Below are 71,536 nucleotides of genomic sequence, written 5' to 3'. Positions count from 1 at the left end.
TAGACTGCAATGAGATCTCCCCTTGCCTCCTCCAGGCTGAATAGACCAAGTGACCAAGTGACCTCAGCCATGAGAAGTGGCTTCCCCTCAAGGCTCTTCACCATCATCATTGCCCTCCTTTGGACACTCTCCATTAGCTTAATATCCCTGTCATACTGTGGCACCCAAACCTGCCCCCCCCAGCACTTGAGGCCATCCCAGTACAGAGCAGAGCGGGACAGTCCCCTCCCTTGCCCGGCTGTGATGCTGTGCCTGATGCCCCCCAGGACAGGGTTGGCCCTCCTGGCTGCCAGGGCACTGCTGCCTCATGTTCAACCTTCTGCCAGCCAGGACCCCCAGGTCCCTTTGTGCAGCGCTGCTCTCCTGCATCTCATCCCCCAGTCCATGCACACAACCAGATATGATGCACTGAGTGCAAACTCCTGACATGCTCTACCTAGCTACAACAGAAATGAGTACAGAACAAATTATCTTTCCTTGCTTTTGTGTGTTTGTCACAGCTTTAATATCTGAATGTTTTATTCTCATTGTAGAAACACTAAATGGCTTACTGTATTTGGGTAGCACTGCTTAGGGTAGATACTGACAAACTGGGAATCCTTGAACTGCTCTAACATTAATTATGTTTTGTGATACTTATTTTAATTAAGACATTTCCGTTCTCTCACCTACTAGGAAACATACCATAGAGATGCTGTACTGTTGGCAATCAATATTAATTTGGATTTTTTTTTTTTTTTAATTCTGCAAATGCATTATTTGATGAAGTGGTTAAAATTGTTTGAAATGCAAAAGTGTTTTGGGTAGTATTTTATACTGATGTATATATTGAAACAGAAATCATTGTAATAATTGTAATAGCTGTTAGTTTTAAACACTATATGCAGACAGATGGGGCTGTACAGAGCTGTACTGTTAACACCCAGGCAGGGCTACTGCTTGGGAACAGGTTGCAGCGTCAGTGAACCATATGGATCAAATATTGTACCGTTCAGTGTTGGCGCTCACCAATGCAAAAGGAGAAGAGACAATTTCAACATGATTAACACTACATGGTAAATTAGTACTACAGTGACCTTTTCACTTACAAGCATGTTTTTTATACAAATTAGCAGGTGTGCCTGTATAAAATAATTTGTGTTCTGTATCATGGAAAAAGTACTCTCCACATTTAGAATCACAGAATCATGTTGTATGTTAGAGAATTATGTCCAAAATTATATATATTACTTAACAATGTTATTTTTAGATATGAGCATGACTGTAAGCTAGGTACTTAAGTACATTCTGTTACATTATTTTTTCTTTATGTAATACTTTTTCAGTTGTTTTATTTGGTATAAATATATACTTTGTGCTTAAACATCTTTGTTTGTTTTTAACATTCAATAGTATGTAAAGATATGATTTCCTTCAGTAAGATAGATGCATTGAATTGTTGGAATGCAAATTTAGTGTGTCTGTTCCTGTCCCCCTTGTCATTGCCTTTGTAGTCAAAAACTCCAGTTCTGCAAATACAGTGTGCAAGCTCACCTGAGAGACAAATGAGTTCCACTGGCTTCAGTAAAGGCCTAACATTAAAGTATACATCTCTGTGTGCTTGCAGTAATGAAGAGACAGTGACTCTGGTGAGCATCATGCAGCTTGTGTAAAACAATACTTTAATTGCAAATGGCACTATAGTGAGACCTGGTTACAGAACATGTGGGTATCTACTAGAAGAAAGCATCCACATTTTGCAGACAATGCTTGCCATGTTTGGATGGCAGATACATTTTTGGCTAACTCTTAAGTTTATGCATTAATTTGTGGCAGACTATCAATAAAGACACACTATTTTAATTTCCAAGTTTTGACTTATGAATTGTGAAGTATGTAATGACATACCTTGAAAGTGCCTGAAGATTTTAGTTCAAAGTATCTTGACAGGTTTCATTAATTTTGACCCTCTGTATAACAGTCTGAATGATGGGGGTTTTTTTAAATGTAGTGCAATTTGGAAAGTCCAAAGTCATATCCTGTTTGCATTTTAGCAGTTCCAGAGTTGCTGCTGTTGAGCACCAAATGCCCCAGCCCCATGAGATTCAGCACATTTGTGTGTTTTCTTTGAAAAGGGTACAGTCCTTGATGGATTTATCAGTTTGTCTTGTATTTCTGAGCTCATAGCCAGCTTTAGTCACCACATCCTTCAAATTTAAATGTAACATCACACCTTCCACCTGGGAGTAGGCAGCCAGTGCCAGGGAATAATAAGGCACCAATTTTGTTTGCTGATATCACTCTCATTTATAAGGTGGTGACATATTGCAGTAGTTGAAGTATGAGTGACCTTCTGAGGCAGCCCTAAATAGACTGTATTACTGCAAAGCAGGATATTTGGTCCAGGTATTACAGGCTCACTTGGCAATTCTCTTTGAAATATTTTCAACACTTAGTTAAAAATAAAACGTATTTTTTTCAGTAAGCCAGAAATAATATGCTTCCAAGGAAGTAAGTGCAAGTTATCAGCCAAAGAAAGCATTTTTCATCTTGGATCATCAACAGAGTAATTATTTGAGATCAGGCTATGATCTGTATAGCACCTCCTGTTTTGGAGGTTTATTCAGAGATAAATCAGGGCCACTGATTTTATTTACAGTATCAGCATCCAGAGTTTATATGTTCCTCCTGAAGAGTAAAAGTGTGCTTCTTGACCTTTCTTGTCACTACTTCTTATTGCTAACAGGGATTATCTGCACCTGCTAAATTTAGGTGTCATCAAAATAGGAAGATGTCGGTACAGGATGAGAGATCTTGGTTAATGTGAAACACTGAATCCAACTCTTAACTGAAGAATCAGATTGTCTTTAGAACAGAGGGTAGAGCTGTGTACTAACTATTATATCCAGTACTGAATGCCTCTTAAATAAAACAGCCAATGTGTTTTTCTCTAGGAGAAAATGGCACCTCTATAGCATATCATCATATAGCATCTCTAGGACGTGCTTTGAGTGATCATGTTGCGTGAGAAACATATAAATGCTGACACATCTGACAAAGCTGCCTTATGGAGTCTGTGGAAAACTCAAGGTTTTTGCTTTTCCAGACATCATCTGTCCATAATGCAGAGGTTGTAACAGTGAATGCTACAGATCTAGGCTGTCACACACTGGTTTTATTTTCTCTGTATGAGAATGCAGTTGATCATTCTGATGATAGAATTTTCTGTATTAAATTGGCTTGGTTTAGAACATGAGAGGAAAAGTAGTTTCATGGGATTTTCCTGTCTATCAGCAAGTGTGACTGGAGGGAGGGGGTTGTTTTGTTTTGGGTTGTTTTGCTTCATTTTGTTTTTTAAGGGAGCAGCCCAAGAGGCTTTTTTTCAGTGTCCTCCAACAACAAACTAGAACTCCATAAAAATGGTACATTCAGTCTCACCTGAAATGCTCTTTCTTCTCCCATATATGTCAATTCTGAGCTGCTCTAGTGTGTTTTAAATTATTTATTGTATTTACCAAAGCGAGTTTTGCTTTCCTAACACCTAAAGGCACTGCTGTAATACTAGGTGCTGTTTGTCCCCAGAGGAGAGCAGAGTTCCTCCATTCTGAAATCCAGCTGCCTTCGTGTTTGATGTCTGTAATGTAACACAAAATTACAGTCTGACTCCAAATGTGTTGCTGCCCTGACTCTAATACAGGGTGGTTATGGGCAAGCATGATTTTTTTGAACGATGGTGGGTTCCTGTTCTTTTTTGAGACTGGAAAAGTTTGGCTGTGTCATCACTTTGATTTCAGCAGCCAGCTGTCCTAGCAGGAGCAGGGAGTCATAGTGCCTGTTGGAGGACTTCTGCCCAGCACTTAACCTGATGTTAGCCATGATGGGTTGATTTTTTTAAGCTGACAGAGTAATTCAGTCTTTCTCTCATAGTTTCATTGTTAGACATGCAAATACAATTGTCTCAGCTCTCTTGACTGACAAGGGGCCCCTTTCAGACTTTGCCGAGCGACGTAATCCTTTCATACCTATCATCTGCTGTTGAAGTGTGACCCAGAGGCCTCTGAGAGGTTCAGCTGCAGTCCTGGACTGTCAAAGTCTACAGTCAAAACAAGGTAACTGGTTATATTTGTGTATGACAAAATCTCAAACCCACAGTGCTAAGAAATTGTGTGACTTAAGTGGTGATACCTCGCAGCAAATGGCAGTAACTGTGAGTGAGGTACCTTCTGGTTAGGCCAGTGGGGTTCAAGCCTGAAAGTGATTATCAATGGCTGTATAGTCCAAGAAGTTGCTGGCAAAAGCAAAGCCTGTGGGGCAGCCTGACTCTTGCCATACAGGAGAGATTCAGGCTGTGGTTGAGAAAAGTGTCAGTGCTACAGAAGGTGACAGCTGTTGGGCTGATTAAAGCTTCCCTATCAATGCAGCCAGTCACTCCATCCCTGCCTGCAGGTGATTCAAACAACTGCTCTAAATCCCTGGGATTTGGATTTGTATTTACCAGTGTGTAAAACTGACTTCCCTTATTTTTCAAATGTTTTTCACTTAAAACATTCCTCTCCTTTTAAAGATCTTTGTTCCTGTGAACAGCCTTTCAGGATCTGGTAATCTTTCTATGGATATAGATTTTTCTTTTTAATGTGAATGTGATAGCACCAATAGATCACTGAGAAATAAAAACTTCTTTTTGCAGCTTAGTGGCAAGAATGCTAGAAAATCTTTCACCCAAACAGTAGTATCAGCATCTGAGTTTGTCTCATCCATACACTAGCCATGGTTTTGAAAACAAGCTGGTTTTACATGGAAATCTATGACTGCAGTAAGGCTCAGGTTCTTTACAACTGTCATCTCTGCTGGTGATGTTTGCTATTGCAATATGTGGATTTTGCTTTATCATCACCTTGAAGAGAAAGTACTGGAGCCTGGTAAGGTTTATGAAAATAGGAAGGAAGCAGATGTGTTTTGCTGTAGCATGAGGACCGTGTTTCTTAGCTCCTCTTGGAAATGTCTCGCTTTGAAGACATCTGGTGGTCTTGGCACTTCATATTCACTTGCATTTTATTTTCAGTGTCACTGGCATCTAACATCCACATTATTGAAGTGATTGCACTGGCAACATCTGAAACAGGATAAAGATGTTTTTTAAAATGTAATCAGGTACAATCTACCTGGGTACACATTGCCCTGGATAAAGACATTTCCCACCTTGTAATGGCACATCTGACTTCCTGCTGAGCCTTTGAGTGAGGCATTTTACCATTTCCCAGGAAAGCTGTATGCATGTTTTTACTTGTGTCCTGGGAGCACTGAAATGTTAATGTCTGCAAAATGCTTTAAGAGTTAAGCATTAAGTACTTCCTATTAATTCATTCTCAAGCTGTGCTATTTTGGGGCTTCTACTCAGTGACATGACCACATATGATAATCTTTGCAATGTGGTATAAGGTATGCATCTGATTCTACAAGTTTAAACTCACAAATGCGTTTTAGGAAGGTCATATATTGGTGCATACCAAATGATGGTTTTTACTGGCATGTGAACACTCAGTAGGAAGGGTGAATTGACTCAGGTTAGCCCTCCTGTGCTGCTCACCAGTTCAATTCCCTTCTAAATCATAGAAATGAGTGCACAGTTACCACTGGCAGATTAATGTGCACCAGTTCTTCCCTGAAAACTTTTGTGCCTAAATCCTTTAGGTTTCTGTTATTTTTTAGACTGAGCTTTCTTGCTGAACTGCTTCTGGGAAGCCAGAGTGACCCTTTAGTGTAGAAGTACATTGAGTGATCATGAATGTGAGGGGAGGAAATCTTGCATCACTATATGTCTCTGCAGGCATAGAGTATTGTTGCATGCATTTGTGTGTGTGTGTCTGTATATAGATACTCTATAGATAAACATTAATTTCCTGCCTAAAGATAACTCAGTTTCTCATGAGCATTATATTTAGGGAAAAAAAAACAACAGTAAAGGTGTCATCCAATTACGAAGTCTGCATGGTTGTTGCTTATTTTTAAATATTTAGGGTTTTAGGTGTGACGTAGAATCATTTCAGTCAGAAAACCAAAATGAATAATGAGAGAATATGAACACACATGCTATTCCATTGTGCTGCCTCTGAAGAAACCAGTCTTGAGTAGTCAGCTTTTGGGTACTTAAAGGCACCTTGCATGCAAAAAACGCAAAACCAAAGGGCTGGGTAAGAGAAGTAGGGTTGCCAGTCTCTGCCCACTGTGAGAGAGCATGTTTTGCTTTTAAGCTGGGACCGAAGGGAAGTTGGCTGCAGGTCAGATTTGTCTGATGTTTGCCTTCACACTTAATCCATGCTTTGCACTGTAGTGTGTGTGCATTCTATCACAGCACAGTCACAAAGAGAGATGTGTGTGTGGCTATTGAGACATGAACTGGTATATTATAGAGCACAGAGTTTACTCAGAGCAAGGATTAACCCCTAATGGGTGCCTAATACAATGGAGTGCCATGTTCCACTGATAGACAGCACATGCTGTGCTACTTGCTCAAGCTATTCTCTTTAAACAGTTTTTTTGGATTGCTTCCCTATCCCCAAGATCCTATGACAGTTACTGGAGTTTCTTTTGGTTTTAAAGATTTAAGGTGCCTCCATGGGTGAGCCTAGACTTTTTTAAAATGTATTAACATGGACTTACTCTGCACTTGAGTGTAACTACTTCTGTGCTCTGACCTTGTTGCTAGGTATGTCTTTGTTAGAGCAGCAGCACTGAATATAAGATGACAAGTAGATGTCCAGGCCTTTGAAGCAGACTCAGGATGCTTTTGAAGCCAGAAATCTGGGAAGAATGGGGTTAGGAAAGGCAGGTCCTGCTTGATCAACCTGATCTCCTTTTATGACCAGGTGACCTGCTGTGCATGAGGGATTGGCTGTGGATGTTGTATGCCTGGACTTCAGTAAAGCCTTTGAACCAGTTCCCACAGCATTCTTCTGGAGAAGCTGGCTGCTCATGGCTTGGACAGGTGCACTGCTTGTTGAGTGCTGAAGACCTGACTGGATGGCCAAAACCAGAGAGGGTTGGTGACTGGAGTTACAATATCCAGCTGGAACCAGTCACAAGTGGGATTCCCCCCCAGCGTGTAGTACTGGGGCCAGACCTGTTTGATGTCTTTGTTGATCACCTGGATGAGGGGATGGAGTGCTCCCTCAGCACCCCAGGGAAGCAGTGGAGGCACTATCCATTGAGGTGTTCCAGAAACAACTGGACATGGCACTCAGTGAGTGACTGAAACAAAGAGGAGATTTTATATCCCGCATTGCACAGTACTCTCTGACTGCTTCTAGAACTGACTCCATTGCCTGCTATCTTAAGCTTTTGTTTTTCTTTTTTTTTTTCTCATTGATTTGTCTGTAAAAATGGATTTTATACTTTCTATGTTACCCAAATACTCAAATCTCAAATCGGATGTTTAAATTTTTTGAATTTATATGACCTAATACTTTGCACATATTTGCAAACTATATTTAGAAATACACACACAAAATTCAGAGGGGCTTTGAGTATGCCATAAGACGAGGTCAGACAATGAAATGTTTGGAGCAAAAATGGAGACAAACCAATTGAGACAGATACACATGTATGTACTAAATAGTCAGCTACAGGAATCGTAAGTCAGGACCTGCTAGCTCAGTAGCTAAAATTGCTTTTGTGGCTCAGGGTCAACACAAAATTGACTTATCTGTTATTTTACTGACAAATAAATGTATATGCTGCCATGGGATGCACAAATGCAAATAAAACAGGTACAAGGGAATCCTGCACTGGTTTGTATCAGTGAGCAGCTGGAGTGCTGGTCAGACTTTTGGGTACAACATTTGATGGAAGACAGGGACTGGACATGGTCCAGAGGCAAGCAGTGATGAGGCAAATGTGTGAGAGGAAGATTAAAGTGGCTGGTCTGTTTAGCTACAGAAAAGCTGACAAAATGGGGACAGATGATCTTCAAGTATAAGGCAAGTGCTACTATGAATCTATTATCCATGGAGAAAAGGATAAAAAGTTACACTGCAGTAAAGTAAACTTTAGTTTAGGAAAACCTTTTACTCTTCCGACTGTTTGGTTGTGGTGCCTGAAGAGGCTGTAAGTAGCTCTATTGTGGCAGCATTCAAAGAACAAGTTTGTTGAGCATCTCTCAGAAACTGGATGATGTGATGAGAGGGCTGACTGGGGCCTCAGGGTGGCTGAAAAACCGAGCTGACCTCTGAAGTCCAGTCCTGAGCACCAAGTCAAAGAACTAGGGCCACTGCTAGAGCTCAAGGACTGGGTTAGAAAATGCAGGTTCCTAGAGTTTCAGATCAATGGGCCCCTTCCTTATATCAGCCAGTAACCCCTGCTGCTCATGCAGTTTGTTATTAGCTAAGGAAAACACCTCAGAAAGGTGCAGTTCTGACCCTACAAATTTGTCTGGTAATTCCTTTCAATGGACAATCATACTGATAGTGTAAAACTGCAAAAAATTAAATCCAAACAAACTTACTTGCAAGTTCCATTTGTCCGGCTTTGATTATTTCTCTGCTTTAAGATAACTCCTCTATTCTTCTATTGAAAATATTTGCATGCTTTAAATAAGGTCAACTGCTTTAATAAACTGGACAAAATATTTCCACTGCAGGAAGGGGTATTTTATTGCTGTCTGTCTTCTAACTAAATGTACTGCATGTGTGCAATTTGTCTGTGAATTAACCCAGCGAGTCGAGTTCGAGTGTGGCCAGTATACAATAGATTGAGCACAGCTCTCACTTAATAGGAGAAAAGCCTCCTGCAGTGAAGTAAAATCATCCTGAAAATCATCCAGCCTTTGTGGAAAAGATGTATTTTTGGCTGGGCCTCTAGGAGAGAAGTACTGATGAGCTTGAAGCTAAGCCCAGATACCAGTCTTGGCAAAAACAAAAGCATCAAACTGGGTAAGAGGGGAAAAAATCCAGCCAAAGAAGTGTGTGGTCTTTTCTAATGGAACAGCCTTTTTTGCACGTTCTCTGGTGTAGAGCAGTGTGGTAAAAATGATGGCCTGCAGACTTACACATCATTTGTTTACTGGTATGCATTTCCCTTAAGGGAGTGGCATATTTCCCACCCCCTTCACCTCAAAACCTTCTCTCTACAACATTTTTCTTTCTTTTTTTCCCCTACTGGGGAAGGTCTTCCTTGACTTTCTGCTATTCACTTCTGCCCTTGAATAAATAAGCTTCAGAAGACTTGAAAGAGAATTTTGTGGAATATAAACATGTTTGGGAGCAATTTCAGTAAGTTAAGATGAAATGCTGTGTTTGGCTCAGGGTCATTAAATAATTCGCTGTACTTACTGCCAAGCAAGGACTGTTTCATACACTGTTTTCCTGGCTAAATTCCAACCTGGCCATTTCATGTGCCCACCTAAGTTCCTCCTGTGTGCTTGAATAGAGATGATCATCTTCACTTGCCTCTCTACCATGCTTGTGCCCCATCTGGCCCCTGCAGCCTGCCCTGCCTTCCACAGGTGCCTGCTCATGGGTGGGTAGGGGATAACTCCTATTATGTAAAATACTGCAGGCTCTCTCAGGATGAAAGGCGCTGAATGTATGCAAGTCATTTATTATTTTGCTCAGAGCCGGAGTTGAAGACATGTACAACCTGTTCTGACTTCTCCAGAACAGGTTTTAATGTGCACTAAACCCATTTGCCAGCACTGCTCTGCTGCCTTTTGTTTCTAAATTTACCCTGTTGCACAGCTGATTAGGGAGACAGGAAGCAATGTATCTTGAAGCTTTCAGGAGACAGCCCCTCCCTGGGGATGTACTTCAGTGACCTAAATGTACAGCCAACAACATGTGAGAGGTGGGGTTTCAGGCCCAGGCATGCCGACTTAGGTGATACCATCAAGGATTCTGTCACTTCCTTCAGAAGTTCACTAATATTTTTTCCCCCCCTCAAATGATTTTATTTTAAAATGCAGGCAAGATAATGTTGCTTTTTCTTGCTGCCCTGCACAGGTGGGATGGGACTTCCAAGAGTTCGGGATCAGCAGCGTCAGCACTGGAATAGGTAAAACAGCATTCTGGTAAGCTTTAAGTATTGCTGGGAGTGGCTCTTGTTCATCTCCCTTATCATTTTGGCAAATGCCTTAAGAAGTATTGTCTCTCCCTTTTCTATTTTTGGAAAGAGCGTTGGGAACACTTTGTTCTCTTCAAGTAGTTTTTGAGTCCAGTTAGCAGAGACCTCCTTAGCACTGTACACGTCCATCTTGCACAAAAGACAACACATCTTTCTGAGGTTACTAACTGCAGCTGATGCCAGCAATCTGGGGGCCTGATCTACAAAAGGCAGTAATTCTCTTGATTCCCTGATATGGAAAATGAGATATTAATAATATCTCATATCACTGTTCACAACAGTGTCACCTTGTTGGACTTGGCAGTGTTTATACCTGCCATGAAACTCTGGTATGCCAGAAAACTGCCCTGGCCAGCCTGGTATCTCTTGTTTGTACCAGAGGGTTCATGAATTCTGTGATGTCTTAGAAGCTGCACTGATTTTTCTATGAAAAGCAAGATCAAAATGCTAGCAAATCAAATCACAGGTGAATAAACAAGTTATCACAGATAATACAGACCCTGGAAAATTCTCCATGGGATGTTCTTCAACTGTATTCATTGTCTGATACAAACCTGTTAATAAAATCCTGTCTGGCCAGGAGAGGGGAACAGGAACCTGTAGAAAGTCTCATGGATGACAAAAGTGGTTGCAGAGGTGCCAGTAATGATGCAGTCATAGCCAGTGCAATTGCCTTAAATGAGAGCACATTTGCCATTAATCATAATTTCCCATGCAGTTACTGGTTTTGATGAAAGGTGAATTGCTTGATTCATCCATTCAATAGGTATGTGGAGTCTCTACGTCATTTACCGAAAAAATCATGATGTCACCTTTGCTGTGTGTTTTTTTAGTGGAGGGTGTGATAGCTGGGTGTCAGAAATGTATTCCATTCCCAGGGTGTAGTTCAATTATCAAAGCATGACCACAGTTAAAACTTAAGAAACACTGAATTAAGTGCATCATTCTAGAATGTGGGCAGATAAAAGCAAACAGAGCCAGTAAGCCAGCATCCTTTTGGACAGCTGTGCTATGCCATGAATTGCAAGTTAATAATGGGATTGTTAGTTTAAGTCCTATCTTATTTTTCTGTCTGGGGAAAAAAAATTGGAAACACTGATGGGGCAGTAGGAGATGCAGCCCTTAAAAGAGGTTTGCCCATTTAGCTGGATTTTTCCCCCTTATTTATGATAATAATTCTTTTAAATCTACTACCTTCAAATTGCTCCTTCTTTTTGGCTTTAAATAAAGCAAGGGAATAACTACAGTTGATACCAGCAGAGCCCACTCTCAGCAGACCTTGAGCTGTCTCCTTGGGCTGTCCCCCTGCCAGTACAGACCATGGGTTTTCATGTGTCTGAGTGAATCACCCTGGTCCTAAACACACAAATCATACTTGTCTGCTGCAGCTTTAAATAAGCTTGGAGCTCTGCACAACATAACTAAGAGCCATGACAGGGAACTCTAAACGTTGCTTCCAGACAACAGTAAATCACAGATCTGTGTGCAGGACCTTCAACAACAACTGAATCCAGTTTTCCTTGATGAATACTTCCATGATTTTTAACCTTCCCTTTACAGGGTAAAATCCACCTTTGCTTTAAAAGATCTGGGAGGAATTGAAAAGTGACCCAAGTGCTAGAATGGCCAATCTGGTTTGAGCCACCTGTGTTCCTGCCAGGGTGTCAGATATCCAACAGCCCCTTCTGTGCACTGTGTTCATCTCAGTACAGATCTCCCCCAAACCACAGGGAACTATACAGAAAAGACTGGGATCTCCAGTGACTTGATGACTCAGGCACCAGTATCCTTGCTTGAGCAAGTCCTCCAAAGTCCACACATCCATGAAAAATCCTGTGATGATGGGATTCGCCCATTAAATTCACTAACAACAGGGATCCCCTCAAAAAGCTGGGCTTCTGTGGCAGTGCTATATCTGAGCAAGGGAATTTTTTAAGCTATCTGTATAGGTTTAGGAAGTGTGTGCTGAGAGATTCAGCTTAATTGACTTGGAGAAACCACCAAATAACTCCAGTGGGTGAGATGATCCCTGTGACACTCATGCTGTTGAAACTGCCTGAGGGCTGTTGCTCTCCAGCTGAAGCTGACTTTCTGTATTTTGTGACATTTATGTGATTAGTTTGTGGTTGTCTGGGAGAGAGAGCTCATAAACATCAAACTTGGGGTGAATTTTGCTGTGTTACCAGCTGGGAGAATCTGAGTTTTTCACTGACAGACACAAAAAGCTAGGACTTCATCTCTTCATCTTCATAATAAATGAGCAGTGATGAAACTATAAATTATAACTGATTTTTTAACATTTGCTTTTTGGGCCTTCCCAATTTTTCTCTGGTCTAATTCTGCTACTTTTTCCAACCCGAAGGAATTTGAAGCTGATACAGACAATCGTATCTAAAGCAGTAGTCTTTCCCTCCTTCTCCCAAATAGAATGGCAACCTCAACCCAGCTTTATGAAAAATTGAGATAAATATGAACTATCTCTCAGGAAAGAAGAAAATACTAGGCAACAAATTTTTAAAGAAATGGATTTTGCACCAGCTGCTTACAAAAAAAAAAAAAAAAAAAAAAAAAAGAGAAAGGAAATGCATCCTACATAGTGTTTCCTAATTCAGGAGCTTTGAAGCTTTATGGAGAAGTGTTGGCAGAAGCCACACTCATTTTAAAAAGGTAATATATAAGCATGGACCCCAAATACACAGTCTGAATATTGGCTAGCTGATGTTTTGAAAATCAGAAGAGATTCTCACCGTAGATGACACTAGTAATATGACTGAATGATATTTTTGCCAAGTGTGAAATAAATGGCAGCATGTCTCTTGATTTTCTTTAAAAATGTCATTATTCAACCAAAATTCTTATGCAGAGCAGTGCTTAACTTCTGAAATGGTTATGTCTTAAACTGAAGAATTTCCTTTGTCCTCAATCCTTTGCCTCCTGAAAAATGCTCTAGACATAATAGCCAAATGGGAATGTCCATTTCTAAATGCTAAATTGCTTCTTGAATGCCCGATACTAAACATTTGTAAAGGCCAGAATCTCAAACAGAAGAAAATATATAGATGAAACCTCAAAATAACCCTAGCTCAGTATAAATATAAATAGTGTTTATGATCCTGAAATAACTTTTCAGAGTCAGAGCAAAGTGGGGTTATTTTAGCTTAACATTTCCTGGATCTTAAATATATTTGATTTCTGTTAAATTTAACGCCATTATTTTTAGGTTGTGTTTGGTTTGGAACGTTTCTAGCATCCTAAGCTATTTTTATGTTGTTCACAGTGCATACTTACAAATTTAATGTGGTTACTTTAGCTATTTTTGTTAATTGTTAAAACTTTCATGCCACCAATGTTGAAACAGCAAAAGGATGTGTCATTTAGTGATACAAAGAAAAGCATCAGCCTTCTAGGTCAATAGATTTTTTTATGATAGATTTACTAAATCCTTGGCAACTGTATTCTGCTTTGCAGTAGCAAATAAAGAATTCAACAGAATTCAACAGAATGACTAGGTTGGAAGAGACCTCCAATATCACTGAGTCCAACTCATGCCTAATTCCAGAACTAGACCATGGTAGCAAGTGCCACATCCAGTCTTTTTTTAAATACATCCAGGCATAGTCACTCCACCACCTCCCCGGGCAGACAGTTCCAGTACTTTATCACCTTTTCTGTAAAAATTTTTTTCCTAATATCCAACCTATATTTCCATTGGCACAGCTTGAGACTGTGTCCGCTTGTTCTGTCAGTGGCTGCCTGGAGAAAGAGACCAACCCCCACCTGACTACAACCACCTTTCAGGAAGAAATCTCTCTGGCAGCTTTAAGTGGATCTTCAGCTGCTTCATCCCCAGAAGCAGACTCAGCTTCCTGCTTCATTCCCTCTTTCACTTGTATGGAGAGAACTAACTGGAGAGCATTAGGAGATTTGCTTCTCTGCCAACTGAGGCGATCCACTGCCTGCCCCTTTATAAAGGGAAAGAAGCCTTTGCAAGTCCCTTGGAAAGTGGGTGATGTGCATTAAGGATACTTATACTGATATTCCTTCATGACAGTAGGTTCTGCTGAGATGCCATGAAGAGTTTCCCTACTCAGTGTTGCTGCGGAGGCACTTTGAGGGGAACCTGCAGAGCCTTTAGTTTCTGGTGATGCTTTTGCACAGGGACCTCATGACAGGACAAGAGGAAACTGGGGAGGTTTAGACTGGGCATTAGGTAAAAATATTTCTTTTTTAAAAAATTACCACCCAAAAGGGTGGTCAGGCATTGGAACAGGCTGCTGCCCCAGGGAAGGGGTAGGATGGCGATCACTGGAAGTGTTCGGAAGGAGCATGCAGGTCTCACTGGGCACCATGTCACCTACTAAACCACCAAAAAAGAAAAAAAGAGAGAAAAACCTCAGGAGATTATAAGGTTTTCTGTCAGCCTCCAGAGAAGCTATGACTGGATGTGGCTCAGTGCATCTCAACAACCTTATCTTGTGCAGAAACTTTCAGGAGACCTTGAAAAGTTCCAATCATTTTTGATATCTTTGTAAAATAACATTGCCCCATCACAGGAGATTTGACAGCTCCATTTTAAACTGAACAAAGATTTTGCAGTACGAAAAATCATATTGACTGAAACTCTGGCATTCTGACAGCACTTGGGACCTGAATGGAATTAAAAAGTAAATACATTCAACACTGTGTAGGCATTGAAAGCCTTACCTCAGGATTATTTGGTTTATAACTTGTCCCACACAAATTGCCAAGTTAGCAGTCAAAGGAAGAACAGATTGAAGGCTGCCAGGCAATTCTATCTTGTCTTCTCACATACATTATTTATGCTTATTCATTGTAATATAGTCTTCAAGTAAATATGGCAACAAATTAACTTCTCTACAGAAGTGCATAATGAAAATATTCAGTGAATGAGCAACCAGCCTGTGCTATGCAAAAGAAGTGTGGAGCTGAGACTAATTTTTGAAAGACAATGTTACTTCAGATTTTCTTGTTCCAATACACACACACACAATCAAAACCCTCCAGTTTTTCTATTGTAAAACTTTGAAAACAACAGTTTAAGATCAGCTGCAAAAGATCTCTACATATTTGTGCACTGTTTTTATTTCTGAATTTTCTTGTTTAAATTCTGTTTTTTTCTCCTAGCAAACACCTAGGGCAAAGCTCTGCAGAGGCAGGCACTCCCTTGCCAGCTGTGGCCAAGAGCAGAGGCTGGAAGCTCTGGGAGGCATGAAGGCACACATATCTGTTTGAAGGCCAGAGTACAGCAGCACTGTCACCCACTGCACACTGAGTGGGTGTAGGAGCCCTGAATGTTCTCCTGATGGACAGTGAGCATTTCAGTACTTACTACATCATGTGACAAGGAGTCACACACCTCTTTGCCTGATTAACTCTTGTGAAAATAGACATTGCATCTTACTTGTCTTGAACTTGTTCTCTACAAATTTCATTTGATGATGTCTGATTTATTTTTTTTTGTAGCACAAGAAAGGGTGAGGAGTAATTTCCTGTTCACTTTATTACTATTTATATTTCATCTTTTTCTCCTTAGTTCTCCCTATTCTTGAGCAGAGAAACTGTAGCTCATTCAAGTACTCTTTGTGTGAAATTGTTCCCAAACAATTGCATCCCTTCTTGGAGCCTTTCCATTCCAACACTATCATTTTCAAAAGGGAAAACTGCCCAGAGAATTACAGACATGAGCCCAGCCCGGAGTTCTCTAGTGCATAGTGTTCTTGTCTTCTCCAGTCTCTTTAAATTTCAACTGACTTTTCTGGTCAAGCTGATCAAACTGGAACATACTGACCTTATCAAAAGGTAACACTTAAACGTGTTCTAAAAAACACCCCACTGAGAATTCCACCCTGTGTTCTAGGAACAAGGGTGGAATTGGTAGGGAAATAATTCCTGGAACTTTCCCTTATTTCTGCTTTCCAGTAACTCTTACCACCCTGGCATTTCTGTGCTCAACTGTGTTATGAGCAAAGGACACCTAAACTGAGATAATTCTTCTCTCCACTTAGAAAGATTAGAGAGATAATGATGCTTTTGGGGCAGTCCAAGTAAATATCTAAAGTGAGGTACCTTGAAAGTACCCGGTGATCTCCATTCATCACTGTGAAGGAAACAGATGCCCACTGGATTGAATCCAGGTGTCCAAGGTCAGCTGGCAGGACCCCCAACCCTGGGAACAGTGGGCTGTATCTAGGAAAGTCAGACAAGTGTTGTGCTGCTTTCCTGGTGAAGTCTCTGTGTCCTCCTCCCCCTGCATGAAGAGGAGGAGGCAGCTGGAGAAGGTGTTCAGGATGGCACTGGGAGCTAAACCTCAGAGCCTTGGGAAGCACCAGGGATGAGGGGGTTGTTGGACAAGGGTCAGTGGTGATGTGGGGATCACTGGAGTGTGAGTGGGTGGAGGCTACAGAGTAACAGGGTTTAATGCAAGAGCCAGAAGGGCTCCACGGGGCTGTCACTGGATTTGAATTATCAGCAATATTCAGATGTTGCTGGAACTGAGGCCTGAGGGATAATGGTCACAGGTGGCAGTGGTATTGGGAAGATGCTGAGGTTCAGAACAAAGACATACTGGTATGATGTGAACAGAGTTTTAGCTTTATCTTGATTGAAAATATTGGGGTGGGGAGCTGGTGGGCTTGTGAGAGAACAGTGACTGTTGGCTGAGGAAGAAAGAGATCATTAAGACTCATGAGTAAGGAAATGGTTAATGGCCATTGCTTCTGGCCTTTCTTCAGTTCTTCCTCCATAGCTGCTCTGTGCTGTGCTTCAGGGCTGGAAGCAACACCTGGCCTGGCATTAGGGCCTTTTGTCACCTCTGTGGAGCCCAGCCTAGGACAGCAGCTCTTCTTTCCTCACCAAGCAGCAAGGAAGGGAGCACAAGCAGCTAATCTGGCTCTGCACCACCTCTCACTCCTCTTCCCCCTGCAGCACTAGGGGAGTGCTGTGTGACAGATGGCAGAGATTTGTCAGCTTGCCCTGATCCCAAGCTGAGGTGCTCCAATGAGGAGAAGTGCTAATCCATCCCTCTGCTGGAGAATTGAAGCTTTAGACCTAATCAAGGAAGAGTAGTTGCAGGTTTTCAGCCAGTGCAGAAGACCCTGCAAGCAGGAAACATCACACATGCCAATTGACTTCCAGGTTTCTGTTGGAGGTGACCTCAGATCTGCTCTGGGCCCTGGAAAGGACAGGGTAGCTATCACCAAGATGTCTTTCCTTCCTTCCTCATCCTCCTGACCACCCTGCACCTCTTGTCCCACCAGTCATCCTGCTTCAGGTCCTGGGCTCTTTGCTAGGCTGGGTCATTAGTAGCTATCTTTCCAGTTCTTTATGTCATCACAGTTTGATTCTCTGTGGTTTGTTATCCAAGTGCCTTTTTACCTTGGTACCTCTGCCCCACCTCCCTGCTCACATCTGTGGCTTTGAGCTCCCCACAGCAGCGGCAGATGGGGCACCCAGAGACATCTCCTGCCCTGCTCAGGGCCTGCGGCAGCACTGGAGGCAGGCATCATCCAGCTCTGCTCAGGACAGTCCTGTGAGGGCCTGGAAATTGGCAGGGGACACACTGTGCCCTGTGCTGACAAAACCCTCTGAAAATCCATCTGCCAAGCTGACAAGTCTCTGCTAAACTACATGAGCTGAGAATTTTTAAAACACATTTATAACTTGGCTATGTCTTCTGGCATCGGGGTGACCTACCCCCCTGTTTTGCCAAATTTCAAGTTCTTGCTCAAATAAACAGTTGCCTAATCTTGCCCTGGAAACCGTAGGATAATTTTTACTGAAACTGCTTTCCCCTTTCCTCCTCCCAAAAGAAAATGGAAGGGGAAAGAATCAGCCTGAGGCCATCTTGGCAGAAGACGTTTCAGCCTGGATGAGTAACATCTAACAAACTTAGCAGCAATTGAAAGCAGGAGCTTGTAACAAGAACTGTCAGGTGGGGTTAATTTCAAGCACTGCTACCAACTCTATCTGCAATGTACATCACCCAGAAAAGAAGGGAAGTGCATAAATGGTAAAAATCATTTTACGTAACCTGAAGAGTTGGATGCGTGCCTTGAAGTGCCTGTTTCTCATCCTCCTTCATCTATCGTTAGCTTCCCTTCATTGCTTCTCACAGCCCTGCTCTTCCTCCTTTGCAGCTCCTGCCATCTGGAGCAGTGCTCCTGTATTCTCCTACCAGCTCTCTAACGTCAGCTTTGGGTGACATTTGTGTCTGAGATCTCTTATCTTTTGCTCTTTTCTCCCCATTCTGCCAATATTCATCTCTGAAAAGATGAGAAGGTTTGCTCAACTCAGCTGAGAACATTTGGGGTTCATTTTTAAAAAAATTATGAAAAAGAGGCAAATACACAAACCTGTGCAACATTTATGATACTGTACTTCATTGGGCAATTTATGTAAAGCTACTTTCAGATCATGAACTATTATTTAAGGGAAGAAAGCAAAAAATCAGTGAGGAAGACATGGATGTCTTAGATTAGAGTAGCTCCGTTTTAAAGAGGCACTTTTAGTAAAATCTAGTTTCTTCCCAAAATCAGAAATATTAATAGATGCTTCATTTCCCTCCCTGCCTATTTTGTAATGTTTTTTTTAAACTCCTGATGCTGAGAAAAATCTGCATGTGAGAAGCAAGGAAGAAATATTGACTTAAAATTTTGCACATGAGTGAGCTTCAGATAAAGGCAATTAAAAAACTTGTTTATAACACCCATCTACCAACACTGTTTGAATCTCCTTTATATCAGCTTCAGATATAAGCTTAAAAATAAGATAGTAGATATGAGTGGCATATTTAGGAGACTTGTTGCTCAGCAATGACACGGGATAAACTACCTACAGGACAACTTGGTTAGCCAGCTCTACTTTGGATTCACAGAGGGTTAAAAGTCTGCCCAGTCAGTTTAGAAAGGATTTGGCCATTTCACAGCTACAATTCCAGGAGATAAATTCGTTGTTATCTAATCTGATATCTAGCATAACACAGGCTGTGGGGCTTCCCTGGACTGATGTTTACTCAATTAGACCATAATCTTCATGAAAAAGCAATACCCAGGCACTATTTTATGGTAGCTCCAGGTGCTGCTCACACTGAGCCCCCAGATATGAGCCCCCAGTTTTTGCACCTATAATGCTCTCAGGTTAACTGTGGGTGTAATTTGAGTTACCCAGATCTTGGCACCTGCTCAATGGTGATGAATCCCTGTGATGTGGAGTTACCCAGCTGCTGAGTAACACCAGTAGTTTAATCGTGGTCATTGCAGGGGACATCTCTGTTGGGCTGAGAACTGTTCCACCAGCTGCAACCAGCCTATTACATTTCAACAGCACACTCCTTTACATCATTTGCTGTTAACCTAGTCTACAGTCTACACTAATCAATTCAAGTACCTGGGCTTTCTGTGAGTGCAAACCTCTTTTCCCACTCACTTAGAGCAAAGGGAGCAGACTGCATTGAGGAGGCGATTGCCTTTGCACAGCTGCTGAATCCTGCTGTAAAGATGTTTGCAGACATTGTCAGAAAGGAGACCAAGACAGAAAATCAGAACTGTAGGGAATCCAGTTTTCTTTATTTATGGGTTCTATGACTTCAACCTCTATTTACATGCTCTACCCTTCTGTTTTCTTATTTCGCTGTCTTCTGGAAAAGGTGCATGGTAGGTGGCACCATGGATTAGAGGGATGTGTCAGGGTGTGGGATGGCGTGGTGTGATGCATGTGGGGTGTGGGGACCTGCTGGCTGGGTCTTGTCCTGTTTCCTTTCCATGTTTGTTTTCTGTTACCCAGTTATGGGATGGTGTTTGTGAGAAACAAGCTCAGAATGAGAACATTAATTGCTTATTGGTGCCTCCAGGAGAGGATCAGAGGGTTGGGGTGGGGGACAGGGTGAGAAGATGGTTGGTCACAAGGCAGGGAAGAGGCAGGGAAATGGTGAGTGCTGTTAAGTCAGACAGGTTCAGGTCTCTAGGCTGCACTTCCATGGAAGTTCAGTTGGGAAATAAAACACATTGCTACAGCTCAGAACAGAAGTGCAGTAGGTGAGAGAGCCTGAGTGTTTGAGACAGCCATACGGCAAGAGAGGTAAGAGAGACCTGACTCATATACTCATAGACTCCTATACTCTAAGGTCTTTTTAAAGCCTTTGTACTCCTAGTATGAAAATCAAGGCACAAACACTGCTTTCCCTAAGTCCTTGTCACAGCTGGGTGAGCTGGAACAATAATTTCATTGTATTCAAATGCATCTGTGCTCCGTTCCTATCTTTTCCTATTTCTGTGAGGTACCAGGACAGCTGTGAGACAGCACAATCTCTCCTTTAATCAGCCTTGCTCCAAGGGAGGCCTGGGAACTGCAAGGTCACAGATGCTGGCCTGTGAAACTGCTGAATGAACCTGGCAGCAGCAGCTCTGTTTACACAGAAAGCTGGTACACAAACAGCTGGGCAGTGCACGGTGAGGGGAGAAAAATGCAGGCCCTCTGCTCCAGCCAGAACCAAGATCAAGTGTGCTTTCTAAACAAGCTCTATAATAGATCTCCCAGATGTTGAGAACCAGATTTTTAAGGATCTTTCTATTCCAAATGGGGGTTGGACCCTGTGTTAGGCACCCACCTTCCCTGTGGAACATTTAGGAGGACTAAAATGATCCAAATGATCCAAAATGCCAACAGGTAAAGCTAGAGTTGGGAAGCTTCTTGGAATGAACCAGCAAGAAGTTCTAGGGACACACATTTGTTAAAATACTGCCTTTCTGGGATTTCATTGCCTGGCTTTACTGAAGTCCACAGCTTAGAGGCTTCCCTTCAGACCAGGTGTCTTTGCAACTTATTATTTGTTTTAAAAGAGAGAAGGTGGTTGAGGTTGTTGTGATAGGGAATATTGCGCAGGATTTAACACACTGATTGCCCATCCCTGCTGATTTAGAGTAATTTCAGTGTCCCACTGTGTTCAGGTCTCCAGCCCCCTGAGTTGTGCAGTGCCCAGGAGCAAGGGAGGAGTGGTGCTCTTGTGGCTGCACTTGTGCTCCATCAGCTGAGAGGGTGAGCCCGCCCTGGCTCCTGGGCCATCGTGCTGAGCCCCCCTGGCCTGGTAGCCTGCTGCACAGCTCAGGTGTCCAGAGGGCCTGTTGTGAATTCCCTCCTTACTCTGAAGCGTTGAGTACAACCAACATGTCTGGGTTGTAGATAACTTGCAATAATGCCACGATTTTCCAATCTTTCTAGAGATGGTTCGACTATCAAGCAGCCAAGGATTATAGAGTGCTGAGGCTGAAGACCTCATGCCATGTCTGGTGTGGTACACTGGCAGATAGGAAGGAGATGGATTTTCTTCCACCAAACTACTTAACATGCAAAATACTAGTCAGAGTCCTCCTCACTTTCTTTAGGCACATGACTAGTTGTCTTTGGCTGCATTATTTTGGATTCAAGTATTTTGATGTCATATAAAGAAAGAGCTGGGAAATCCACAGCCAGACCTGACTGAGCAGTTCACTTGACCCTCAGAGCTGTGTCAGCGGGACAAAGGAGAAGTACATGACACAGATCGACAAGAACTTCAACTTGTACACTTGTACAATCTCTGAAGGGGATTTTTTTTCCTCCTTCATTCAAAGCTGAGAGGACCTGAGGCGTCAGCTCAAATGCTTCTATTTTAAGCAGGCTGTGTGTGATAAGCAAGCAGCAAACGTGCTGTTAAATGTGGAATTTGCAGAAAGGGTGTGTGTAGTATGCCCTGGAGCTGCTGCCAGGAGAGATCTCTTGGCTACAGCAGTGCGGTCAGGTACCCCAAAGGATCCTCACCAGTCACCCAGGTGATACTCTTTCTTGGAAGCTTTGCCACTCCTTGTCTCCCACATCAACTTGAAGATCCTCTCTTGGAAAGGAGCCATCTCTGCTTTCCACCAGCTTGCTGTGGGGGGACACAGGCCAGCGTAGGAGTCCTGCTGCCAGAGTGCCCTGTGCTTTCACTTTCTCCCTGGCTAATGTCAGCCAAAGGCAAGTACCCCAAAAACAGACAGCATGTGCATTTGTGGAGTAGCACAAAGGGCTCTGTGGGCTGTAATGTAATCCAAAGAACAGATCCATAACAGCTAAGTCACAGGGTACAGAGCTGCCAAAGCTTCAGGCAGAAGTGTGCCAGTAAAGCACATAGAATATAGGTGGGAGGGTGAGAACAGTTTTACTTAATTCAACAAACTATCTTATCTGGTGCCAGGGGAAAGCAGGTCTTACGTAGCTACAGCTGCTACATGTCTTCATATGTCTTCATGTATCTTCTGTGAACAGCATTAAAAGCTATGCAAGGTCAGCCACCCACAACAATTACTGTCCAAATGCCCAAAGAACAGTCAAGGTTCAGTCAAGAAACACACTGAAGCACTACATTAAGCAGTGTTTTTTTCCTGTGATTTAAAGAACCCACTCATTTACCTGCCAGGGCACTTATTTCAAGGGAGAAACAAAATTGGCAGAAAACACTGAGAAGTTTCTGAGCAATATCCGAGCTGTTTCTGAGGCAACTGAAATTCTGAATTAAAAGCTATAGATTATAGTGTTTGTTTTCTATTGTGGTCATATTTATTACAGATATTATGTTTGTATTTGCAAACCTAAGGTTTTCTGGGAAGACTTTCCAGATTCTGGGATCACATGCAGTGTAACAGAAATGCCTGATTTGGTGAAGAGATGTGTGAGAACTTCCTGAGATATTTGTCAATAAGAACAGTACGGGTGAGGTTGCTAAGGGCTCCTGCTCCGAGGTGGGGCTGTTGCCTGCGAGGACACCCATGCATACATGAAATGAATATTTTTCCCTTATTTGTCCACCCGGTGGTGCTAAAACACCACCAGCCCCATTTTAGCATTTCCTCACTGGCGTGTCAGGGACAAGTTCTGTGCTCTGTGCAATGTTCAAGTCACCCCTTTAAAAAAACTACCTCTGCAAATCTGAGGGTCAAGAAACCAAATTATCTCCCTGGGGCTCTGCTTTGTACCCTGCTGCTACATTCCCAATGGAATAGAGATAAGACTTGTCATCCCTAATTACATAGGATGAGATTAGCAAATCCATGATCTTTTTCTCTAATGTTGATCATAATTTAATTAATTTGGGATTCTGTGTTAATTTAGAGAAAAAGTGAATGAAGCATGGTCACTACTTTTGTTTTCAAAAAGAGTTGACTGAGAAGAATTGACTCTGTTTGGCAAAATTAGGGGGGGGGACTGTCACAGTAAAATATTTTCTTTTTCTGTTAACCAACTGATTAAAAAAAAAAAAAAATAAGTGAAAACTCCCAAAGTTTAGTCTGTGATACCCAGTTCTCTTCAGGTTCAATTTCTTTTAAACTAACATGTAGTTGAGCTGAATCTCAGCATTCAGCAGAGAGCTCACTGTGTAGAGTGGCATACTATGAGAAGGATTGGCTTTTGAACTGCCAGGAATGTTTTCTAGCCATGATTTTCAGAGTCAACACTCAAAAAATGGCAAGTGGCTGAGTATGACTGAAGTGGAGGATTTTCTGAAGTTACAGTCATTGAGGAAAAACTTTTATTGCATGTGATGTGACTACAGAAGGTGGGCTTAGATTGGATATTAGGAAGAAATTCTTTCCTGTGAGTGTGGTGCAACACTGTATCAGGTTGCCCAGAAAAGATGTGGATGATCCATCTCTGGAAGCGTTCAAAGCTGTGTTAGTGGCTGTTTGAGCAATCTGGTCTAGTGGAAGGTGTCCCTCCCCATGGCAGTGGGGCTGAAACTAAGTGATCTTTAAGATCCCATCCAGCCTAAGCCTTTCCATAATTCTCTGAATTCTTGTGACAGATCTCTGTTTTGAAAAGTGCAAGAGTACCTCTAAACTCTGGTATGGTGAAAAAATTTCAGGTGTCCTCAGCACTTGGCACAAGTGCCGAGTTAAATGGTGGTTAAATCCTTGCAGACAATGCTGTACTTTGTTCTTCCTCTTTATATAAATTTTTACCTCATTAACTTCCTGTGACCAGAAGCAGCCGTGGAGGTTCATTGCCTAAGTGACCTACTGATTTGCACAGACCTCTTAATCAAATTCTGTGTGAAGAGCCCCAGAACCATCTCCTGCTCCAGGAATGTGGCCACGTGGCAGGGACATGACCTGCCCTGGTTGTCCTTTGAACTGGATACCACACTGATGCATGTGGGTGACACTGAGTCACACCGTGTCTGTACTCTGCCCAGGCTGGATCTCTTCCAGTTCATGGGCTCCCCAGGAAACAGAGATTTACCTGAATCCTGGGTTCTCCTGAGATGCAAATCACCAAGGTCCTGTAAGTTCTCTTTCAGGGACAGAGATGGCTGTTTGCAGCTGCCTTTGGGGCACAGATGGGGGAAGCACGGCCCTGTGGGCTCAGCAATGGCTGGGTGCATGGTGGGGAATGTCAAGGGGGAGGTGAGACAGTCTGCCTGTGCGGCTTCCCTCTCTTATCAACAGCCTTCCATTGAGGTGTGTGGTCTGCAGCACTTAGGATGACTGTAGCTACCCCAAGGAACCTTGGGGATGGACTTTGCCTGCTGAATACACTTCTGTGGGAATAGCAGATGTTCACCATAGAAACACTCCAGCTCTGCAGCAGTGATGTGCATCACTCCTCTGAGTCCTTGGCTCCAGGAAAGGGAGAGATCCATATTCAATCCATGAACTCTCACATCCTTTCAGACTCAAAGACAATTCCCACAACTTTTGAGGGTGATGCTGTCAAATATCCTGCCCTCTGGAAAGTTCATTTCCCAGAAACCAATCTGAAATCTCACTGAGTATTCCACTGAAGCCTCTTTGGCAATAAAATACCACTCTTACACTGCATGATAGATCATACTCTGGGAAACACAGCCCTTGGTGGGAGCAGCCAGATAATTTTGATTATCTTGACTACTTGTTTGTGAAATCTGGCCCCGTGCCACACTTTGTATGTCAAAAGTTTCTATGAGCCTGAATCTGCCTGTGGACTGCTCAGCTTTCCAAAATTCTGATGTGTGAAATGCACTCCTGCACTCTTCTGCAGGACCACCCTCCCAATGAGCTGTTCATCCCTATGCCCTCTCCTCCCTCTGGCTGCCCCAGCTGCAATCACCTCCTGCATTTTATTTTACCTGCAGGTAAAATAAACATACAGAACATACATATTTTACCTGCAGGTAAAATAAACATACAGAATGAGGATGAGATGGCACAACTCCTGCTAATGTGAAATGCAGCTGCCATGGCTGCATACCTGGATTTTCACGTTCAGACATGGCAGTGGGAGCAGTGGGAACAGTGCCCTTACTGGGCAGGGACTATTAGTCCAATCCAAGAGAAGGTACTTGCTGCTCAGAAAAGGCTTTTTGGGACCAGTGCATGTGGCTATCCAGCCTAGGCCTCCTGGGCTGGTGTTTTATGAGCTGAGGCCCGCCAAAGGACACCTACAGATAGTGTCCTCCTAGGAATATGCTATTGCCATAGCTCATTATATATAATTGCACCAGTAAAACAACGACCCTTTCCTGATTAGCTTCTAAAAAACCACACTCTAAAACAGAGCTTTAAAAAAGAAACCAAAAAAACTTAACTCTTACTCTGGGCAGGGCAGGACTCTGATGTCCTGCCCCAAAAGGCAAGAGTTTTAGTTTTCTTTTTCTGCAGTTTTTAATCAAATTCTCTCCCTGATGGAACAAAAGTGAAAAATGGACAGAAACAAAAATGAAAAAGTATCTGAAGAGCTGCTGTGTTTACTCACAATTTCCTGCTATAGAGTTTCTTGTATTTTCTGTGGTTCCTAGAAATGGCAGCAGACTATGGGTCTGGTTCATGAGAACAACTGTTGGGTTCCTGCCTTTGCTACATAAACCATGCACTAAAAAACATCTATATCTGGAACAACCATTGACTTGTTTATAATTTTCCCTTGTCCTCTGATTTTAGCTATGTTCACTTCCTAACAATGTTACAAAAATGGAAGGCCTTGGAACAACCTCTCTAGTGCATTACCATTCTCATCTCCTTAGCAATCACCAGAAAGAAAAACACACTTTGGGTGATGCATGTAATCCATTTTAAATGTCTGGTTTAGGATTTAATACAAAAACACATCCTAAAGGCATGTCCTTCTTTCATTCCACTGTAAAGACTGACCAGCTCAGATATAAATATCTATTCTATAGCCCTTACACATTCTACTAGATGATTCTCTCTTGGCAATTGCATCATTGTAACCTTTGTCCCTCTCTTTCCTGACATTCAGATTCTGCACCCTTTTTTGGTGTTTCCCAAGAGTTTTGTTGGTCAGCAGCTCTTTTTGTTTTTGGAGCTGCTGTGGCATGCCTGTCTTCTCTAGCTCACTGCAGTGCCTGCCACAGCGTTATGTTACAGAAGACAAACACACATCGCTTTGCAGAGACTTGTCTTTTGTTCAACTATTTACTGAACAGAAAAAATTGGTTTACAATGAATTTTTTTTTGCTTATTTTGGTCTATGAAAAAGCCATAGTCTTTCTCTCTGAGGCTGGGCAAGTACACTGTAGTGTGGGAGGCCTGACAACCTGCGAACAATGCAGCTGACAACTTGTCAGCTGAAGAGTACTTGTGTACAATAACTAAAGGGACAAAACAACGTTTGACAAACAGGATATTGTATAAATGCACTCATTTTCTGTGTGCAGGAGATTAGCACTGGGTAGGGAGGAGTTGACTGGAGGGGGAAAGAAATTTGAAAGGACAGAAACAAAAGAATAGCGCTCACAATCACAAAGTACGTGTATTCCAGTCTACCAAGTCTTGGCCCACAGGTCTACATGTCTGGATGCAGGATTGAGTAGCTTCGTATGTACAAGCAATGTTTCACTTTAAAACACATACATTTTTTAATTACTCCACAGGAGCCAGCAGAAGGGAAATCACTGTGGTAACACTGAAGTATGCTGCATTTTTTATAGTGATTGCTGCGTATTGAGAAACGCAGCCTCAGAAGCTGTAACCTTATGAACTGCCTAGGCATGAATACCACTATTGTTTCCAAGTAAGAAGAACAGAATCACAAAAAACAGAAACTCCTACAGTCCTGGGCCGATGCCAAACTGTTGTATATACTTTCAAAGGAAGATAACCTGCTTCATTTTGGGAGTGTTCTCACAGTAGCTTATTTTGTGCTTGTAACTGTGTGGCCAAGTGAAAGAGACAGTGTTCTGGAGACCTACAGAATGTGTTTGACAAAGTTCAGACACAAACCATGTTTTTAGTTAGATATACATTCAAAACTGCATTAGGAAGAGCTTTGAGACAGGATAAAAGCTAGTTTTCTTTAAAATCAAACTAAGGAAGTCATAAGGAAGTGGCAAGAGGCCAGTATCAAGCCTCAAGACACTGGTACTTTATTCAGACCCTTGCATTTGTACTTCTCAGTGTGCAGATAGTGCTAGAAATAATGTTGTGTGCCTAAAGCTTCAACAAATTTGATATTGAGACTTCTTGTATGTCAGCCCTTAGACAGTAATTTAATCCCCACTATTCCAGGGCCTGAAGGGAGCACAGCACCTTGTGCCTCAGAACTGTTGGTACAGTCTGTTTTAAATATGTACTTTATTCTCAGAGCAAGATAAAATCTATTTCACGTCAACTTACTACATTAATGTTTCTTACAGTAGAGATTTAAAGCCTCAGAGGCTGGGGCTTAATTTTCCAGATGCTGCACAAGAACATTTTATCAGGTTTTTCTTTCTGTTCAAAACATGTTCTTATTTTCTTGTGTGTTAGGAATGAGGTGCTTTGTTTCTTGAGTCTTGCACAATGGAAGGATGGGAGAATCTTACCTCTGTCCTTTTCACATTCTTTGATCTCAGTGATCTTTAGGACAGTGGTTTTTCAGCAGGAAAAGATCTTCCTCTGCTGAAGTAATTCAGCAGAGAAACAAAGGAACCTTTGCTTCTCCAGGGCTACTGTACCCTCTGTCTCAGCAGCACTGTAGGGTAATGAACACAGCAGCTAACTCTTGTTTCCCAGGCCAGCTGTGCTCACTGCCACTCTGAATTCCTGACCCAAGAATGTTTCAATTTGCATGCAGACTTCTTTTTCCCCCAAAAATCTTTGTTCATACAGACTGGAGTGACCTTTTGGATTATCACAATTAGTAACATTGGACTTCAGATAATAGGCCCAGATTATTGTACTAGAGGCTGAGATGGTTTTCATTACATAAAGAGATTAGCTGATACCAGGGATGTCTGGTACTGGCTGGTACTGGGATAGATGGACTTGAGGTCAGTGAAGCCACTGGTTGATCTAAATTAAGCCCTTTTAGTATATTCTTTGTTTTCTGAATCTGAGGTGGTCCCTCTGACTAAGTACCCTGGGAACAGAGAAATTTTTCTATCTAGTCCTCTAAAAAAATCCAAGTGAGTACTCAGTATGACATCTTGTGTCATTTTAGCCTGATTTTCGTATCTCATTTATGCAATCTTTTTTTTTTTTTTTTTTAATAATAATGTGTCTGTCCACTCCACCCCAATAACTTTTCAATTCTTTGAACAATTTAACATCAAATCTGTCAAAATTTGACAGCACATGCCAGCTTCTAGAAACCCAGTCTTCTAACCTTGTCATAAATAGCCACTTATATTCACTCAATTGGCACTTGTTCCTCATCTGAATCCCCGCCCTGTTACGTGTATCTAGTGGGTACTGGTATGTAAATTAATAACCATTTGTAGCTACTAGCCAAAATTTTCTGGTTTAACTCCTTATCAAAGATGCATCACTCTTTTTCTGTTTTCACTATGTTTTTTCTCTAATATGTTCTCATGAAAATATTACAATTTAATGTCTAAAAGAAACTATTTTTTAAGTCATGTATGCTACATTACTTTTAATTTATTTATTCCTGTAAGTCCTAAGAAGTGAAAGTGAAAGTATTTTCAGTACAACTATGATTCCTCTAATTTCTCTTATGTTCTTAAGAAAAACACTACTGTGCAGTAGAATATAAAAAGGGAAAGCTGCAATTTTAATACCAGGATTAACCCAAGGAGCCCCCACTCCTGTCATTTAACCCTGTGTCAGCTACAACTGCTTGTGCCATCGTTGTCCACAGGGAGCTGATTTATGGCTTGTTCAGTTTGCATACAGGGGCTTGGGGTTTTTTGGTTTTACTGTAAATCACAAATCAGTTCCCCATGAGCTGCACTGGGAACTCAGGCAGGCACAGAGATCAGATTTCTAATTTTGCTTACAGAACTGGGGGCTTATTTTGCATGTTGCAACAGAAGGCTTATCTCCTCTTTGTATGTGGGTTTGTGGGAGTTAGTGTGCTCCCATGTGCTTTCGTGCCATTTGAAACGGTGATGTAAATACATAGGGAAACGTCATCTTGTATTTGTAGCCCCTGAATGGATGCTTTAATTTCTGAGGTATTTAGCCTTTTAATCAGAACTCTTTGTCAAGGCAATCACCCATTTTCTAGGTAAAGTGTGATGGAATCTCATTTAGCATTATTTACGAATCACTTGTATCTTCCTGAACACAGCAGCAGTTGCAGTAGAAAACCTTCAGTATAACCCTCAGGAAATTAAACAGTGCCATATTTGATTCTCTTTCAGTTGAAGGAGTGTTGACATAAAAAAAATTCCCCAAGAACATGAGTAGCAACAGCTGGTTCAACTTAAATGAAAATGAAACACCTTTGGGAAAGTTTTAAGATCTGCAGAGAGATAATGGGGAATAAATGAGGGAAATCAGATCTAGAGATATTTTCTTACTCTGACAGCAGGAAGTAACTTGGAGTCAAAGCAGACAACCTGCTGCTTAGAAAGAAAACTCCTTTGGAAAAAAACAGGAATGTGGGGCTCTGAATTGACACAATTTGAAGCAGTTGAATAGAAGCCTTTTTATTTCCCTGATATATAAGTGGTCCTCTTTCCACCTGATTGTGATTTATTTTAGTCAAGTCATCTCTGCTTTGGCATTCTTCACGTTCCTATCTCCTGCTGAATGCATATTTGTTATACCACCAGAACAAAATGGCCTTCCTAGAAGCAAACAATAAAACTTAGAAAAGCAAGCAGAAAAGAGAATCAAACTCAACATCTACCAAGATCTTCTTGCAACTCATTCCAATTATTTTTTATCTTCCAAGTAAATATTAATGAGAGTTTCTGACTGATTTAAAAGCCTCAGCTTATTCAGTGTGGCTTTGATATGTTCTTGAGACCACCTATGGCTTATGGGAGAATTTATCTGAGCACCAAATGTGAGAAAGCCCACAACTGATTTAGGTAAACCTAAACTTTTGTACTCGTGATCCTTAACGTAGGAGGATGTGAAAAAGAAAACTCTTGTCTGTGTGCAAAGAGAATGGAAACTTTGCAGACTGTGAATGTACTGACCTTCAGAAAGGGAGCAGCAAGATTTTTTTTTCCTTGAACATTTAGAGTTATCACAATGAGTCATGAATACCTTTAATATCTAGATATTATATTTGTCCCTTGTGTCATTTGAATTTTTTTTTGCTTTATGCTGAAATGCAATTGAAAAAGTTTCATAGAAATAAAGTAATCATTATTGCTGGTGTAGATGTAAGTGCCTTTGTCACCGAAACTGTGGGAAAACCAGAAACTCTACAACAACATCTTTTCAGTATTAGAGAATCAAGGCATTACTTTATTCTGGCCAGGATATGCAACAGAAATTATTTCATCTGACACATGCCCAGGTTGTGAAAATAATTCACATATTATTTATGTGAATAAAATAAATAAATAAATCACATATTATTTAATAATTCACTTTTCACATATTTATATATAAAAGCCCCAAAGAAATTCCTGTTCATTTGTCTTAAATTGCACAACTCTTAGTATTCGATCTCCTATTGGTTATTGATCCCTTTGCCTTTGATGCTAATCTGGTCCTCATTCTTTGGTTCTCATATTGTTCTGTTCCCAGAGCAGGTATCCCTGGCTACATCAATGGGTAATGTTCCTTAATGTTCTGTTATCTCCTGTGCATCTTCTGGCTACTCCAAATCTGTGGATGTTAAAATCATCAGGTAACTCCTGGTTAAAGAGAGGTTTTGAAGAGAAATTTCAATTCCTCTACCCCTGGGCAAAGATGAACAAACCAGTGATCAATTAAAAAAATAAAAATTAAAAAAAATAATTAAAAAGTTGCTGTTTTCAGTCAAAACGAAGTGAGCAGTTGCACCCACATAGATTATCATAACATAGTATATCTGATCTCATGTTTACAGGATGTCAGAACTACTCTGCTCTTGGGACTTGGCTTCATTTGTAAATTGAATAGATAATGCTACTTTATCTACAGCTGGTATTTTTTGCCTCAAGTTTGCTTTTCCAAAGTTTTCCTTAATATTTTATTTTTGTTATTTCTCTCATCATTATCTTCCCCTTATGTCCTGAAGGAGTTGAGGAATTATTTCTAAAGGTTTTTGTGGAACCCTAATCACCATGTTAGGTCAGTTTATATGACGAAGCCTATTCCTTACTGCTGGAATAGGGGTTGACGTTTGCAGTGAAGCCAACACTACCGAGCTCAGAATAAGCAGGTCATGTTCCATGGAGGCATTTGATACCTTTGGAAAGCTGAAAAATGTGGGCACTACCCAGTGGTAACAGGTTTTATTTTTTAATACAGGCTTTACAGGGGGGTTTAGATTTGTGGGAGAGTGGATACAGGAGTCAGTAGCAATGGAAAGGCAAATAACAATGTGTGTTTTCTCCGTCTCTCCTCTTCATAGATGCTTAGACGTGTTTTACAGAAGCACCATTAAAGATTCTTTAATATTGTGGAAGATGGCAAACTGGAGAATGCATTGGATTCAATGCATTGGATTGGAAGGATGACAGCATGGGGAGACTGACATCAAGCAGGGCTTTCAAAGAAGGCTTCTGGACTCACAGCAGCATCAGGTAGTTCAAGGGCTGGCTGTGCTACTTGGTGTGATAATGCACTCATGCTGGCAGGTCACTGCTTTCCACCTCCAGAAATCTGCTCTCTCACATTTGCTATTTCAGTCAATACTACCATGAGGTTTATTTTCATAAACCCTGGTAAGGTGGCAGCAGCACTTTGACCTCTGTAGTTTCCTTTGGTTGAGGACAGCTTCATCTGAACGCTGTCCTCTTCCCCTCTCTGCAGAGTCTGCAAAGCAGAGGGCCTTGTTTCACCCACCCACTCACTGGATTTTAGGTCAAGACTGATCTCGGAAGGCTGCTGTAGTTGGTGAAAGGACTGGAATAAGGAATAGTCCTAGTGATATGCCACAGCCTGAGAACCAAAGCCAAAGCATGCATTTAGCTTGGGTAGGGCTTAAGGACCACTGCTGCCCTCTTACTCTGCCTCTGGAGAGTTACCCTGGCCCCAGGCTGAAGCCAGACATAGAACGCTAATGATAGTGCACTGTTCCTCAGGAATTTCAGCCCTGAGAAGAACACTTTAGTTACATTCTTACTTAATGTCCTTTGGGTAAAGGACAATCCATCATTGCAGCTAAGTGGGGAAAGTCCCCTCTTACCTCTTTCTCTGAAAAGTGAAGAAATTACTGGGAATGGGGGCTGCTACTATACTGAATGAAGCGAAGCAAGCACAAAGTGCCTGACAGCTCAGGGCAGCTACACCTCTTTTTCTCCTATCACAAGCATTTTAGCCTGCTTTTTATTTTCTCCCCCTCCCTTCCTCCATTGCGACATGAAGCCGCCAAGCACAAAGGGAGAACCTGAAACTGCTTGCTTTGAGGCCTGGGAGGGGAGGAAATAGCAGTTTATATAGCCAGATTAGCAGGAGGCCAAGGGTACAGAGGGCAAGGGCAGATAGTAGCTGGGTGTGCAGTAGCATAAGGGAGGAAGGGAGGGAGAGAGGGAGGGAGGAGAGTTAAGGAGGAGCACTGGGTTAAGTAGTTTTGGGAGAATGTACAGTAAAACGTCAAGAACCTGTTATAATAGATATATTAACTTCATATATATAACTTCAGATCTATAACTTCATCTGGGGAGTCCTGCTTGAAGTCCCGAAACTGGAGATAACTAGACAAGGTAAATCTTTAAGCGCTTGCAATTAAAGCCACGCAAATACAGAGCTCAGTTCCTTGCTCAATGTTCAGTGACAGTGAACAGTTCCCTATGTCAAACAAAACCACAGCACTCAGCACTGTTCACAATAAGGTATTTGGAGAGCTGGATCCATTTTTTAACCTTCTCTCCCCCGTGTCAGCAGCTTCCTTAAAATAATTTATCAGGGATCTGACAACCATTTTAAACTTTAAAAGGAAGTTTTTAACTTTCTTTTCTGCAACTGCTGCAATGCAAATGTTTCTCTATCATATGATGTTAAGTAATGTTACAGTAGAAGCTGTGCTGTACTAGATGCTGCTGCCACAGTGCAAATTTAATAGCATTGTTATATATAACAAATGTCATCACATACGGCAGGATTTTTTGAAGTTTTAGAAAAGATATGAATGAGTCTCTTGCAAGAAACTGATCTTACTGGAACTCTGATACAGAAAATTACCCACTAGTGTCATAATGCTGTTACACTTCCTTATTTTTACTCTTCAGTTCTCAGTTGTGTAAACACCCTTCTACCAATTTGTCATCACAAAACGGGGCTTTTTAAAATCTCTTATCTGCTATTTGTTCATAGGAAATGCCAGACCGTGACTCTGCTGGGACATTTTGAGCTTTTGGCCAGCATTCTGGGAGGTGCTGTGGAAGATTTTCAGATTTCGACACGCAGAGATACCGTCTCAAACCCCTCCAGTGGAAATTCATGGTCTTAATTTTTTCTTCCTCTTGGTCTTCCCCAGTGCTTTCAAGGGACCAAAGTCCTTCACCGGTCATGTTGTCCCCCCTCCTGCAGGGAGCAGAGCCGCCTAAATTAGGAAATGCGGCCGAGCAACTGTGTTTTACGCTGTGTCAGGGAGCAAGGCTGACACCGCGGGGTTTGAGGCGAGCGCGGTGCCGGCACCGACGGGCCCGCCTGCCCAGCGCGGGGTCCGCGGGCCGGGGCCGCCCCTCCGGCCGCTCCCCCTCCCGGCTGCTCAGCAGCCCCGAGCCCGCGGGCTGGAAATCCCCGCCCGGGAGGCACCCTCGGGTTTCCCCCACCCGAGGAAGAGGACAGAGGAAAGTACCCAATGTCCCGCTGACGGCAGGGCTGCCCTCCCCCGCAGCGCAGCGCTCGGAGAGGCGGAGCTCCCGCCCGGCGGAGCCCCTCAGGCTCGCGGAGCCCCTCAGGCCGCGCGAGGGCGCTCGCGGGCCCGGAAAAGGGCGGCGCTGAGCCCGCCCCTTCAGGCGCCGCCTGCGCCCGGCCCGGCCCGGGAGCAACCGGGCGAGCCGGGCCGGAGTTTCCGCGGCGGGGCGGTGCCGGTGGGGTTCTCTTCCCCCGCGCCCTGCCAGGCGCCGCATATAGGCTGGGCCTCGCGGGGGCCCGCTGCGGGGGCCCTCTCGGTGGCGGTGAGTACGGGGGGGTGCTGCGGGTAGAAGCGGCGGGGAGGGGGCGGGGGGCGCCTGTGCTCTGGCCCGGTCTGGCGGCGGGGGCTGACGGAGCTTTGCGGCCCCGGCTGTGGCCCCCGGCGCTGGAGGAGAGCGCGGCTGCCCCGCTGGAACCCGCTCGGGAGCGGGGCTGGGGCCCGGGCCCGCGGGAGGAGAGGGAGCGGAGAGCGAGGCCCGCGGGGGGACCGGAACGTGGGGCTGGGGCTGCCGGGGCTGGGGCCGCGCTCAGGCCCATGCGGGGTCTGGTGCTCAGAATCTGGGGCCTCAGCTCGGGGGGATGTTTCTGCAGTGCTGTGTCACCATGACTGAGTTGTTCCTGGAAAAAACTTTGTGCAAATCGATTCTCCAGACCAGATAACTAAATATGCAACTTTATATTTATTCATAGCTACATATATAAAAACCCTTTGAACTTTGTGTTTGTCATTACCTGAATTTTTGGGGAAGTTCAGTTTTGCCGATGTCTTTGCTTCAAATACAAGCGATTTCATATTCCTGAGTAAGAAAATAAGTACTCAATAAGTCAGTGTTATAAAACTGTCTCCATTGTCTGGGAATCTGCAAACTTAAACCAATTTAAATGGATGCAGCTTCTTTAGTACAGAATCATACCTTTTGTAATACAGCTTGTGATTAAATAGCCTGATTAATCCATCTGCCAGAAAATTCTGCTTATGGGTTAAACAGTTTTGCATATGCGTCAATAACAGGGAAATGAAGTGTGTGAAATCCACTCCGTATCACGGTGTGTGTGAAGTTGACTCCCTGAAACTTTCTAGCTGACATTAGACAGGCAGAGGAACAGACATTAGACTTGGGGCTGTGCAGCCTGGAGAAGAGAAGGTTGCATGGAGACCTCATAGCAACCTGACAGTATCTGAAGGGGGTCTTCCGGGAAGCTAGAGAGGAACTTTGTCAGGAACTGTAGTGACAGGACAAGCAATAATGGGTACAAACTGAAAGAGAGGAAATTGATGTTAGACATTAGGAAGGAATTCTTTACTGTGAGGGTGGTGAGACACTGGAACAGCTTGCCCAGAGAGGTTGTGGGCACCCAATTCTGGCAATGTTCATGGCCAGGTTGGATGTGGTTCTGAGCAACCTGGTCTACTGGAAGGTGTCCCTACCCTTGGCAAGGGGGGAGGGACTAGATGATTTAATTCTCTTCCAACCCTTAACATTCTATTAATGCAAAAAGCTTATGCTGTCTCAGTTTATGTAATTGCTGTTTGCATAGACATTTCATGCACCTCATCTTGTGTATTTTAAAACACTCTTTTTCTTCCTTATAGGTTTTGTTCTGCCACAAAAAATTGAATGATTGAAACTACAAATACTTAAAATTTCTTCTTGAGGACAGTCAGTACCAATATGGAGGCGTAGACACCTTAGAAGGGACTTCAGTCTTACCTCTGGGAGGTAGTTCTGTGCAGAAATAAAGAAACTAAGGCATCAAATACTTTTTTTTTAAATCTGAGAGTTCTGTTTGATTCTGTATGCCATAAACATGGCATACAGAAAAAACTTTATTCAACAGCATAAAGCATCAGAATATCTCAACACAAGGCAATTAATTTATGTTAAATTTGATAGCTCTGTACTTGTAACTAAGGCACCAGGTTAAAACTGAAGTGCTCTGTTAGTTTGGTGCTAACTTGTAGACAAGCCTGGGGCTATCCCAGGTTTCTTAATAAAGAGAGTTCATCCTTGTCTGAGACAGTGTACGGGATTTGTTTCTCTAATAGCTGAGTATTCTATACATGTGAAGTTGAATATAAACAAACTTATTCAGTCCTAACAACTTGATACAACAATATGCAGAACTTGTGAGGTTTTTTTTTGGAGTCCAGTGGTAGCAAGTATACAAGATAAGTTCAGTAACGTCAGTTCAGGGTCTCTATTTTTTGTGTGCCCTTTGAACTTGATAAATCCTTCTTTTCAGCCTCCTAGTGAGTTTTACAAACTAAAATCTTTGTCTGTGTATAAGCTACATAATTATCAGCTGTCTAGGGTGAAATTGTGGCTTAAATCGCTTAACATATGTTCTGCATAAGAGCAATGTTTTAGTTGCTGCCCAGTTTAGTTTCTTTATTGACAAAGGATTTTGATAAACCCATTTGAGGTTTTTCCTCTTTTGATCCCACCTCCCCGAGCCTGACAAATTGATACTGCTCTCCCCGATATACATATAAGCATGTGATGCTTATATGAATTGATGGAAACTGCTTTTCAACATGCTCTCTTCAATTGTTAAAATGGGATGGAGAAGCTTTTGTGGTGAAAGCAGTTGCTAAACTAAGGTACAAGAACTTCCCAAATGTTGAAAGGCTGTTAAATCATGAGGTCAGTTCTATTTGTATGCACATTTGAAGTTACACTTTAAAGTATTTATTGCTTTTGTACAGGCGCGGGTTGTTCCAAATTGCCTTTAATGCACACAACTACCTCCCCGAGGAAGACTTGTCCCATTTTTCCCAAAACTGTTCATTATGAACATAGTGGAAGATAGTCCTTTCTTGGCCAGCATCATGAGGCAGAGTGCTCTGTGTGATGAACTGAAGTATGACCTGTCCTGTGAACTCTACAGAATGTCAACGTTCTCTACTTTCCCCATGAACACGCCGGTGTCAGAGCGGAGCCTTGCCCGGGCTGGGTTTTATTACACGGGTGTGCAAGATAAAGTTAAGTGCTTCAGTTGTGGCTTAACGTTGGATAACTGGCAGCCAGGGGATAATGCTATGGAAAAACATAAGCAGATGTATCCTAGCTGCAGTTTTGTTCAAAGAATGCTTTCAGTTAGTAACCTTGGATTGTCGTCTCGTTCTGCCTTTTCACCCTCACTTGCAAGCAGTCTCTCACCATCTCTACCTTCCGTAGCACTTTCTCCAAGTTTGGAACAGGTTGGATATTTCAGTGGCTCGTTTTCGAGTTTTCCTCAAGACCCAGTAACTACCAGGGCAGTTGAAGACCTTCCATTCTTGAGCCCCAAGCTTCACAATCCTTCTATGAGGACAGAAGATGCTAGGCTACGCACCTTTCACTCATGGCCACTGACGTTTCTCTCACCCACTGATCTGGCAAAGGCTGGACTTTATTACTTGGGGACAGCAGACAAAGTTGCTTGTTTTACCTGTGGTGGTCAGCTGTGTAATTGGGAACCAAAAGATAATGCTATGTCAGAGCATCGGAGACACTACCCCAACTGCCCTTTTGTGGAAAACCTTATCCGAGACCAGCAGAGTTTCAATGTTTCAAATGTGACCATGCAAACCCATGAAGCACGTGTTAAAACATTCGTAAACTGGCCAACCAGAATTCCTGTTCAGCCTGAACAGCTCGCAGATGCTGGCTTTTACTACGTAGGTAAGAAACCCAGACTTCTCCGGTGTTATTCATATTGCTATGTCAACATTTACTTTCAAGTAAGTTGTGTCAATGTTTGCTAGATAATTTGCCTTGGTTTTTTTTTAAGGTCGCAATGATGATGTGAAGTGTTTTTGCTGTGATGGTGGGTTAAGGTGCTGGGAGTCTGGAGATGATCCATGGATTGAGCATGCAAAGTGGTTTCCAAGGTGACTTGCAAAATCCTTATCATAATTTGTTCATATTCCTAAATGTTCTAATTTTGGCAGATAATGTACTGCACTTAATAGTTTTGTTCAACTTTATTTGATGTAATTCGCTCTTTTATTTGGATGTATTGCATGTATGTCTAAAAGCTCTCAAGTGTGTAGGTGGGTGTACTTAAAACATTTCTTCATTAATCATGGCATATAATGCTTTCCCCCCTCATTAAAAGCTGTGTGCATCCCCAGATCACCAACAGCAAATGAGATGGCATTGTTAATGAGCATACTTTTCTCTGTAAGAGAAGCAGTCAGTAAACTGATCGTGGGGAGAAAAGGCTGCTGAGAAATGAAGTAGAAGGAATATTTAACTCATTGGTTCTGGTTTTGTGCCCATGTTGAATGCTCTTGAACTAGTTATTGTGCTTGTGAGGTTTAGTTTCCTATATGTGGAAGGGCTTGTGAAGAAGGTTTCAGTGGCTCTTTAGTACATCTTTACTGGTAAAAGGACAGAAATAATTTTTTAATGTCACCTATAATTAAATGGCAATTTCATACCTAATTGCTATCCATGCCCTTGGAAATCACCACCTCCATTATAGAAATAGCTGCACTTAATTTCAGGAAAGCTAATAATAGTTCTTCTCATTGTAGATCTCCAGCTAGGTTTTAATGCACAATTTATCAGCTACTGCTGCACTGTATGATGTATGTAGGGTTAAATGTCACTGTTGTTTCTTACTCTGTTAAGCCTGTCAGTAAATGTACATTACTGATATGATAATGGTGTTATATTTTGTTAAATTCTTTTGAGTAGGAGATTTGAATGGGGAGAGGCAAGATAGAAACAGTTTATCACTGCACTTTGTAGTGATTCTGACACAGTGTTGTTTCTCGTGACGTGCCATTTTGATTACAACTGGTAGCAGAATGTGAAGCTGCTAATGTAATGTAATGTAAATACATTTATATACATAAGCCTCCTGACAGCTGGATGTCATGGAAAAACTTTATCTAAGTGTCACTGGACACTAGGCTGCACCAAGCTTCCGATTAAGAGTATTCTTTCTCTTCTGAAGGAGGAGAAATGTATTTAACTTACACTGGATGTAAACCTCTTCATTCTTTTACTTCTTTTTTTCCCTTTGGCAAGTAGAAAGTGTGATTTAATACACTTTTGTCCATGTTTCAGGTGTGAGTATCTGCTTCGTGTAAAAGGAAGAGAGTTTGTAAGTCAAATTCAGGCCAGATTCCCCCATCTCCTTGAACAGGTAAACTTTTACTGTCCTGTAACTTTGTTTTTCCCCTGTTGAACACTGCTGAGCTCTTTTTTTGAGTTTAGTCCATTCTTCTGCATCATTTCTATGTATGTTTCTCCTGGGTTTCCAGTATTATAAATGCTTTTCATGAACAAATAAAGAAACTAGTGCTGAACCGTGGCTAGTCTTGAACTAGTGGAGTTTAACCTCTACAGATTACTTATGGACAGTCCCTATGAGGCAGTGAGCTTTTTATATTAGCAGAGGGAAATTCTGATTATACACTGAATAGTGCAGATCAGTAATTATTATTTCAGAAATCAGTCATGGACAATGTGATTTATTTCTATTTGTAATTCTTACGGCAAGAGTAACCAGACTCCTCTTCATTAAAGTGGTCAGCACCAGCTTTGTATTGATAATACAGTTGTACACATTTGCAGACTTGTGTAACTGCAGGTGAAATATTTAATGGGTAGAAAGCTTAGCAGGATTGGTGATGAACAGTATGTTAGAAAGATACATAGAGGGAAGAGCATTACTTCAATACTAACATAGTTTTCTTGTATTTTACAGCTCTTGTCAACCTCTGATCCACCTGTAGATGAAAACCTTGATCCTCCAAGTATGTATATTAAAGCACGTTTTTAAACTTCCTCAGCATTTTGAAGTTGTTGCAAACTTTATGATTGCTCAGCAAGTTAGCTTTGAATAGCCAGTTCTTACATTTGTTTCCTAAAAGTTTAATCATTCTGATGTAGTGTTGACAAACTCCAAGGAAACACCTCTAAGAGATCTTGTTTTTAATTTTCCTTATTTTCATGCTAGCACCTCATACTGAAATTTTTGGGTTCGCACACTTGGTTGCTGTGTTTTTTTCATTTCAGTGTTGGGTTAAGTAAAACAAGTGTTGGGCTTGGTGGGACAGTTGCTAGAGGGTGTCATGACTATGCAGTTACGCAGTTCCATCTCTAGGCACATAACTAGGTAAATGCTCTGAGCTGAGCAGCAGTAGTTAAGGAAGAAGGTAGGACAAGCTGAAGTATCACTATTTCTAGGCTGGACTCTAGTGATAGTGGAAAAACCCACTCACCCTCTTGGAGTTAACGCTGTCTTAGTCCCTGCTGGCTGAGGACAATGAGTCAGAATCCCATGTGTCTGGTGTTTACTAAATTAAATGCAAATTACTGATCAAAAGCTGGAATAGAGCAATTGTTTGTGCTATAAACTCTGACTTCCCTCCCCCACCCCTGGCATACCCCCAGGCCATTTTTCAAGGCTGAAATTAGAAATAACTAAGTATAAAAAAAGCTGCTACGCACGATGGAATTCTCTGTGGTTTCTCTGGATTAACCTAGGTTTTAACAAAGGCCTGACACAGATTGATGTTTATCTTGGATTCAATCCATGACTGAGTGACTGGCTTCCATTTTTAAATCTACTTAAACAAAATTCTCTTTAAACAATTGAAACTTTTTACTGCTCAGTGTTCATGTGTGTAGGTAATGTTGATGTGCCTAACTTCAGGCGTTGTATGGGTATTTTGTTCTTTATATTATAAATGAGGATTTCCCTTTTTGATTAGTTATTCGTTTTGAACCTGGAGAGAGCCATTCAGAAGATGCAATCATGATGAATACGCCTGTGGTTAAAGCTGCCTTGGAGATGGGATTCAGTAGAAGGCTAATAAAGCAAACAGTGCAAAGTAAAATCTTGGCCAGTGGAGAAAACTACAAGACTGTTAATGATCTTGTGTCTGATCTGCTCATGGCTGAAGATGAGAAGATTGAGGAAGAGAAAGAAAAGCAGTTGGAAGAAGTGGCATCAGGTAGGCATCAGGCATAAATAAAAGTGAAACCTGAAGCAGTTAGTAATATGTATAGTTTTTATATTTGTTTTTATGCATTAAGTGATTTAGTTTAATTGCTTTTAGGATCAGCTTCTCTTAAAGCATTGTCAGGATATCTGTATGGAACTAGCAGTCTGAGAATTGTTTCATTCCCTTTTGGGAGAATGGTTCAGAGAATAGCAGAGGCCAAGGGTTCAGAATCACCTCATCCATCCAAAGCCCTTTTTTTTTTCATTTGTGTGCCTTGATATTGCTGTTAATGAAACACTTGTTACACTCTACTAATTTTTATCCAAATTTGTCTACTCTTTAAGCTGCTTGAATCAGTAAGCCACCATATCCACCTCTTAGAGGGGGCCATAAACTTCTACAAATTCAGATTCTGTAAGATGGCCAAAGATTGCTTTTCTGTCTGGCTTAGCCTGTGTATGTCAGCAATTTGTTATTTGATGTGTCTTTAAAATTTCTTGTTTCTTCAATGCCATGTAAGTTTTGAAGTCTGAAGAAGTCCTTCTGATTTTGAGTCTATGAATCATAATGAAACTTCTCAATTATAAATGTAATTAAGGCTGCTTCTTTCCTAGTTGCATTTCTGTCAAAAAACCATAGATGGATTCAGCATTTAATCCTACTGGAAATTTTTTTGTTCTTTTTTGTGGTAGAGTATTAAAATAGTCTCTGGTGTCTGGTTGTGCTGTACTTCTGGTTTTCTTGTACATAATTTTGTTGGACACTTATTAGATGAGCTTTCATTTATCTGCAGCCTAGCACTGACAAAAGTTAACCTCTGGCATCTTGATGAGTTAGCACTGGTGTTAGTTTTTTCTTTGCAGGAAGTTTCCTTTGTGAGCAGGCTTTGGCTCAGAAGCTGCTTGTATGTGGTTTCCTTAAGTCTGTTCATTATGTGAATACCACTAAAACTTGCTGAGGGATTTATTAATGATGTGTAATAAGCAAACATTGCAAGTGAAGAATGTTTTAATTATTGTTAAACAGAAGTGCAGCTTGGAGTATTGTATTCCTAATTCTCTTACCTAATTCCTCCTTACATTGCAGATGATTTGTACTTGATCCAGAAGAATAGAATGGCTTTATTCCAACGTTTAACATGTGTACTCCCAATCCTTGGGAGTTTACTATCAGCTAAAGTGATAACAGAACTTGAGCATGATGTTATTAAGCAGAAGACTCAGATACCATTGCAGGCAAGGGAACTGATAGATACAATTTTAGTGAAAGGAAATGAAGCAGCCAGCATCTTCAGGAACTGTCTACGAGATTGTGACCCTGTGCTCTACAAAGATTTATTTGGTATGTCTATCTGGTTTCCTTTTGTTTTTAAAGAATATCCTTTTATAGAAGTTTATCAGTGCTTTCAGAGCAGTCTAAAGAAAAAGAAACAAACAGATGCTGTTTGAACATAGATTACTTAAATGATAAGGATTCTTTCTCTTTTATTCTAGTGGAGAAGACCATCAAGTATGTTCCCACAGAGGATGTTTCAGGTACCTTTAATTCTGCCTTCTTATCTTAGAGACAATTTTACAACAAGCAGCTAACACAAAAAAATTACTTTGGTTAAGAAATAGGTTTGGTGCTTTACCATCTCTGATTCTGCTTTAGTAACAGGGACTGAAAAAGTTAACCAAAAGTTAAGTGCATGTGCATACTTGCAAGTAGGTCGATCAACTCTAAGCTGTACCCTGTGCCTTGCTCATGCTTTTGCATATCACAGGATGTAGAGCTTTCTGGAGCTCAGCAATTCAAGTAGCACATGCTGGACTTGATCCTGATACAAGCATTCAGGCATTTGGTAAAGACTGGAGAATGAATAGCATTAGCATTTCAGAACAGGTATGATCTCTGCTTTTCCAGAGTGGATTCTAGATGTCCTGAGATCCAGCTTGACCAACAGCTGTGTAGATAAAAACTTGACAGACGTGAGATTGAGTTTGCTCTGGTCCTGCAGTTTAATCTGTTAATAAACTGCAGAAAAGTATACAAGCCTGGATATAGCTCACTCCCACCAGTCAGGCTGTGTTTGTTTTTGATACCCACCCAAGAAAAGTACAGCATTTCCTAAAATGTAAACACTGGTTGGCCTCCAACCGTGACCTGACCGTCATCTCACAGAAGTGGAAAGTACAGACTAGTTCCTTGCATGCCACTTTCTGAGCTCTGAAAAATGTTCACTGCCATCTATATTTAGTCATTACAGGTGGGGAAGTAAAAGGTGAAAAGTGGCATGGCTACACTTTAAATAAATACATTTTGATATATTCACATGTATTCAGGCTGACAAAAAATTACCTATTTTTTCCAGGTTTACCTATGGAAGAACAATTAAGAAGATTGCAAGAGGAAAGAACATGTAAAGTTTGCATGGACAAAGAAGTTTCTATTGTTTTTATTCCATGTGGTCACTTAGTGGTGTGCAAAGAATGTGCCCCATCTCTTAGGAAATGCCCTATTTGCAGGGGGACAATAAAGGGTACAGTCCGGACATTTCTTTCATAAAGAGGGAAATTTGCAAAATGTCTTTGTTCCTGCCATCCTCCAACTGCTGAAGCTTAAGACAGCAGTATCTTAAGATTGGAAAATTGTGGTACAGAAGAGGATTAATCAACTACCTTAGTGAAGTTTTGTGATAGTAAAGTATATCCTCATTATGATGTGTCTATGATTATGTATAGAAGGCCTTCGCTGCCAAAGATTCTCTGTTCATAAAACTAACTCAATATTAGGGTGAGGTTTTTGTGGCGTTCCTTTCTGAGTAGGGAGTTTCACTAGTGTCACTTTTATTCAAAAAAGTTTTTGGTTAAGTTCCTAAAATGGAGCTTGGTGTAACTGTTCTCATGAGTTTCCTCTATGTGGATGTGAGGAAATATACTAAAATTGCTGTTATTAATAGTTAATGTTAATTAACTTCAGCGACTTCTCTTTTGGCTTTCTTCTTGACTTAAGGAGAAAAGAGGCTAACTGTTGCAGGAACAGCAGGACTTTTAAAGTTTTTTCATGTCTTGATACTTGTGTAATATATATTACTAATAGTTTATATGAAGACTGAAATAAAATATTTCTACTTCTCAAAGTTGAGCTTGTTTACTCTGTCGCCATTGTTGACTTTTCTCTGTAGACTGCAGTGATTAGAATGCTGTCTTTTCCTGACAAAAATTTGGGGTTGTTTGCCTGAAAAAGTACAATAAAATTTAATTCCATTTGTCTTTTATTTCATTTTTGAACAGGTAAATGAACTTCTTTGCTGTTTGGTGATTTCCTCTTTATTTAAAAACAAACAGTAGCCCCTCCTTCTCCAAACCCCAATAGCATCTGATACTTCTTTCCGGTTTGATCTTTCAAATGACAGAAATCCTGGTCCTTATGACCCTAAAGATGAGATAAAGAGTATCTCTACAGTCTGTGCTAGGGATTAAATGTAAAAGCTACTTTTCTGTGTTTGGAACTTTGCAGGGATTGCGCAGTTAAATAATAGGATCTCCCAGGCACCTCTGAAGTCTTGGGTTTTGTTTTGTAAGCTGGTATTTTGGGAGCTCCTATTCACTTACTGGTTGACTCATTACCCTTTTCAGCTTTGTATCCCTAGACTTGCATTTTGGATACCTACAAAGAGAGGTGCTCATAGGTAATTTGCAAGGATCTCATGTCATGTCACGGAGGAATACTGCCAGGTTAATGGCATCAGGTCCTGCAGGAGTCAGTTTATCTGGCTCTCATTTGAAGTCAGTTATCTTCAGCCTACAGTTGCCCACACTTAGAGCCTGAGTGTGGATAATAACATAGTCTTCAGTCCAGACTTGGATTCTTTACCTGTAGGTTGGCTTGCTGTAATTCTTTCAAATGCAGACTTTTGTCCAATTTTATTACATGTACATATCTTCCCTTTGTTTTTGTTACTAAAAAGGTAAATGTTTCAAACCTAGCATGTAGTTTTAAATAGCTTTGATTAATGCACTTTTCAGGTTTTGAAATGCCTCTGAAAGCTCTTTTGTCTTGTGTAGCAACTTAAAAAGTTGTCAGAGGTTGTGAAAGCTTCTTAAGAAAGCTCAGGATTTGAAATTTCATTAATTTGTTCCAGGTGAGAAAAGTTAGTAATATTAGAACCAAGTGTACTTTCTACAGATGAAGATGAACCTGCATGGGGAGCTGGGGAGGTCAGGCTCGCCTGAAGAGTGTGGAATTGCTAGCAGGTATGCCTTGTTTCTGAGCAGGGAAGAGGATAGGAAAAAACATACTAGCAGGCAGACTTTTTAAACAATGCAATTAACTACATCAAAACCAGAGGAGAGGATATACAGGGCTTTAAAAAGTGTTCAGTGTCATTTGTGATGCCTGTGTGTACCTCCCTCAGGACCTGCAACATACCAGGCAGCCCATCACTGAATATTTTGAATATCCCTTCAAACAGCACTGGCTCTCTGCACTTGGTTTTTACTTGAACTGCTTTGAGAAGTGGAAGAACTTGATCTAGAAACTGGTGGGTAAAACTGTGACCTAGTTTTGGCAGGAAGGCTGATGTAGGTTATGACTGCTACACCCTGCTATAATGACTGGGTGCCCTGATTGATAACGCTGTGCATGTGAGCACTTACGTTCTCCTTAGGATTGTTCCAAGAAAGCTGTGGTCAGGCTTGTCTATAGCACATTGCAAACGACCCTGGCAAAGGGTTAAACCATGGGTAACAGTCTAGTGTTTCATAGGGAGAGGGTCAAGTGACTTCTGTCACTTGAGAACCAGCTGACCGTGCTCAGATTTCATTCTGCAGCCACTTCCTTCGAATCTTCCAGAGCTCTGACTGGGTTGAACAATAAATAGGCCCCTACCCCCAGCATCCTGTGCAGCTCTGCTGGCTGAGCAGCTCAAGTTCTTGGACATCAATGTTTCAGCCCCACAGCTTGTCATGAGCTCACGGCAAGTGTTTGCAAGGCTTTGAGGGTGTGGAGGATGTGAACTTCAGAGTCACTGGAGTTTAGTGGTCAGACTTGTGGGATGCAGATAGAAGGCAGTATTCCCAGCTGTTTTGTATTCCCAGCTGCTGCAAAAGTGCCAGTTCTTTGCTGAAGTTTACCTCATCTGCAGTGGATCTAGCCTGAAGCAGTTGTGATTTCTGATACTGGTGTGAGATATTGCAAGATACAGAAGCTCTCCAAGTGGCTGCTTGTTTTGTGAAGCCAGTGCCATGCAGCTTTATTCTAATTAGCAGTGTCATGATTTTTTTTTTTTGAGTAATTTTTTTCACTGAATGCACATCTCTCTTCTGATTGCTTTTAAGCATGAACCAGGAAGCCTAGTGTTCTTCAAATTGAAGGCATCATGCAGTTCTAGTGCTCACAAGTGATCAGACTGTCACCAGTCATAACAGAGCACTGCTCTTGCATGCCAAAATGAATTGCTATGCAGGAAGCACCTAGGAACCCCATTAGCATGATATAAAAATCTTTATATTGCTACTTTTTGTGCCTGTTAGTGGTAGTGTAGTATCTCCATAGTATCATACTTTCAGAACTTGATTTTTTGCTATGTTCCTCACAAGACACCAGAAGAAAGGCACATGAAAATTATAAATAGTGCATTCATCTGCCTTGAATTCTGCCTTGTGGCAGTTGTAATCTAGTGAGGCTGAGATGTGCAGTGTTGTGGTTAATGCTGCAGAGGGACTGAACTTGAAATTCAGTTCTCCGCATATCCCACCTCAGGTATGTGAATTCAGGCAGGAGATCTATTCTGGACAGGGAAGGCTCTCCGTTCTGGGGAACTACTTCAAGTGTAACTGTTGTCAGTCTTGCTCTAGAAGTTACTGTTGCACAGCCAACTTCCTGAGACAACTAAATCCCCAGTCCTGTATTTCTGTTTCTAATGGAACATGTGATCACAGTGTTTACTGATGCTCCAGCCCAGCTTCCTTGCTGGGACCCATCAAGCACGAGAGTCTGGGGTATTGCAGATATCCTGTGTTTGGAGTACACCAGTATTCCCAGCTGGAGCACAAACATTTTTTGAAAATACAGCAGCTGTGAGGACCACCAGCTGGGACTCCTTCAGTGCTGTCTAGAAAATGTGTTTACTTTCTCCACAGGTCCATCCTCATTCCCTCTGTTTCCGTATCACAGCTAAATTCTTAACCTCTTGAGTTCTCTAGGCAATTTCCAGCCTCCCATGCCCTTCCACTTCATTTTAGGTAATACTGTCACGCTATTTACATATTTTTCAACAAAGCATGTTAAGAATGCTATGTAACTCTTCAGGGCAAAAATAGAGTGGCATGAGTATGTAAGAGCTCTGAACAAAGAAGAAAGGTATGAAATATTTATAAAAGGATAATGTTCAAGTTACTGAATGTTATCACAGCAGCATGATCTTGCTTTAACAGTATGGGGTGGGGGTTTTTTGGTTTGTTTTTTGTTTGCTTTTTTAAATAAAAACACAGGTATAACACTGCAGCATTTCCAAAGTGCTTTGAAGCCCTTGATACAGAGCCCCATCAAACCAATTAAGCTGGAAGTGCTACAGTGTGGTAGTGGAATACAGGCTAAAGGAGAGCTGCATAAAAAGGAAAGACCTGTGGGATGAAGGCAGAATACTGCAGCCCTGAAATGCGACTGTAAGGTTGATCTTGATGTGTTTGAAGGGCAAACGTAACATTTATAAAAGCTAATCTAGGCTGGCCATGTTCTGTGGTCAGTGACTGACTCTCCCAGCCTGTAGTATTAGATAAAAACACTTTAACATGAAGCACAAATTCATGAATATGAAGGGTAAAATATTTGCATAGGGGTTGTGTGAAAGAGCTATAATAATGAATCGAATGCTGGTGATGGGTTTAAAACACGACCCTGCAAATGCAGTTCCTTGATGTGTCACCAGAGGGGCTCCTAAGGCAGACAGAATTAGCAACTGCATTGCTCAGCCACCAGTGCTGTAAGAAACACACACAGTCCTGTGAGGGGATGGACTACAAACACTTGAGTCATCTTTGCAAGTATTAGTAAACTCAGTTAAGGAAGGGCTGAATGACCATAGCATCAGCTTCTTTTACATATTAGTAACAAATCTGGGCTTTCACTTTCTGTTGGAAAGCAAAGATAAGGTAAAATTTATCAATTGCACTGCTCTTTGTTTAGATTCCAAACACCTGGAAGGAGGTCTGGTTTTATGTTTGCACTGACACTTCTGAAGTCTTAAGCACATACTTGTGCTTTACTGTAGTAATGAGATCACAGAATTAATTAGAAATTATTAAACCAGGCAAAAATGAACTAGGTCTGGTATCCTAGCATTTAAAAATATATAGTGAATGCTTCTTATCAAATGGCTATGACTGTGGAAAGGACTGAGGGAATTACAAAACTGGCTAATAAATTAAAAAAATTAATGTCGTAACTCCAAAGATTTAATTTTATTTGTCTGTACAGCAGAGGTGAGACAATCCCAGTAATTGAGTTGCACTTAACCAGCTTAATTTTTACAAAGTAAGGAATTACAGTTCTATGAAAGAATTGTTTCCATAATTCTTCAAGTCAAATCCAGTAAAATTCCACCAAATCATACAATTAAGAAAAAATACAAAAGTTACTCCAAATCACTCTCTTAAACAGCCCTGTTACCTCCTTTTCAGGTGAGTAGCTATAAAATGACTCATTAGCCATGGAGTTGGCTAATTGCTGGAGTTGGCTCTGCCTTGGAAACAGTTTTACTATTCCATATGAAAAAGGAAAAAAAACCCAAACAGGCACTTTAACATTGCATGTCAGAATAAACAACTGCTTAAGAAAGTAATCTGTTCCAGAGTAGTTACATTTTCCCTGATGAGTTCTGCAGCCCCCAACTGAGCTGTGTGCAGTTCCCTCTGTGACTGTTCTCACTTGTCACCATCTCCCTTGTGCCCAGCAGGAGGGACTGGTGCCAGCAGTAACCAGGACAGTCCAACCCCACCACACCCTCTTCCATGGGGACAGGTCTACAAGTGAAGCCTGAGCAAGACTGAACAATCATTCAGTGACTTAAAGAGATGCAGTCCTGTGTTTCCTGATATTTGCTCTAGTTTTCCTTACAGCAGTTAAGTCCTGAGTGGACCTGCAGAAGTGACGTGGGAACAGCACCAACCATCCTGCACAGGACCCCCAGAGCATTTGAGCCTTCAGCTAAATGTGTGTTCAGAGATGCCCTAGTGCCATCAGCTGGGCCTTTGACCACACAAAAAGCTCTGTACACCTGTGCAGCAGGATCAAGTTCTGAAAACAGCTGTAAAAATGCACTTTATAGTCTGCTAAAATGCTGTCTTATAGGTTTTCCCTTTCTATATAACTTTGAACAATTATCAAATGCTGCTGAAACACTGCAGACAGCTTTGTAATGATAAAAAATCAAGAGCCAAGTGATTGCTACCTTCAGTTTAAAAGCCAATTTTAGAATTTCTTTATATTTATAATGACAAAATTACTTTTCTTCATTTTTATTAAATCTTCAATTGCACAAGCTTCATTAGGACATTCAAGAAAAAAAGAAGCTTTTAGAGAAAAGGGTTATGGTTGGATACTTCCATTCTATCCATGTTTCCTGCAGCTATTCTCCTTATATAGTCTATTAAGAAAAGCATCTGCAGCTCACTGGCAAGTTAATGACTGACATTTAGAGTACTCATTATCACCTTCTATACAGTTATCTAACCACACCTCCTTTGAAGCTTATTAAAAATTAACTGAGTTATTCAAAACCCAAAATTTCTAAACTAAGGTCACATCAAACTTCAAAATAAATACAATGTAATATGAAATTTTAGAAAAAACTCCCTGAATTTACTTAGAATTTCATAGATGCAATTGCTTGTGCTAGTAACTAGCTATTTCAGAGAGTGTACCTTAAAATGACTCAGTATGTGGTTTTCTCTAAATCTGGTTACAAAAACTGGAAGAAGAAAATACTGTCTACAAAGTGCTGAGCTCCTCTTACAAGACCAAACATAAAAAATCAGGACGTTTAAAAAGCTTCTGCACATTTTGCAAAACACCCAAGACAGGTTTAGAGACTGTGATCATCTTAATGAAAGAAACTCTTTCAGAAGTTACAACAGCTGTGACAGGGTGGGTTTCCAACACTGTCTTCTCTGAAGTCTTCTTTAAATGATAGCATCGTGCTCATCACTGTAACAGAAACACAGTAATTAATGTTCTGCACTACAAGCAACAGTCAACACGAGAAAGAGCCACCCAGCTGCTGCTGAGAAGGTTATTTTGTGAGCAGAGGATGCCTTGCTAGGAAGGAGTAAGGATGCACTGATCTGGGAGTTACAGTCCTCTCTGAGCCAAGTCTGAAGTTAGCTGAACAGTTTTATTAACACTCCTCCAGCTTCCCTAACAACTTGTCTTTCACACATCATTCACGTATTCTTACATCAGCTGTTGCTCAGGCCTGTTTATCCTCCGTCTCACCAGGAGTAACATTAATTAATCAAAGCTCAGCAGCAGGTTCTCTTCATTTTGAAGACTGTTGATGTAAATTTTACAATACCTACTCACAAACACCACTTTGGGTAAAGGTGCAGCAGGGACTGGCTTCATTCCATGACCAGTAATGAGGAGTCAAGATGGAGAGAAAAAAAGGCCTGAACACCAGTATCCCAACAGGTCTTATGACCTCACCTCACTTAAAACTTCTTGGCTGACATGGATGACACTGAAGAGGAAAACAAAAGCAACCTAGTTCTTAAACTAAATGTGGGCAAGTCCTGAAGCCTGGAGCAGAACTGAGCATAAATAGCAAGCGTGATGGTACAATTTTCATTAGAATTCACTATAAATTAATGGCAAGGGGGAAGAAAACACCAAAGAACGAATAGACAAAAAGAGTCTAAGAGAAAGAAATCCTGCAAACTGCAGAAAGTTTCAATGAAATGTTAACTATTTGTGGACTACCTAAATGACAAGGATCCTTTTAAAAAAAATAAAATTATTTTATCTAATAGATCAGAGAAAAAAACCCAGAGGAGAGAGGCATAATACTAATGGTGAATGGCAGAAGTGGTGAATGATGAAACATGAGAGTTAAATCTCTTATTCATATTAATATAACATACATTAAACAAATGTTTCAGAGCTCATTCTTCCCATTTGGTTTTCCTTTTCCCCCCCAAGAAAGTAATAAATGAACTTACATGGTTCTGTACTGAATGCCTCTTCTAGAGTGGTAAGTTTTGCATCCAATGTAGAGAATGACCAGGACTCCAAGAGTCAGCACAATGCCACCTACAAAACTGCCCACATCAAATCTGGAGGTTTTGACTATGACAGCCTCTGATTTTGATGTGGCTGAAAAGAAGAAAACAAAATGCACATTTTACAGAGCTTGCAAAATTGTGTTTTGAGGGACTACTCCACATCCTGCCCTCACCACTGATTTACCACTTAAAGACCCAATTAGACAAATTTAACCAAGATCAACTGACAAGATACAAGCCAAGCACACTGAAACCTAGGGCTCTGGCTTTAAGTGTCCTATTCTGGTGACATAGGTACACCTGCTTGTTGTCTCTTAAAGACTGACTGCTCCTTCTCTCCATCTCCGTTTTTCCCCCTACCTTTTATCTTCCCTGCCCCCTCCTTCTACACATGGAGCTCCTGCCCTTCTTAGGCCAGTTCTAATGTTTTTCATACCCTCCATAAGCCAATTTAACTCACTAAGCTGGCCTGAAATAAACCCAAGAATAAAAGGAAGTTGCTTTTAGTCAGATGAACATACTGAGTCATCCTGCAAGAGGGGAACAACAGCCACCAAGTCTGTCAGTATGTGGGAGCAGAACACATGGTAGCAATGATGGGATTGCTTTACCTTGTGCAATCATGAAGTGATGGGAACACAGCCAAGTGCAAGGAAATACTGAATTCTGCACTCACTGTTTTTGTATTACCAGGTACAGTTAAACTGTATTTGAAAACTTTTACATAAAGGGTGACTCATGCACAGTCATGCTCTATTCTCCGTTAGGGTAACATTCATTACATTGCTAACAGAGCTCAGTCTTTTTACCAAGCCAGTAGACATATTTTGAGATACAGGTCAGCTGTGAAAAAGGAAGCATTAGAGATGAGTTCAAATAAACTGCAGAAAGGAGAGCTGAACACAGAAGTTGTATTCAAAATATTCAGAATCAAGGGTTTCTCCCTCACATTGCTGATCTCCTTGCTGGTGGCTGCTGGATAAGACTACTTGCACTTCTTTTTCTTTTCCTTAAATCTGTCAGGTCTCTCAGGTTAAAGTGAGTCCTAAGTAAGCGGAGTGCTCAGAGCTACATTATTGTATCCAGCTTAGTGATGAACTCCCACTTTAGTCTTATTTTTCAGCATGCAAATACTTTCTTCCCTTTTTTTTCACTCCTGTAAAACTAACTGTTCTGCAACCAATGTGAACATACATCCAAGCCTTTATGAGCTTTCTGAACTGCGAACTCACCTGTTATGGAAGTGGAGGAAGTCTTAGAAGTGGTCACCCCTGTAATATTGCCTTGTGGCGATGTGACTGGTGCAGCTGTGGTGGGTGTTGCTGTCTGGCTGGCTTTGGTGGGTTGAGTTGTCATGATCACAGTTGTGGTGGTGGTGGTGTTGGGCTGACTGCTGCTGGTCAGCTGAACAGTACTGGTGGACACACCTGGGAAATTTTTGTGATACCACGCAGAAAAATTCATGAAAATAAACAACTGTACCTGCATTGAGTAAGACCACATTTATCATGCCCAAATAGAACAACAGAGTAACAACAAAAATGCCACTGCATGCCATCCAGACTTGCATACAGACTTTTCTCTGGGAAGACCTAGGCTCTGATTTCTGGGCCTCAAGGTCAAGAATTCTTTAAAGGAAAGGCTATAAAGAAAACCTGGATAATACATGATGACTTTTAGGTGAGTCAGTCTTTTTTTTTTCGTAACAAACTAATTCCACAGTATCATACCTAACTTAAAATACGTTAAAATGCAATAAAATTCTGGATCAGGAGTTACTTTCTATTTAAAGTGTCTACTTTTTCAGACAACAAAGCTTTTCTGATAAGAACAGGGTTTGCATGAAAACACCATCCCCCCAACTTTAGTAATGATTTGATCTTTCATTTGTTTTTGAACAAAACACCAACATTACTGGGGTTCCATGTACATTAAAAACTTAGCACAGAGAATTCTGTATTTATGTGGTAAGGATAAAACATGATTAAATTTCAACTACAGTAAATGTATACTTAAGTAATTTATTTAATCTTGCCAAGGTTAAAACAAAGGCTGGAATGCTTTTTCTCAAGTTTCATTGATGTAGTGTCTTTTACTTTACTTTTACCTAACACTTCCCCTTCCCTCCTCAGAAAACACTAATGAACTGTTTAGAATAAAAATACCATGATACAAAACTCAAGAACAATAAAAATTGCTTTTTATAGCAAAATCCTTAGAACTTCCATGGAAGGCAGCCAGCTAAAATGACTGTAAAACAATAATTTATTTTTCTAAGAAGGAACTAACAAGAAACATGAGTCTGTTATGCAACTAACACTTCTCTAAGCAGACAATAGGATGCAAATAGCTTTTATGTATGAAAGAATTCTAGAAAGAGCTCCTTTGCAGCTGTCTACTTCTGTATTATTTCTGTAGCTTCACACAAACTGGGCTCATTTGAGACACCTCAAAAGCTTTTCAATATGGAATTTTAAATATCTAATTATATCCATGTTTTCTTGAAATTGTCTAAAATTAGAGTAATTGAAGGATAGTTTCATCTCAATTACAGAGTAACCTTGATACCAAATTTCTGCCTTTTTTTATACTGCACTTAAAATGCTTCTGTAGAATAAAACTTGTGTTGTGCAAAACATGAGGAACTACATACAAAACTGTCTTTGCTAAGGTTTAACTATCACAGTTTCCAGTACTGATATAAGCATCAAAAACTTCAAAAAACTCATCAATATAGCAATGTAAACATGCAGAGAGGAACTAGCCTACACAACACTTCTGAGACATTTAGCATTAGAACTACTGAAATACCAAAGTACAGACTCCTTTGTAAATGCTATTTGTTTTCCTGCTCTTTAATGTTATAACTGTATTGTGCCATAGAACCAGAAAACCCTTTGAAAAGAGCATTCATTGAGGTGGAACAATTGAAACACTATATTCATTGCTTACCTTGTTACAATTACGAAAATTCAGTTCCTCTATGAAGCATGCGTAAAATACATCAGATAAAATTCAGGGCACATTTTAATACTGACAGGTAAAACTCCCCAAAGATACAATGATCCATGGATACCAAATGGTTCCTCATTGTAGGAAGCAAGCAAGGAAATGTCTACATGGAACCCATCTACAGTTACATGACATGAAACCACACCTGGTAAGTACATTCCTAACATAAGTGATACCACAGAAGGACAAATCTCTATACAAGTGTCAAGCAGTTTTCTGTGGGTTGTTTTTGAGCTGAGATTTCAGAGTGCCAAAGGGCCTTCTGTTTCTGAGCAATACAATGGCTAACTGTTAAATGTGTAACATTTTAAAATGATGTTACACAAAGCTGGTACTTTCTCTATGGGAATTAAATTACCCTACAGAAAACCTGAGTCATTATGAAAAAAATCCAAACATCTATGAGGAATTTCAGTACATTTGCACATTACTTCCCCCCCCCCCCACTCTCTACTAGTAGCAATCATTTTTTTACTTAATCAAGATCATAGCCCTTGGTGATGTAACTTTAACAGTAAAATCTGCGTAATCTCTAGTCCTATCTTTCATGGTGTATTTAACATCAGTCTTTTCAAAACATCATTAGGAGGCTGTCTGAGGCAGCTGGAGAATTTGGGAAGCTGACATGAATCAGGCACTAATCTGTTCTTCTCCGTCTTTGGAAAATCTTACCCGTATTATTTTACCAACAGAGCGAAGATGAAAGAATATTTGCTAGCAACATCTGTCCTTTTATCTTCTAGTTCCCTAATTACTTTCCCCCAGAAGACCAGCTGGGCTTCATCGAACACTACACTAAACAAACCCTGACCGTCTGTGTTAATTTTTATTTAAAAAGCATGCATGCCAGTAATATAGTTCAGGTTTATGATGCTTTGTTTTTAAAAGAGACAAGCAAGCACTTTACATAGTTTGCTACCTCTGTTTAAGCATTAAATAGCTATGCTATAATCATCATTTTAAAAAAAAAATAAAAATATATATAGCATATAGATAAGAATCTTTAGCAGCACGTGCTATTACTCACTTAGTGTTCTAACTCAACAAGAATGAACACAAAACTCAAATTGTGTAAGCACTGTGCTAACATGCAAGATTATTATGGAATGCCCTTTCTAAAATAACTACTTTCTCTTGCATGGAAAATGACGGAATGAAACACTTTTGCTTCCTTCACAAAAAGCTCCCTTCCTCTCCCTCAAAAAAATGGGAGAGACTTTAAGTGAAATTAAGTACATATACCCACTAGGTGTTTACTATGATGAGGTTGAGACATAATCAAAATACGTGAACACTGTATTAAAATCTATGACACTTCTAATGGAAAAAAAAAAAAAGATGAAAGGATGGGAATCAGCAAACCTTGCAAAGCAAGACACAGCTATCTGTTAGGTTTATCCTATGCCTAACACTAAAGGGCTCAGGCCTCTTTCTACTGTTAGAATCCAAAACTAGTAAAATTCGTATCTCTCCAAGAAACCTGCAAGGGCTGGAGCAGAAGTCAGAAGGAGCACAGGATGGGTGAAACACTGAGGTTTCACACACTTAGGGGATGGCCATAAGGCAACAAGGAGATTACAGACATCTCTGGACTTTCCAAGTTAGACATGCTTGAACTGCTACACTGCAGGCAGTGAAAGAAGACAGTACACCACTTGCTTGCTATCAGAAGGAAGGTCTTCACAAAGGTGGGGGTATTTTTTATTCCAGTGAGCATTTTATACTTAAATGAAAAAAAACAAGCAACTTCTGAGTGAAGTAGCTCAGAGCTTATCTGGAAATTACAGAGACAGAATATAAGAGTTGTACTGGAAGTAAAATTACATAGCTGGGACTTTATGATCAGCCTAAAACTTCACAAATACACAAAGCATCTTAAGCAGACACAACATTTCTGCCCTGCTTTCACATGGCTCTTAGCACAAAGGGGCCCCAGTTTCTAGAACTAGCTTCTCTCAGATGCAATATTCTATTTGTGCATCACAGCCTGAACAACTGCATGACGTTAACTCTTACGCAGTCCTGACTAATGCAGTGAAATCTACCTGTGCAAGTTCTTCCAGAAGATTAATGTTTTAACTCCCTAATTTAACTTATTTACAGTTGTTTTGACAGGTTCTGAAGGAAGTATGGTACTGCTAGAACAATGTAAATACATGTATGCCAAATTGTTCCACTTAGTTGATACTGGTTTAAATGGCACTGTTTTGTGCTATGAGCTCTCTAAGCATTATTTTCTATGTATTAGGTGCCATGAGGTTGTAGTGAGGTGAGGGTCGGTCTCTTCTGCCATGTGTCAAATGAAAGGACAAGAGGAAATGGCCTCAAGTTGTGCCAGGGGATAGTAGAAAAAAAACCCAAAAAAAAACAACACTGAAAGAGTGGTTAGGCATTGGAATAAGTTGTCCAGGGAGGTGGTAGAGTCACCTTCTCTGAAGTGTCCAAGAGAAGCCTGGATGTGGCACACGGGGATATGGTTTAGGGGTGGTTATGGTGATGCTACACTGATGGCTGGACAGATGATCTTGAACTTCTCCTTCAACCCTGACACTGTGATTTTATGAGTCTTATGTAAAAGGAAATGGAGTCCTACTCTTGAAACTCAAGCTCACAGGATTTCACTATACCCTAAATCTGTTTACTGTGAAATAACATTAAATAGGTACGCACTGTTCACATAACAACCTATTCATCTTTACTTCATGAAAATGGAAGAAGTTTGCTTAAAGATGAAGAGTAAACATTAAAAAAACCCAACTTCTTGCAATTCTTCCTCAAAGCTAAATTTTGATTCCTGTGTTTAAATAGCATCACAAATGCAATTACTGATGAAGTACGGTATCTAAACTTGAAAAACAATACAGCTTCTTTTCAGAGTTATTTTAGATGTTGCTTCCCTTATAATGGTAACAGCCATAAACAGCCTTAAAATAGTAACAGCTGTCTCAAATACCCACCTTTCTTTAGAAAAAAGCCTGTTCTTTAGAATTTTTGTTTTTTAGGCCTGTTCTTTAGAATTTGGTATGATCAGGGTTAAGTTTGAAACTAACTTCCTGGTTCACACTAATTAACAGATGAACAGATACATACCTCCTGTAGATGCTGTTGTAGATTGTGTGGATGATGAAGTGACAGTGGATGAACTGCTATTGTCTTCAAGGAAAAAAAAAAAACAACACAGGAAAATCAGTATTTTTCATTTTAACATACTATAATTAAGGTACTCATAACACAATACTGTCCTCAGGGTATCTGTGCCTGGGGACTCTAGTTGGGAATACAGCAGAGAATAGCTCACCCCAAAGCAGAAGGTTTTTATCCCTCTGCAAAATACTTCTAGATCTCAGTGCAGCATAGTTAACACTGTATGCACAGCAGTGTCCAAATGGTCTGCATCTGATTCTTTACACATCCTCTGTTTGTCATCTTTTACTTCTACCTCCTGTTTTATTCTGTTTGCTGTAAAATAACCATACTGTCACTGACTTTCTTAACCTACTTATGCACTGGGGGGTGGGGGGAGGAGCAGTTTTGTATTTTTATTCCTCTATTTCAGTTCCATCTTCTGTCCCTTGACCTTTCCCTTCATTTTGTTGCATCTCTGTTGCAAACTGGGATGATACCGGGAATATACTGTAGTCAAGTAGGGACAGACAGATAACTCTGAGCAACTTCTTCATGCATACTTACGTTCTCCAACAAAAAGGGTCCTAAGAAAGTACCTTTTCCCAGACATAAAATGCAACCCAGTCTTAGGGGCTTTGCCTTTCTCTCCCTTGTTTCACTTCTCCTGTTCCAGTTCTCTTTCTTGTCCTCGTGGTCCTCTTTCCGATTTCTAGGTTTCTCAGGCACCTTCCCAACCACTTCTGTCCTCATTGCTGCACCCCTCTTCTGTGTTTCTCACAGATTAAGCATCCCTTCCTCCTGGCAAAGATCTGGGCTGTTTTTGGGAGTGTCACTGTCCATACCTTCCTCCCTTCATTCTGCACTGTTGTGAATGCCCATTCTAGGATCATTCTTTTCTCTGAAGTCATCTTTTACAGCACCCTCCTACACTGGCAGGGTTATGTGCCTTGCAGCAGCACTGCTGCTTTTATCATGGCTGAAAAACAAAGCACATAACCTCAGAGATTAAGAGGAGAGCAACAGAGCTACTGCAATAGAGAAGCAGACCTCTACTTACTTCCTTTGAATGGATCTGCTGTTCTTACCACTGGAAAAGTCTAGTCTAAAACCCTTTGCAAATGCATTCATGTTATGAGCGAGGTCAGGTTAAGAACAAATTTACATTTTCATACCAAAAAAAATGGTAGGGGGTGAAAATTACAGAGGTAATTCCTTTGCTGTTTTCTTTGGTATAATCACAGCCAAAGTAGCCCCCTACACTGTGTACTGCACACTCAACCCATATACTAACATAACTGGGACATTAAGTTGCAGATTTAAATGCCTTTGAGAAACGGTCTATGATAGTACAAACACATTCTTTCTTGCATATGTTGACTTTTATCCCACACAGGCCCAATACTGTAACCAGAACACATCTTTAGTTTTCCACCAGGTTTTAAGCGCCTACTTCTGCAGTCCTGGGACAGCTCTGGATGTGGACTGCGTGTTCCTACAGGTAAAAAGAAGCCACATCTACTGCCTGGAATTTGGGTGTGAGTCAGTATTGCAATTAACACAAGACTCACAAGAGTGAGTTAATGAGCAGAGTACTGTTAGCCAACAAATGAGATGACTGAAGTAGTAGAGGGCAAAAATTACTCAAATGAAAAAATGCCTTGCCTTTATCTGAATATCACTGAATTCTAATCTAGCAGACCTCTTGGCTTACCTTTTAACTGTAAATTGATGTTGACAGGTGTTTCTAGTTCTATACACAGTATTTTCCCATTTTATTTCTCCTCTCTCTGTTGCTCTGGGGTTCCCAAAGATATGGAAAAACTGAATTGTGTTTTACCATTTCCCTTAAATATCTTTATTTGTCCCGGAATAGATGTGACAATCACAGTACCTCCCTTCTGCCCTACAGCTGCCCACAATTCAATAAAATAAAATAAAGGGCAAATTATTACATGACAGTTTATAGTACAGAAAATAATACATACTGCTTTTCTTGATGCTACTGAGGAACAGCAACAGAAATGCCAAAAGTATTACCTGCCAACCCATTGCTTGGAATTGGAGTTGTGCTGTTCACGTCTTCGTTTCCTACATTAAAAAACACAGGAATAATAAGATAGTTTTAGGTGGAAGAAGAAAAAAAGGTATAGCATCTGCCACTTGCTTTGGGCATTTAAATGACTACTTTACCATGGACAGGAGTCAGTCATAATGATGAAATAAAAGCATGTTAGCACAACAGCCTGCTCTGAGCACATTAAAAATGACACCATTTATAGTACCCAACCACCAAATGAACTGCAACTCCTTCCATCCTCTGTGTCCTCCATCAACCCCATGCCAAGTTTTCATCTTCCTTGAGATGAAATGAGAGCAAGAGGCAAAAAAATCAGGCACTTCATCTGACCTGCATCACCTACAGCAGAAGAGAAAGAACTTCTCACTTAAATCTTTTCCTGTAAAAAAATCTTTTCCAGGCCTTTTCAGGCAGATAGGTGCTTACTCTGGCCCTACATGGACAATATGATAACATAACTAGCTCCACTAAGAAATTACATTACTCAGTTTGATCTAAGGGCAGGTTAATGCATCCACCGAGCATTTGGCAGGTGGGGAATGGGACTGAGAAGGATCACACATCCAAAGAAGAGGTAAAATTTAAAGATAAATCACAGAGAAGGAATAGACTGATATTCACACACATACAAGAGGATCAGTTGTGGGTTCTGCCTTTGCTAAGCAGTTTAGTTCTGATCACCTAGTATCACGTAAAAGACAAACAAATAATCTGAACTGAGTATCATAGAAATAGGGTATTTTCTTTGCGCTTACAAAACCTTAGCCAAGGTCTCAAAGTGGTGAAGTTTGCAAATACAAATGACAAAACAACTCATTGTATATCATCATCCCTGAAATATCAAGACCAAAGGCAACACTGCAAGGTATGTTACACTGTTTAATTAGGGAGCTTAGGGAAAACAAACAAACAAAGGATGGAACGCTGCGAAACTAAACTTCCCCAGAGAGAACCCAATCCTGCAAAAAAACTGTTCTACATCACAGCAAGTTCCTCCACACTAAACAATGATCTGATTGGGAAAGCTAAGCCACCACAAAACTGACATTATGTCCCTCTTCGACAGCACACCATGGTTTTTTTCTGCAGAGAAGTTTTTTACCCAGCAGAAAGGGCTCTGTATATAATCAGCTGAAAGAGAGGGGCAGGAAATAGAGGCGGAAGTAAAGGCAAGACTGTATTAGTTTAGTTCAGATCAGCTTGGACTGCATACCTTGAAAGATATCAAGGACTTTATCCAGCTTAAAAGATGCTTATTTTTCTTCCCTTCCTAAACAAATCCAAACCTGAATAACATGCACTGGCTCCAGAATACAAATACTCCTTTAAATGGGGTTTGGCATAAACATATGCCACACTGGAACACATGGCAGTGAATGGGATGAGGGAGATAAAAAGAACACCTCAAAATGATACTATTCCCAAAGTGTTCTCTATCCTGAGACTGTGCCTTTGAATTTGAAGCTGCATGTATCATTGCAGTGGCAAACAGGAGACTTCAAAAGCAGGCAGAAAGGACACCTGGGTTAAGCACAGCAAAAAGCACCACAGCTTTTATGTAGTCATGGCTCTGAGAAGTAGAACCTCTTATCCCAGACCACAGGCTTCACAGTTCAACTGTCCCAAAGCAAAACAGGGAGGGGTTCTGGCTTTCTCCAGGAAACAGAAGTGCAAGGGTTAGAAATCCACACTGACCCAGGTGTAGACACACATGGGATGGTACAGGAAGGAAGAGGGGAGAGAGCTGGCAGCCAGCTGCAGCATCCTGTACACAAGCAGAGCTCTTGGGGCCACAGCATCAGCTGCCAACATTGGGCCTACGAACCTTAAATAGAGCAACTCTGTGCTGAGTTGCCTGTGCTGTGTGCCTGTGACCCAGAAGAGAGGGGACAGAAAGAAAGGATCTCTTGTTCCCATTTTTCATGATTAAACAGAACCAACACAAGGATATCCCCAACCTAAAACTGCATCAGAACACCACAAACCGGAAAAGGACAGGGATGAGGGATCAACATGATTTTTGTCTGACAACCCTGTTTTGCTCTGTTTAAGGTCAGGCGCAGATGCAGCAGACAAACCACAGAACCGTGGCTGGCTGGGGTGTATCTGAAGGCAAGTGTACTTCCTGTGAAAGCCCCTGTCAGAGTATGGCATTTCAAGTGCTTTCAGGGCCTCTTGTGGTTTTGTTGCTCTAGTGCGTCAAAAGTCATGAATCGGACAATTTGGATATGCAAACTTTCAAAAGGGCAAAATCAGTTCAGTTACTCTAGTTTTATATCTGGAATGGGGCTTTCTGAAGTAGCAGACACTGAAGACTTGTGCCTGTGTGTTAAACAAATGCATACAGGGTGAGTGATAGGGATAGCTCTGAGACTTAATAAAAATGAAAAGGACAGGATGTTAAATGGACTTGATTTTGCCAGGTCCTGCAAAAATCAACACAGTGGATAACATTCATGTTTGCAATCTGTAGTCTCCAGCTCAGACACATACCAAATTACTGTTCTCCACAGCTGAACCCTGCTAGTAGAAACCTACACGAATTAATGGCAGTAGTCATTCAACTACCTGCATGTGACCAAGGTCAATTTGCTCACTCCAGCCTTCACACAGAAGACATTTGTGACACAGAGTCATTTGTAAGGACTCACACACCTTATGCCTAGTGTAGCTAAACTTTATGCTGCAGGAAATGTTGGTATATAAACTCTCATTTTTACTAAGAACAGCTTTACCTATTAATTTTGGGGACATGTCGAAAGACATATATAAAATCCTCTCTGGGCACTTTCTCTTTTCAAGTTTAATGCATGACAGGCACAGAGGGAAGTTTCATGCCCAAGTCATTCTGCTGTTGTTGGTTTAAAAAACCCAGAAGTATAGAAGCAATGACAATGTGCAGTCCATCAGAAAGATCACACACTTGCTCAGTAATCTCTAAGAAATCCAGATGAGGAAGAGTTGAGGTGCTGGAATGGTTAAAGCAGAGACATTAGAGCAATATGAATGTAACCTCTTCTAAGAGAAGATGATACAGAAAATCAAAATATCATGCCTGTTTACAGGGCTGGAGGCTGCTGCTGATTTTTTACTGTGAGTAGTTCTGTATACAAGCAAGCTCTTGGAAGATGTCACAAGCTATCTTTTCTCAACACAGCAGGAAAGGGGTGGGGGCCACTTCCTGACAGGGAAAGGGGATTCTCCTTACTCAGGTACCAGGAAACCAGATGGATTTTACGTAACAGTGGGAAAGATTTTTTTATAAACCATATTATTTTGGTGATGTTTCTTCCACTAACTTGACAGACACATAGAAACAAACTGTCCAGCAGAGTAAAAGAGCAGCATCATATTGAAATATAACCAGTCTGCACAAAAATATTAAGCAGAGCAAAGACACATCTAATGCCACTTTCACTTCTTGCATATAAGCATATAAGTATTTGATGGGGTTCACACTTCCTCCTGTAGTGCTGATTAGATAATCACAAACTTCTGCTGAAATCAACACAAATCTCAGCAGTACTTTCTGGAAGTTTCTAAGTGGACAGAGGGGAAAAAAACAAAGCTACAGATACATTAAACTGAGCCTTAAAAGGGCACAATTTCTTTCAACATATCACAACTGAGCCCCAGACAACCAATTCACATAGGGAGGAAGGACTACATTTGAGTTTCAGGAGTTAGATGAGATGAGCCCTGCCCCAGGAGACAGCAGTGACTGTACTCTGAGTTAAATCACCACATGCACTCAGGAAGCAGCACGACAGAAGACAGATCAGTGCAATCTTATACCACATGAAATGAAAAGCTATTGTTATTAAATGGAGGCCATAGGATTTTAGCAAAGCAATAAATAGGTTACCTGTAAACTCCTTTTAAAGATAACTTGCCCTTGTTTTTGAAGAGCAATTATAAAGCTGTTTACATTCCTCATTCTCTTTTTTTAAAAATCAATTTATATTACAACTTCACCAGATTAAACAACAGCATATAAACACTGCTGGACTGAGATTCCTCAGCAGTATTTAGAGCAGGTTAATCCAAGTACCCATCATCTTTTGGCTTCTTTACTTTGGAAAATTGCGTGGCACCGTATGAGACACTTCAGTCTTCTGAAAAGGCAATTCCAGAAGGTCAGACCTGTATGCTTCTCGGTCTATTTCAGTGCCTGTCAACGCTGGTCCCCTGACTGTGGTGTTCTGAGCCCTGGCACAAGGCTGTGCATTTGCTAGAACCGACCATTACAAAGAGCACGGCTGCGAGCACCTGACAGAAACGCGACGAAGCACAGGGGCTGTCCCATCCGCACCGCCACCGTGAGCCGGAGCCCCGAGCACAGCCCCAGAGAGCAGCACCCCGAAGGGGCACGGAGCGGCCCTTCCCAGCCCGGCCCCGCCGGGGGCTCCCCCGCGTTCCCCGGCCGGTCCCGGGACCGCTCCGGGCCCCGGGGCGGAGCCGAGACTGGGCCGCGCCCGCGCATCCCTGCGGGCGTACGCACCCCCAACCCAAACACTCCTCGGGGGGTTCCTGGCATTGTGGTTTATACTGAACAAACATCCCGAACATTAACCCCTCCTCTCCGCTTCTGATACAGCTCCCGGACACGCCGGCCGTGAGACCCCTGCTCCCTCCCGGAGCTGTCCCGCTGCCGCGCCCCGGGGCGCTCGGGGGCAGCCAGGCGCAGCCCCGGCCCCGCTCCGGCCGCCAGCGGCGGGACAAGGCCTGGATCAGCCCAGCGGAATGCGGCGGCAGCCGCCAGGCAGAGCGGCTACGAGGGGCGCAGGGCCCCCCGTCCACCCGCCCCAGCTCGGCTGGGCCCGGCCCGGCCCCCGCGGGCGCTACTCACGGGAGCCGCGGGCCAGCAGCAGCAGCAGCAGCCACAGAGCGCAGGATGCGCGGCCGAGGAGCCGCATGGCCAGGCAGGAACCGGCCGAGCTCGCCGGGCGCGGTCTGCGCGCTGCCGGGCCGGGGGCGGGCCGGGGCGGGGCCGCGGGCCGGGGATGGGCCCGGCGAGGTGGGATCTTCTCCCTTTTTTCCCTCCTCCCAGCCTTTTCCGGCAGGCTGGGCGGCAAAACGCCGTGGTGCCGGTAAGGGGAGGCTGGTGTGCGGAGAGATGTGTGTGCTTCACCAGGTGCTGCAGAGGTGACTCCCGAGTGGCGGTCTGTGAGCACCTGTGGGAACAGGGCCGAGCTCCAGGAGCGCCGCCTGAGAACAGCGCTCACGGCTGGCGACGTCAGGCTGTTTCCCAAATACCCTTCGACATCTGCCAGAAGAGCCTCAGCTGCGAGGATTTATCTTCCTTGTTAATCATATCCACCGAGCCAACACCTGGATTCACCGCGCAGGCCTTCCCGAGGTGCCTGCTGCTGACCGTCACACAGCCGCCGGCTGCTGGAGGCTCGAAAGTCACCAGCACTAATGCTGTGGAGGAATCCTGAAATTTCCCGATATACTTGGAAAATTGTGAAACCGTCTACAAAGGCTATAGGGAAAAGTGAGGGGGAATAACCCTTTCAGTTCTTACAAATTTTTCCTGAGTACTCATAACATAGAAGTGGTGTTGGGAATTCGTTTTTCAAAGGGAATTTGTTAATATGTTCTTAAGAGTGAAAACAACTTGAAAAATATTTATCAGAGGAAATAACTATTTTTAATGTGGATAGTTCAGGCTCAGCAGCAAAGATCCAGTAGAATAGTTAGCATTACTACATTTAGCACTACTACATTTATGTTCACTGCAGCACAACGGTGTTCCCATGTTAAGCCACATATCTGAGCCAGAGAGGCTGAAGTGTCTCACCTGAGAGCTCACAAGCAGTTTGTGAAGCTGTACTCGGGTACTGTGTGAAACCTAGCTCACTTCCCTACAGGCAGACACGCATTTACTCTAATTCTCAGCAAGCGAGTGGAGAATTAAAATGGTGAATAAATATTTAATTGTTTTATAATTCTAGCCTAATTAGGTTCCTCAGTCTGCATTCATTGAAAATAACTGCATGCATTATACTTTCAGCATTCTCTTAGGCCTTTGTTCTGCAGAGCTTCCTGTGAGGTTTTCATGAATAAGGTACCCAAGGATCAGTATGCTCCTTTTTACTGTGAATTTTCTGAGGTGATCCTCCAAAGCTTTTCTTTATGATGGCTGTAGGACTAGTATCTTCAGCCAGCCTAATTCCAGAAAAACTTAGAACTACTAGTAATCCATATGTTACTAGGCACAAGGGCCTCTGGTTGTTACAGACGCAAAACTTATAGTGAGGAAAAAAAAAGGTATTTTATTAAACTAACATACATTTAGAGGATATATATCTATGTATAAGATGTATCTGTATCTAACATATCTAAGTCTTTCAGCTCTTGCACAGCTCAAGTGAACATTAGGCTTAACCAGACTGGAAACAATTTTTTTGGTAACATCCTAATTAACATTGCTTAACTTGTGTACCTACAGGAAAAGAGTAGTTAAGATAGATGGAACAAAGAGCAGCCATGGGGTTGTGGGAGACAGATGTGAATCTAACCTAGAAGTGATGAGTTAGCAGACACTGAGGCACGTTGCACAATTACACAGGCTCTTTGCTGTGTAAAGGCAGAGGTGCTGTAAGTTCTTGTGTTGATTGCTTTGGTGTGGTCTTGTTTCATTTTGGTGTTGCTCTGTGGAAGGTGAATTTCTGGCAAGACGCTGGAGTAGCTGGAAGTTGTTCCTACCCTGAGAAGGAAACATCCTGGGAAAATTTGGTAGGAGTAATCACGCACTTTTGTACATGGTGTAAATAATGATTTCCTATATAGATTCCCACATAAAGATAAGATAAGAGGATTATTTTTCCCCCCAGTGTTGTATGATATCCAGCGGCAGGGAGCAGCAAGAGTGGCTACTGAGGGTAACCACAGGAGCACACCTGGTGCAGTTCCACAGGACCTGAGCAGGGCAGGGTGGTGGTAGTGACAAGGTCCACCAGCAGCCCCAGTCAAGGTGATGAGCCTGATCCTGGGAGTCCAGTTGGGAAGGAACAGCAGGAGAGGGCTTACAAAGAAGGCTATGTCATAAGTCTAATGTCATTCCCAGGGACATGATACAAGGCTACCACCTTTTTCAATCTGGAGTTCCTTTGGCAAAACTGGTCTCTAAATCAGGGCAGCTGGGGACAAGCACAGCTGTGCTGCAGCTCAGGCAGGGACTGAAGGCTCGGGCAAGAGGTGAAACAGAGCTGCTGGGTGAATGAGCATAGGCATGTGCATGAAGGTCACAGGTGAGGTTGGTCAGGGCTTGTTATTACCAGTTTAGGCTTGCCAGAACAGTCAGAGCCCTGGCAGGAGCTGCCTGAAGGCAGTTCTTTCAGAGGTGCAATCTGACCTCTTAGAGGAATGTCCTTGATTGGTAACAGTTGATCTTATGTTGTTGAGGTAGATGGTGTAACTGCTAGGACATTCACACAAGCATTACAAATTAAAGCCTCACAACAGAGTTATCAAAAACCTGAACATCCTAAACATAAGCATCTCAGATCCATTTTATCCATCAGACGTTAAAATGGCTTTGGGAAGATGGTGAAGGTGAAACAAAATAGGTCCAGCATAGAGTTAACTCACAAGGATGATCAATGAAAATCCAGAAACACCCAGCTTGAAGAAGGAAAACTATTTTTATTCACATGTGAAACTTGATCCTCAGGGAAGACCTACAAAGGTAAACCTGGGAACCCAAAGTACCAATTCCAGTTGGTGTTCAAAACTGTGGACTCAGTATTTGATCAGTAAAAGTTTTATGTGCACTGTAGTTTTCTGTACATCTCATCAGGCAGTAACCCATTGTTGTGCCACAGAAATTCACTTCTATAATCTGTCATCTCTCCTAGCTGACATACTTGATGGGCTGTCTTACTCTCTTAAAAATCATTAATTTAGGTTACAGCCAGAGCAGTCACTGCCAGCCTGTACTTAGCTTAATGTCTGCTCTGTACAGATCCCACTTTTAAATTAGTTTTTATTCTCCATCCCAAAATGCCTTATTCCAAACATAATAGATCACACCTTGCTTCACACCCCATGTAATTTTTATATTCTTAGATGTCAGAGTTAGACTGCTAGCTTACAGCAAAGTATTTCAATCAGGAAAAGACAGGAACACGCAACATGTTTTGCTGAAATGCTAGCAAGGGCAGCTTTAATCCTTGTTTCTTGGCAATGCAAAGTTAATACTTGAGCTTTGTAGAAGGAGAGATAAGAACACAGCTTGACTCAGTGTCAATCTCCTTAATCCATACCATTAGCAAATCTGTGTTTCTTCATTCAATTTTTTTTTTTTTAAGTAAGGAATTAAGTTCTAAATTATATTGACACAACCAGGATTAGCCATATTTTTTTAAGAATCAGTGCCCACATGAAACATCAGCACCTTTCAGTGCCCATTGCTAAAATATCCTGACTTACCAATCTATTGGTTTGCCTTTGCATTATTGCAATTTCATCAGCTCTGAAGAGCCTGAGCCCTAATTCTGACCTTTGCCAGCCATGCATGACCTCTGCTGTTGCAAGGAGTATTTAGCTCTCTTTTATTTGTACTGGAGCTGAGGCTGGCTTGTGCTCACTGACTTTTTTAAATTTTTGGTTTCTTCTCTTGTGTTTGGGAAGGAGGAGGATCCTAGTGCTCCTCCTGTTTCCATTATTCTTTCATCCACTACTGTTATGAACATATTGCTGTGTGAAGTTTTGTGAGAAAAGTGTTCCAGAGACACTAATCTGATCTCATTGCAAACCTACTAGAAAATTAATAGTACATCAAGGCCATTTACCAAGAAAAAAAATTAAAATCAAAAATTAGACAGAAAATGGTTTCAAATAGGGACTAGAAGAGTCTGCAGAAGACAATTCAATAAAAATTGTGCTTCCTTTATATTTCTGTTTCTAGTATATTCTGGAAAACAATACTTGTCCTTTTTCCCCCAGCTGAATATTGTGTTGATATTGGTGAGGATTCCTACTTTTCTTTTCTACTTTTCTACTTTTCTTGAGCAAACACACAGGTTGAGGAAGCAGTAGGTATAATAAGAAAACTTAGTAGTTATTATTATTATAAAAACTAATAACAAAGTAATATTAAATGATGATGTTATTTAAAAAAGAAGTGGGACAAGCAGCTTTTGCTGATCTTGTCAGAGTCCAGAGGAGCTGAATAGCACAAATGGGTGCACTGCACTGATAGGGTAGCCAGGTAAGGTCTTTGCTTTGGGACTGATGCTCTTTGTTGAATATGATGAAGTCTTCCTGCTACTGCTTCTGGCCTCTATTTGCACTGATCCTCATTACAAAAATCCTGAACCCAGTCTAATTAGGTCTGGTGCAATTGTTAAGCTTCCTACGAGCTGTAGTATGTATCTTCTCACAGGCTGGCATGCCCTTGCAGCTAAAAAGGCAAAAAGCTATTTCAGAGTGTGGTTTGGAAACATGACTAATATTTATCTGACAGACTTTTTTGCAACAGTCCTTCCAGGTTTGATCTATTTTCTCAACACTTTGAGCGACACGTAGGTGTCACACTTGGCTTTGAAAACATGACTTTTATTCACTTATTTTCTGTGCTTTGACATTTCTGGGAGAGGTGTGCCTTGAACACATTCCCAGTGTGAGTCTGTGAGTCTCCTCCAGGCAGTATTCTCTTCCTATGCATTAGTTGCATTGTATTATCTGGTTAGCAGTCTCTTTTATTCAAATATTTCTGTTATTATTTTTATTCAAATAAAAATTAATCACAGAAAGATGACAAATAAGATTCAACTAAGCAGGAATTAAAAGGGTTCTGTGCCAGCTGTCATGATATAATCTACTGCATAAACCCTTGAATCATAAAAAATTGTCTTACATGCTATGTCAAAACTTAGATTGTACCATGACTTTGGGAAGTTGCCAATATATTTTTATAAGATATTGGTATTGTCTTGTTGTCATTGACTTAGATTTATGAGTTTCTGGGAATTGGAAGAGGGTTAAAATATATATAACGAAATACTGGAGGAAAACTGTTCAACTGTTTAATAAAGTCTGCCCTGGATTTCATGCACTATATGGTAATACTTCAATTAAATCCAGAATAGCAGACTGTATTAATTCAGAGCCTAGCACTATGTGGCTGCATTGGAAGGAAGGCAGCATTGAGCATTCTATTTCAAGTATAAGGCTGCCAAATTTTATTCCTTTTTTTTTCCTAATTTTTTTATTTTACTGTTATTGAGTATCCTGAAATAAGATGGAATTTCTAATAGTTTTCATATATTTTCTTGTTTGTTCTTATTTATGTTAAGGAAAAACAGTTGAGAAAATGAATATGTCCTGAGGTATGAAACACAGACCAAACTCTTTCTGAAAGCAAGGAATACTGTTTGTGATTTAGCAGCTAAAAAATCTTTAAATTATATCTGTCACAGAGTTCCATGCTTTTATTATTGATGATCTTAAAATGCTTTCATTTAACTGACCCTTTTTCCAGATAGTAATTATGACTGATGTCTTTTAAGCAAAGACTGCAGATATGTTTGCTGTTGCTATGAAAATGCATGTGAACTAGGTCACTGCTGCAATATGCTGGAATGTGAGTCTTCATTTTGTAAATGTTTTAGATTCCAGAGGATTCCGCTTCTGTTTCTGCTCAAATCTACATTAATAGTAAGATGAAATATTTATATTGGAGTTATACAATCAGGTGGTCATTTTGTTTGACAAATTGGGTCACCTTTAGGGGAATTAACAGTTTGTGAGCTGCAAACTCGTTTGGGGTTTTGATCCCCTGAACACCATGATATTGGCACACATGGACCAATGCTGTAACCATGACACAAAGTAGCTGGAAAGCATATTCTCCTGAAACAGCGAGGGTGAAACATCGGACTTTGGTCCTGAACTGAAAAAATGTGCTGCAGGACTCAAGAGGCAAAAGCCAGTATCACAAGAAACTGTTTGCCATCAGTAACTCTTGTTACTTTGAGACAGTGATATTTTCCAAATATCTGAACTTCTCACTGTGATTGCCTGTACATCCATCTTCTCTTAATCTCACTTTTTCATTTAAATATTTTGCTGACACAAATTCCTGGGAATCCTCTGAGGTTAAATGACAACAGTCCTTTTTGGCACCTAATGGGGGGCTCTAAGGGTTTGAGATAACGACAGACAGACTTCATTGGAATGTGCAAGATTGAATTCATAGCTATTCTTGCTATTTATCTATTCACTGACAGGCCCCTGTGCTTGCTTGCCTGACTCTATACGAGAGCCCAGTGCTCGTTCATGGCTGCATTTGACTTTTGCTGCTTGCTATAGTGTTGTGCTGCTTATCATCTGACTCTACTGTGCTGGGAACAGTTTGACAACAGCAAGGGAAACACATCTGGGATGGCAGATGGCCTGGGCATCGCTGCTGTCTGTATTGCTGTGCTGGACAGGCTGGAACGCCAGTGGGAACTCAAATTGAAGGGACTGTGACCTGTGGATGAATCCACTCAAGAGCAGGATACCGCAAAACACCTGTGGCCATGGCCAAATCCCCAGCTGAACATACCTCAAAGTGTCTATGGGGGTGGTTATGGAAGGGATTGTGGCCTACCTGATGCAGGTACACTTCTAAACATCTGTGGCTGTGGATGAGGCGCATCAGCTTGCGAATGCACTGTTTGTATCATCTGATACTGAATTTGAAGTAATTTCAGAAATGTTACTTTTTCCTGTGCTTTATAGATGTAGCCTAGAAATGACTTGCCAACAGGGAACAATGTAACTTTCACAGTTGGTACCTCTAGCACAAATT

The 71,536-nt window shown here is 41.4% G+C and overlaps 3 protein-coding genes and 1 long non-coding RNA gene across 12 annotated transcripts in view; 2 read left to right on the top strand and 2 right to left on the bottom strand.

Annotated features, from left to right (window-relative positions):
• YAP1 (Yes1 associated transcriptional regulator) overlaps positions 1-1,363 on the top strand; it is an 86,888-nt gene extending 85,525 nt beyond the window's left edge. For all 9 annotated transcript variants that reach the window (XM_086882014.1, XM_086882012.1, XM_086882016.1 and 6 more), the window contains one exon: positions 1-1,363. This exon is cut by the window's left edge and continues 2,954 nt beyond it. The gene's annotated coding sequence lies outside the window, so the exon portion shown is untranslated.
• A 29,371-nt stretch (positions 1,364-30,734) lies between these two features.
• LOC147654260 (uncharacterized) lies at positions 30,735-34,469 on the bottom strand. The gene is made up of 2 exons (XR_015284815.1): positions 34,252-34,469; positions 30,735-33,974 (listed from the first exon to the last, which is right to left on the bottom strand). It is a non-coding gene; the product is annotated as an uncharacterized LOC147654260 (long non-coding RNA).
• BIRC2 (baculoviral IAP repeat containing 2) lies at positions 34,368-44,377 on the top strand. Its single transcript, XM_086882007.1, has 9 exons — positions 34,368-34,573; positions 35,905-37,975; positions 38,085-38,184; positions 39,371-39,449; positions 40,014-40,062; positions 41,023-41,265; positions 42,343-42,597; positions 42,750-42,791; positions 43,610-44,377. The coding sequence occupies exons 2-9, from the start codon at positions 37,102-37,104 to the stop codon at positions 43,801-43,803; spliced, it is 1,836 nt and encodes a 611-aa protein (XP_086738133.1). The 5' UTR covers positions 34,368-34,573; positions 35,905-37,101; the 3' UTR covers positions 43,804-44,377.
• A 4,296-nt stretch (positions 44,378-48,673) lies between these two features.
• On the bottom strand, positions 48,674-65,144 carry TMEM123 (transmembrane protein 123). Its single transcript, XM_086882001.1, has 6 exons — positions 64,583-65,144; positions 59,694-59,744; positions 57,621-57,683; positions 52,751-52,945; positions 51,456-51,609; positions 48,674-50,445 (listed from the first exon to the last, which is right to left on the bottom strand). Exons 1-6 carry the CDS (start codon positions 64,647-64,649, stop codon positions 50,421-50,423), a joined length of 555 nt encoding a protein of 184 aa, XP_086738127.1. The 5' UTR covers positions 64,650-65,144; the 3' UTR covers positions 48,674-50,420.
• Positions 65,145-71,536: the final 6,392 nt, after the last annotated feature.

Source organism: Cyanistes caeruleus, chromosome 3 (genome assembly GCF_971803275.1).
Source record: "Cyanistes caeruleus chromosome 3, bCyaCae1.hap1.1, whole genome shotgun sequence".
Taxonomy (NCBI): Eukaryota; Metazoa; Chordata; class Aves; order Passeriformes; family Paridae; genus Cyanistes; species Cyanistes caeruleus.
The sequence above is the reverse complement of the archived record's forward strand: the minus strand, read 5'-3'. Positions and strand labels throughout refer to the sequence as shown.

Bases quoted from the DNA above. Each gene is read 5' to 3' on its own strand.
- TMEM123 (XM_086882001.1), bottom strand. From the start codon at position 64,649: ATGCGGCTCCTCGGCCGCGCATCCTGCGCTCTGTGGCTGCTGCTGCTG. The intron at 59,745-64,582 runs GTGAGTAGCGCC...TTTTTAATGTAG, and splicing joins GCTGCTGGCCCGCGGCTCCC to GAAACGAAGACGTGAACAGC. The intron at 57,684-59,693 runs GTAATACTTTTG...TTTTCCTTGAAG, and splicing joins TCCAAGCAATGGGTTGGCAG to ACAATAGCAGTTCATCCACT.
- BIRC2 (XM_086882007.1), top strand. From the start codon at position 37,102: ATGAACATAGTGGAAGATAGTCCTTTCTTGGCCAGCATCATGAGGCAG. The intron at 39,450-40,013 runs GTAAACTTTTAC...TGTATTTTACAG, and splicing joins TCCCCCATCTCCTTGAACAG to CTCTTGTCAACCTCTGATCC. The intron at 40,063-41,022 runs GTATGTATATTA...CTTTTTGATTAG, and splicing joins TGAAAACCTTGATCCTCCAA to TTATTCGTTTTGAACCTGGA.